The 70,138-nt window shown below is 46.7% G+C and overlaps 2 protein-coding genes and 1 non-coding gene across 6 annotated transcripts; 1 reads left to right on the forward strand and 2 right to left on the reverse strand.

The window, feature by feature from the left end:
* Positions 1-9,959: 9,959 nt before the first annotated feature.
* Positions 9,960-35,223, reverse strand: NSUN2 (NOP2/Sun RNA methyltransferase 2). Of its 2 annotated transcripts, none has more exons than XM_031443018.2 (19): positions 35,055-35,223; positions 34,791-34,948; positions 33,524-33,628; positions 28,713-28,818; positions 25,940-26,011; positions 25,101-25,185; positions 23,771-23,963; positions 21,861-21,935; positions 20,682-20,812; positions 17,723-17,796; positions 17,021-17,151; positions 16,605-16,701; positions 15,625-15,803; positions 15,193-15,285; positions 14,302-14,437; positions 13,500-13,580; positions 13,063-13,201; positions 12,039-12,078; positions 9,960-10,895 (listed from the first exon to the last, which is right to left on the reverse strand). In XM_031443018.2, exons 1-19 carry the CDS (start codon positions 35,157-35,159, stop codon positions 10,613-10,615), a joined length of 2,283 nt encoding a protein of 760 aa, XP_031298878.1. In that variant the 5' UTR covers positions 35,160-35,223; the 3' UTR covers positions 9,960-10,612. The 2 variants fall into 2 exon arrangements, with proteins under 2 accessions (XP_031298878.1, XP_031298867.1); XM_031443007.2 differs by having other exon boundaries at positions 15,193-15,324; positions 35,055-35,222.
* A 349-nt stretch (positions 35,224-35,572) lies between these two features.
* SRD5A1 (steroid 5 alpha-reductase 1) lies at positions 35,573-59,317 on the forward strand. 3 transcript variants are annotated; one of them, XM_010985983.3, is made up of 5 exons: positions 35,577-36,053; positions 45,989-46,155; positions 49,456-49,557; positions 51,218-51,368; positions 55,073-59,317. In XM_010985983.3, the coding sequence occupies exons 1-5, from the start codon at positions 35,773-35,775 to the stop codon at positions 55,137-55,139; spliced, it is 768 nt and encodes a 255-aa protein (XP_010984285.1). In that variant the 5' UTR covers positions 35,577-35,772; the 3' UTR covers positions 55,140-59,317. The 3 variants fall into 3 exon arrangements, with proteins under 3 accessions (XP_064335456.1, XP_010984285.1, XP_031298911.1); XM_031443051.2 differs by lacking the exon at positions 35,577-36,053 and adding an exon at positions 44,713-44,903 and having other exon boundaries at positions 45,971-46,155; XM_064479386.1 differs by lacking the exon at positions 49,456-49,557 and having other exon boundaries at positions 35,573-36,053.
* TRNAS-GGA (transfer RNA serine (anticodon GGA)) lies at positions 39,231-39,302 on the reverse strand. Its single transcript has one exon. It is a non-coding gene; the product is annotated as a tRNA-Ser (tRNA).
* Positions 59,318-70,138: the final 10,821 nt, after the last annotated feature.

Raw genomic sequence — 70,138 nt, forward strand, 5'->3', positions numbered from 1 at the left:
GCAGCGCTGGGCTGGTCCCCACCGGCCCTGCGGACCCGCCTTCTCCGGCACTGGAGGCTCACGCTGGAAATCACTGAAGAAGCCACGAAACGCACCCACCCGCCCCTCTCCATGTAGTCAGAACTAACCCGCTCCTAGCACACCCCTCTCTCCCCAGGGGCAGCCCCAGGCAGCCGGGCGCCCGGGTCCCTCCTCCGATCCTGCCCATCCAGCCTCGACTCAGAGCTGCCCTCTGCTGTCCCCTCGGCTAAGAGCCTGGTTCTGTGCGAGCCTGGGGAAGCCAAGCCACGCGGTACAGCGTCGGGCACGTCACAGCCCGCTCGCCGTGCGGTGTGGGCAGCCCTCTGCTGTCCTTGGGGGGGGGGGGGACGGTGCACTGTTTTTGCCCAGGGATCCGGGGTTCTGCCGATGCACCAGTTACAACTGCACATGTGTGCTACCCAGGGGGCAAGGCAGCGGGCCTTTGCATGCCAGTCAAGGGTGGGAAGGGAAGCCCCAGGCAGTACGCCGAAACCCCCTTTGCCCTCCCTGAATGCGCCCCATCCTGTCCCTTCATGACGGCAAAGAGGGAGAAGTGGCCAAGGGCTCAAGGACATCTGAGGCCTACCTGGCCAGTGTGCTCGCAAAACCAGCCCAAGTTTCTGGTCCTGTAGCTCCAGGGGGGCTTTTAAAACACTTCGGACGGAATGTGGCACCTCTGCCCTCACCACCTCCTGGGGATTGTGGCACTCTGCCTGTGACGGTGCGGTTGGCGGTCTTCTGCCGTAGTGCCACCGGCCAAGATTCAGATAAGCTTAATTTTCTGCAATTAATGACTTTTTAATGATCTTAGTGTCGTGTTCCAAATGTAAAATTCATATTTATAATGCTGAATAGATACACTGTTTAAACTAAATCCCCACAAGACACCGCCGCCTTGTGAGGCAGGAGAGAAACCCCAGCTCTGTTCCCGAGCAAAGCCCTCTGAGAACTTCCTCCCGTTTCCTCGTCCTGAAACGTGCCAGGCAGTGATGCCCACCGGGTGGCGCGTTTCCATGCTGGAACGAGGTCGCGAGCGCTCAGCAGATGTTGGCTTAGCTGACGAACGGGGAACCCGGTGGGAGTGGCCCGCCTGGGTCAGGTCCGACTCCTTGAGTTTAACAATAGGCTGGTGTCCCAGGGGCAGGGGAGGTGGGGGCTGTCTAGCCCCTTCCCTAAGTCCTGTGACTAGCTGGGCAGAGACCCCACCACCACCACCACCAGATGACCAGAGCGCCAGTCCCACTTCCTTCCAAACGGCACCCTGAGGCAGGGACAGAGAAGTCAGTGTCCCCTCGAGAGGCAGGCATCACGTCACTCAGGAAGCCCGCTGCTGAGATCTGCTCACCAGCGGTCCTTCAACAACGCCCTCTGAGCACCAGGCCCGGGGGAGAGGCAAGCTTCCCTGTGCTCCTAGAGTCTGCCGTCTGGGGTGGGCGGAGGCCAACGGAAAGCAAAGCCAACTAACTGATAAGGAGCATGTGGAAGAAAAGGCACAAATGCCACCTCGAGGGTTTGTAACAGCACGTGCGCACCTCCGAGGAGCCCCAGGGCTCCCGCTGGTGAGAGCGCTGGGAGGTCTCAGCCCGAGACTCTGGGCGTCGCGGGACAACATCGTTGAGGCTTTTGTTTTGACTCCTTGTGCATCTCATGCTAGTGAAGACCCCGACCGACCGTCACTCTGGAGGGTCACAGCCAGGTAGGCAGAGGCTAACCGCCCTCCACAAACACACCTGGCCACCGTTCAGCGCCCAGAGGACGGGGAGGGCTCTCTCCACCCAACTCCTGGCTTTCTGCAGCTCCTGGGGCCCAAGTCCCAGAGCACCGGGGACCCCTGAAGTAACTCTGGCCTCACTTGACCCAGGATCACGCCAGCAACACGATCTCTCCCCGGAGCCAAACCAGAAGCACAGGGGAAGTCCCCCTCCCGGCGGCAGCGCCAACCTGAACGCCCGTGTTTCCCCACCATCGCCTTCCCTGGACATTAGCACTCCTTCAGCCCTGGCCCTTCGATGAGTGAGTAACTGAGGTTTGTTGGCGCTGCTGTTTCTCGTGTCTTAAGTAAGTGTGAGCGGGGCTGTCTGCTGGTCGCCTGCACATCTTCTCCTGTGAACTACCTGTCTGTCCTCTGTCTACTTTTCTCTTAAACTGTCCATTTCATATTGATTTGAAGCTGTTTACAAAGCATGGATATGACGTGTTTTCTATTATATATAGAAATTATTTTTTCCCAATGTGTCACTTTTTAAAAATCTTTATGATGTCTTTTATGTTTATCAAATCACTAAACTATTTAAATGAGTTTTTTAATACCTTTCCAGTTTATCTGCCTGGATTTTCATGCATAATTACCTGACCTGCAGATCGTGGCAGTGTTCCCCCTTCCCTCCCACCACTGTCCCTCCTCTCTTCTCGTGGTCTCACTGCACTGACCAGGACTGTCCATGTGGGCTGATCGAGACAGTGAGCAATGTCTGTTACCTGGTTCCTGCTTCTAATATTTTTATCATTAAGTATGATGTTCAATATAGAATTTCTGATAAATACCCTTCATCAAGTTAAATAACTTTCCTTCTAGTCTTAGCTGATTGTTATTTTTTAAGGAAAGACTGAGTCTTGAATTTTATAAGTTTTACTATTTCAATTTTGCTCCTTTAACCTCTTAATGTTCCTTATGTAACTATATTAAATGTATACATTCATATTTTATTTTGTTATATAAATATGTAATAAGTTATATCTACTATATATAAAATATGCAATTATATAGAAACATATACTAAAATACATAATTATATATACTATATATAAAATATATAAATTGTATAATAAAAATTTATATAATTATATAATCCTAATAAAAATACATAAATGTAGAGAATGTAATACTTTATACCCCGAGAATACATCACGGCATGTTCCTTATTTAATTCCCTGCTGGCCTTGCTTCACTGACATTTTACTTAGCTCTTCACATCCGCGGTAGTGATGTCAGCAGCAGGGGTTCCTTTTGTGTGTGTGTCCTTGTCCATCTGGGGCCTCCCGGGTTCACCAGAAGAGAATGATCAGGGAAACGTTCTGGCTTTTTCTATAAAGTGAATTTAACATAGGAATCAGTTGTTTCCTGAAACTGTGACAAAGCTCAGCTGAAAATCTCCCAGGACCTTGTGCCTGTTTGGGGCGAGGAGGTGGGTGCGTCTCCAGCCGCCTGTCCCTTGTCTCCAGTTGTTACTCCTGCTGTGGTTCCTCTCCCGTTCCTGGAACAGCGCTGGTGACTCGATTTCCTGCGTGTTTTCATTTCACCCACGTCGTCAAAGTGCCTGTGCGGGAGGGGATGGGTGTGTTCTGGCACATTTACGAGTCTCTTCAGTAGTGTCTCCTCTCACCGTCTCTCTGTTGAGCAGTTATCAAAGATTTCTCTATTTTACTGATCTTTCCAAAAGCTTTTGAATTATTGGTCACCCCTAAGGAGTTTGTGTCCTGTTTCACGACTGTGTTTGCTCAAGTTTGTTACCTGATACTCAGATCCTTATATTCCACTCCACTTGTCAGTTTCTGATAGGTGCTATTATTAAACTATCTTAATATAACTGTGGCTTTGTCAATTTCTTCTCCTATTGGTAATATTTTTTGCTTTTTCAATATTTTGTTGTAAAGTTCTTTAAGGTTAAAGGTTATTATATGTACATGGTAGTTTTTTATAAATAAAAAAATATGAAGTATTTGTTTTTCCCATTTAATGGGTCTTGCAATGAGTTCTATTTTACTTGATATTAATGTCAACACACCTGGTATCTGCCATAATTTAAAATACACATACTCCCTGACCGATCGATATTACTGCTAGGATTTTATTCTAACCCACATGCCAGGTACAGTATTTGAAATGAAAGTTACAAGGTAATTCTTGTGGGCTTTTTGGGTTAGTAACAAAGGACCAGAGACACCCCGTGTCTATTCACAAGGTTTGGTTAAATGGGGGTCCTCTGCTCCAGATGTACTGATGTGAAATAACTTCCAAGCTGTATTATTAAATACAAAAAAGTGCTAGGAGCAGCACATTCTGTACTGAAGTCATATTTGTGTGAAAGGGGGAAAGCACCTGCATGGAATATCTCTGGGAAGACAGACAGAAAATTACCATTGCTGGTGGCCCTCACGGGGGACAGAGGGGGCTGGGCGAGGAGTGGGGAGGCATCTTGCTGGTCTGAGCCTCTCAAATACTGACCATCGTGAACACTGGACTTTTCAAAATAATATTAAAGTAAAACACCCGAACCTCCCTCTCTCATTACCATTTGCCTATGTAGGTCTCGTTTCAATTTTTTGAGCTGTTTCGTGTTTTCTGTTTCTGTGTTTTCTTGTTCTTTCTATCCTTGTTTCCTTTTCTCCCTCCCCTTAGACTGACAACATTTTGTTACCTTTTCCCTCCAGTGGGTAGGGAGTCACTTTCTATTCTTGTTTCTCCTTGACAAACACGTCTCAGTGGTGCAGGGGAGGTGCGGTCCTCAGGCGGGAAGCCCCCCTCTCCCGCCTGCCACACAATCCAGACCTGCTTCCTTCCGGGAGCCTCAGGTGCTGATCCAAACTTCCTGCCTCCAAATCCCCAGCCTGGGGGCTGTTTCCCAGGGAACCCGACTAAAACACACATTGCTGCTGAATCCACCCATCAAAACCGGCCATCACCTCCCTCACAAGCAGGACAAGTCTGCAGCACACCCTGACCTTCCCTCGCCCACCAGACTTGATTTGCTGAAATCATTGCGCTGTTCTATATTTATCTGTACTTTACATCTCTGCCTCTCCAAAGACTGGGCCATGCAAATGGTCCAGTGCTAATCATGAAAGATGATCAATTATCAAGGCATATCTGAATGTCGGTGCTGGCTGGATTCCATCAGTGCGTGCTCTGGACCCTTCATATTGTTTGTACTTGTCATTGTTTAAGACTGGCTTAAACATTTAGAAATATTGTTACTGGGAAATGCTATTTGTTGCAACCAAAATCCACCTGGAAAAACAAACCCCCAATATTTAATTTAAAAATGTATAGTCTTTCTTCTGACACCAATAACAATCTTACAAAAAATTTAATTGGAACATGAATTTGCATAATTTCCCAAGCACTCGGATAATTTAATGCAAGGCCGCTGTTTTCCAGTTTTTATTAGCTTTTTGTTCCCTGCTTTAAAACAATCGGAAGTTTGGCTCTGAGGGTGGCAGGTGCTGGTGATGGAAACTGGTGATGGCAATCAAACACTGGGGTCAGATGTGCATTTCTGTACTTCCCACTATGACCAGTTCCTGAGCTGTCTACCCCAGGCAGCCTAGGGGAGGCGAACTGAAACACCCCTCCCCAAACCCACAGAAAGAACTGAGAGCAGGCGATGATCCAGGCGACGCTATGTGGTTCCACGGCTCCATGTTTGACCGCGGTAGGCACTCCTGAGACTGCGGACCTTTGCAGCGGTGGACCGTGTGAACACGACCCACCACATAAGCGGCATGCACTTCACCCTCCCGATCTCCGTCTGCCCTGAGCAAAAGGTTTTATCCAACGGCAGAAAGAAAGAAGGGCTCATCAGTGAGCGTCTTGTCCTAGCAACCTAAAAACACCAGCCTCCACCTCGAAACACTGGCTGCCAAGTGTTTCGTTCACATTACCGTGTGGTTTCTATCACACCTGACTGATAAGAGTTAATATAAATAAATCATGTAAACATCATTTGCAAAGGCCATCCATTGTCCTGTCAGACGACTATTATTACCTAGGCCTTGCTTTGCTTAGATGTCAAATTGGGGGGCGTGGGGGGAATCTGGCTAAATACTCAAGGCTGGTTTTGTTGACCAAATGAGCCCATGGAAATGATGATGCAGTCTGGACAGACTTGGGTTTGAATCTTGGCTCCACCATTCAATATTGCTCTTGACAACCTACCCACGTCTAACAGATTATAACTACACAAAATGTTTGCAAAGAATCTCAACTTAACAAATGTTAGCCGTCTTCACTGCAAAGAAAACACCAAGGGTTCTAATTTGTTTCACAGTATTACATTGTTAGATGAGCTAAGGTTACTTTAACCAATAGCCTCCACTCTGGCCACACGTCAGACCAGATGGGGTTTAGACTCCACCACAGCCATACGAAATAGACTCTCCAACCAGCACGGGCCAGAGATCCTCATCTTAAAGAAGCTCTGGAGGAAAAACTTTAAGAGAACGAAGAGCTCCCCTTTTCTTTGGTTGGTGCTGAAGTTCATGCCGTCACTGGCCAGCGGGTCTTCGGGGGGGAGGGGGGATGAGGCTGGTCCTGGCACAGCCAGTAGGGGTCAGGGGGGCCACAGTCTGAGGCTTTCAGCCCCAGCCAAAGGGGGAGAGTAGTACACTGGACAAACTGAAAGTGAGGAAAATCAGTGCCCTGGTGCTTACGTGGGAGGGAAAGGAGGATAAACATGGAAGGGGGGCTACAACAACCGTGTTGGGCTGAAATCAGAGGTGGTGGTGTGACATGTGTTAATTTACAGGTAACACATACAGGTGTATAAACGTAGCCTGTGCACACATACACCTTTTATTTCCTAGTAGCAGTGAGCACACCAAATGCCAGGTCTTGGCTTCTAACTACCAGGCTCCACGAAAAGGACCAGGGCTCCGGGGGTGGCCTGAGGGCTGGAGCATCGCGCATGAAGTAGGATGGTGGGGACGTGCAGAAGGATGTTGGAACCAACCAGAAACAGCTCTCACCAGCCAAGTCTAGGACAATGCGGACCAGAAAACAAGTGACGGTAACAGACACTTTACTAAATAAAACAGGAACCCTTGAGTCCATATGATATAAATAACTGAATGAAGAAATGGAGCAGAGGGGAAAGCGCTTAATGTAGACGGCAAACCCGTAATGCAGAGGGGCAGTAAAATTGGAAATTAACATCTGGCAACTCTCATGGTAAACTGGTCCAGGCAAAAGTTGCCAAGAGATGCTAAAGCTGGTAGCTCAAGTTCGATAAGAGACATATATACACTCTAAAAGTGTCTCCCTGCAGAATACCTATTAAGCTTTAAGTGAAGGGATGTGGAGGCAGTTACACTTAAGTAGAGCTTCACTTCACTAGGAAGGTGACAAATCCACACCACGAGCCTCTCGATGTGCTCCAGTGAAACAGAGCTCACCACTGTAGCACCCTTGTCGAGATGTGTAAACCACGAGGACACATCAGATAAACCCAAACTGAAGAATGTTCCATAAAGTAATCGACCTGTCCTCCCCTGAATATGTCACAGATCACAAAGGACAGACTGAGAACTGCTTCAGTTGGGAGTGAACACAAACGCCATACAATGAAACACAGCTGACCTGTGAAGGGCACTGCTGGGCCACCTGGCAGAATGCGGTCGGTGGGTGGAGGGAGCCTTGTATCAGTGCCTATACTTGGGCTGTGATTTCAGAAGAGGCGGGTTTCCAGCAAAGATACGCTGAAGTTACGGGATAATGAAACACGTCTGCAACTAACTCACGTGGTTCAGAAAAAAAATCAGTCACACACAGGAATTTAGGTGAAGGGTAAGAGTTCTTTATACTGAGTCAGGAAGTATTTCAAAATCAAGAGACTTAGGAGACAAATGAAGCAAACGCAATGTGTGGTCTGTTTGTCCAAACCAACTCAAAAAACAAATTGAGACTAATAAGCAAATGGAAATATTAACTAAGCTATTTGTGGGGGTTTGATCTTTATTTCCCATCTCCTAGCAACCACTTTCCTACTCTTTCTGAGTTCAATTTTTCTTTTTTAGGTTCCACATATAAATGACACCATGCAGTATCTTTCTCTCTGCCTGGCTTATTTCTGTTAGCATATTTCCTCGAGGTCCATCCAGGCTCACAACGATAGGGTTCCCTTTTTATGGCTGAGTAATACCCCACTGCATATATACGTACCACATTTTCTTCATCGATCCACCTGTTGATGAACATTTAGATTTACCTGTTTCCATACCTGAGCTACTGTGAACAATGTTACGATGAATATGGGCATGCAGGTATGCCTCGGAGGTAAGTTTCACCCCCTTTGGATAAATACTCAGAGGTAGGATTGCTGGATGATCTGGTAATTCTACTTTTAACTTCTTGAAGAACCTCCAGACTATTTTCCATAGTGGCTGGACCAGTTTATATTCCCACTAACGATGTACAAGGGTTCTGTTCCCCACACCCTCACCAGCACTCGTTGTTTTGAGAAGGCACCCTAACAGGTTGTGAAGTGATGCCTTATTGTGGTTTTGATTTGCACTTCCCTGATGATAGTGTTTTCTTGTATCTGTTGACCATTTGCCTCCTTTGGAAAAGTGTCTATTTAGGTCCTTTGCCGTTTTTTTTTTTTTTTCCTTTCTGGTGAATTCAGTTGTACGAGTTTCTCGCATGTTTTCCATATTAAGCTCTTCTCAGATAGTGGTTTGCATTTTCTCCCAAACTACAGGTTGCCTTTTCATTTCGTTGGTTTCCTTTGCTGGGCAGCTTTTGTTTGAATGTAGTCTACCCTGTTTATTTTTGCTTGTGGTGCCTTTGCTTTTGTCGTCATGTCCAAAAAATCACTGCCAAGACCCATGCCAAGGAGCTTACCCTGTTTTCTTCCAGGAGTTTCATGGTTTCGGTCTTACCTTCAATGCTTTCAACCGCTTTGAGTTGATTTCCGTGTACAGGGTAAGACAGGGGTTCAGATTCATTCTTTTGCACGTGGCAATCCTGTTTTCCCAACACTATTGATTGACGAGAGCATCCTCTTCCCATTGTATACTCTCAGTTCCTTGGCCAAAAACTGACCAAATACGCATGGGTTTGTTCCTGGGCTCTCTATTCGGTACTACTAACCTGTCTTGTTTTATACCAATAGCACACAGTCTTGATTGCTACAGCTTTTTAATATAATTTGAAATCAGGAAATAGAGTGCTTCTAGCTTTCTTCTTTTTCTCAAGATTCCTTTGGCTATTCTTGGCCTTTTATGTTTCCATACAAATTTTAGCATTTTTTTCCTATTTCTGTGAAAAATGCAATTGGAATTTTTATAGGGATTGCATTGACTCTGTAAGATCACTTTGAGCAGTACGGACATTTTAACAATATTAATTCCTACAATCTATGAGCACAACATATCTTTCCATTTATTTGTCTTCAATTTCTTTCACCCACGTCTTACAGTTTTCAGTGTACAGAATTTTCACGTAAGCTATTTGACACTAAGGAATTGTTACTGTTTTGGTGTGAAGTCACTGAGGTTATTTTTTGAAAAGAAAAAGGGTCCTTATCTTTTGAAATGTTACTGGATGCAATTTACTTCAAAACAATACAAAGAGATGGGTGGTGAAATGAGCAGGGCTATTAATCAGACTGTTAACTCTAAACACCAAGTGACAGGGACAGGCTCACCATCCCACACTCTGCTCTTCTGACATTTGGAAACTGTCTTGGAAGCCATGTCACCAGCATCCAGAGCCCTGCCTGGCACACAGCAGGGACTTAGTAAGTGATCAACTGAAGCGGCCCCGCAGGTCCTGCCTGAGGAGCACCACCCGCAGGTTCTCCAACAACAGTGCACGAGGGAGCCGGTTCAGCACTGGAGAGGGCTCTCAGATTGCTCAGGGAACCTTGCACCCACCCACATCTGCCTCACGGTAGCCGCGGCATCAACACCGCCCTCTAGAGGATCAAAGATGAACACACAAGACAGTCATTCAAGTGCTCTCACTGCTACCTACTCACTTTGAGTAGAAACTGACACACTGTAAAAGGACGATGCTTCAGCTTACAGAGGGGAAAGGAGAAAAGCAGCTTTCACGTTCATGTTCCTTTCACCAGCTAATGCTTGACTACGAACATTTCCATTAAACCAAAAGTAAGTTTACTCCTTCTGACTTACAAAGAATAAAACAGGAGTCGTGCACATAACGCGCTCTCACTAATTTTATTTCAACTTTCCAAGGATCCCAAACCCCATGTAAAAAATAAAATAGCAGAGCACTCCAATAAAAGCCCATAAAACCCTCATAATTAGTATCACAATTCATGATACAGCTCTTACTCTGAAAAAGTTTATTTTACCCTTTATTACAAAGGCACGGAAGTCATCTGAGACCTCAGATATCCACCCCACTGAGGATTACTGTTGCACTAACGTGCAACTAATGTAAGTATTAAAGCTGATAGTACAGTTTTCTACCAATTCGTGAGGAGTTATACATTCTCTCTATAAATAATCCTTAGAAGAAATAGTGAGCCTTTAGACCAATGCAGGCAGAACAGGGGCCTGAACCCTTCTGTAAGGGCAGTTCTGTTTCTTGGCGGAGTAAGACTTTAAAGATGAAAGTCTATTCCCAGCAACGGGCACAGTGCACCCAACTTTGCCAGAGAAACCAAGTAAAACGAGCAACTTCTAACAAGCTGGTAAAGCCCCTCTCCGGAAGGCCTGCACGGAAGGAGTCCCGGGATCGCTCACGGCCCCTTCACCCACCAGCTCCCGGTCTTCCCAGACACGTGCCTTCCGGGTCAGAAGCGGCCCTGGGTTTGGTCTCAGACCCCAAGGGGAGGCCCCGGCCCCCTCACCGGGGCGGGCCAGCCCCCGCTGGGTCACTGCTTGTGCTGGCGCCAGGGCTGGCGGGCTGCTCTGCTCCTGGTTCAGCAGCGGCCTCGCCATCTGGGGGCACAGGGCTGGCTGTGCTCTCGTCCATCTGAGCAGCCCCGTCTTTCTTCTTTTCTGCCGACACCTCCAGCCCCATCATCCTGAGATAGTGAAGCCGCTCATTCTTGGGCACAAAAGTTCGAATTGAGGCCTTTCCCCGCCATCCGCATAACACGATGGGGCACCGGAGCGTGTCTGGTTTCCTGCAAGGAGAACGGCTCTGCGTAGCATTCACAGTCCTCGGAACTGGCCCTAAAGAGCTGTAATACATACCCACTCCAAAAAACAGCCCCAACCTCCACGGGGAAGGCATTTTAGCCCTCGACCCTATGGCGGGTTTTCTCAAAGGAACCTCTTTCCTTCCTCATGTCCTGAATATTATCCACACCCTCAGGCTGGCCAGTTTCTCCTTCTAAAAGCTGACTGTGGAATAACACTCAAATTGGCAGCTTTCAAACCCTTTCAATGTCTGAATTTCCAAATACTTCCATCTTCTCAAATTTGAAGACCTCTCTATAAATTCCTAAAGCTGCCTTTTCTCTTGTACTTCAACTAGCAGAAACTCGTGAATGTGGAAAAGAGAATCCACATCTTAAAAAATAGTCTGCAGTTTTCTATGTGAGCCCCACAAGTACTGTCATTTTAAAACTCACCTGCTGTCTTGCTCTCAGCCCCACCCCAACACGAGCTGCTCTCTGCACGGCAGCCGAAGGCAGCTGGAGACCACGAGGCCGAGGCCACGCGCCCCGCAGACGGGCAGGCTGCCTGGATGGACCTGCCCTCCTGCGCACAGCCCCACTCAGACTGCTTCTCAGCTTCCTCCTCGCCCCTCAGGTTCAGCTCAAGTATCTTCCAGAGAAGCTGCCAAATCCCCCTCCAGCCCTGACTCGTTTCACTTCCTCCTTGGGAAACTGTTTTATTTGACAAAGAGGCGGCTGTTAAATGTAAAACCCGGGTCGGGTGCAAATCCTGCCTCTGCCTCTGCCTGGCTGGGGCGCTCTGGGCACCACCTGCGCTCGCTGTCCCATTCCTGGCATGTGCTGACCGTGCAGGACATGCTCCCCAGGGAGGGGCAGCCCAGAACAGCGGTCACCTGGTGGCTGCCACCACCGGCAGGGCTCGAGGAACTCAACCTCTCTTCGCTGGTCTATCCTTACACTCACTCTGTTTGAGACAGAAGTTAGAATTCGCTTTCTGAGGCCCAGGGAGTAGGACTGTGCACTGCATCCCGTGGTAAACAAGACTTCTCCTGGTCTGAGATCCCCACGGCCCCATCTGAGCCTGAGGCCACCCCCTGCACCCCGACGAGAACGCGGTGGCTCCGCGAGCAGGAGCAGCTCACTCACGTGGGGTCCGGCTCGTACTTCAGGACGACGCTGCCTTTGGCTGCAAGAGAAGCAGGGGCGCATCAGCCAAGCCCTCGGGGAGGTGGGGGGGGGGCTCTGCTGCACACGTTTATGAGCCCAGAGAACAATAATCCCTGCTCTTGGTCTCGGGGGTCTCGACAGAGAAAAGAGGCCTTTCTTTCTAAAACCACGACGCCATCGGCAGGCCCAGCCCCAAAAGGAGCAGTGGAGACGTGCGTAGGCTCGAGTCAGACCATTAGGGAGCTGGGTGAAGCTACTCAGCAAGTCTCTCAGACACAGGCAGGTGGGCATTAACTGCTGGTTAATTCTCAAAATTCAAGATGAAATAAATAATTTCTCCAACTCCCAGAAACAGCATGGAACAACACAGGAAAACTGTCAAAAACTATGTTGCCATCACCTAAATAAATGTGGGGTTAACGAAAGAAGAGAGCAAGGACAGGCAGCTCCTTCTCCCGGACAGGCCAGCGCGGCGGCCGCGGCCCCGCCAAGGGAGGCAGCCCATGCCTGCCCGCGCGGTCCGCTCCGGGTGCCAGCTGCAGGCACAGGACTCAAGAGTACACAACTTCAGGAACTGATGTGTGCGGTTTTCACCAAATTGAGCCAAAAACACTGAACAAGTTATAAAAAAATAAACACTGAGAAGACAAGCAGAATTGGAAGCCTCGGTGGGGTTATTTCTGTTCTTAGGCGGAAATGTGACCAGAGTGACTCGAGGTGGCAGCTGATGGGACAGAACAGCAAGGACGCCTGTGTGGCTGGGACCCACACCCGCACCAACGGCCATGGGGTCTCACTGGGGGGAGCAGAGCAACCCCAGGGATGCCCCTGACCTTCAGGATACAGAGGTATCAGTTCTACCTCCACAAATACCTCTGAAAATTGACAGCTGGTAAAAAGCAAGCCTCACTGTACTGAAATGTAAAACTGAGAGATCCACCAAGCTACGCCCCGTGTGCACGGTGTGTGCGAGGACAGGTTACAGGTCTACCGCACTGCTTACCCATGTCCTTGGCTTGGCTGTATGTCTCACTGCTGAGTTTTCTAAAAAATGGATTCTCCTGGGTTAACAGAATTTTAACATCTTCTATCGATACAGTGATGATTCTTGAATTAATAAATGGATACAATGTATATATTCCCTGTAGGGATAAAGAGAGAGGTCACCATTATGCACAGTAGCAACCACCCCTCATCCAGCAGGAAGCGAGCCCTGCCCTCCCCACCCCATGGCAGGCGGGGCACCGGGGATACACGTGGTATCTGTGAGCAAACACACCCCTCCCCAACCCCAGCAGGAACCCAGCGGGAGAGCTCGGTGGCAGAGTGCCCCAGCTGGAAGAAGCCAGCCCAGCTCCAGGCGGCCCGGACCTGCTGGGCCAGCTCAGAAACACCCATGTACGCCCCCGTGGCTGTGCTGTCCCGCTGGCTCGCCCTTACCTCCTGCGCCAACCGGAAAGCACAGTCAAACTCCTCCCCACTGTTATTGCGACACCAGACTTTAATCCCGGTGTTAATAACCTGGATGGGAAAATCTCAGATGAAACACACACACAACTGAAAGCCAGGATAATTGGTTAAAACACTCCCTTCTACTGTGAGGAGACAGAGCTACAAGCAGCTGCTGAAAAAAAGAAAAAAGGAAAGAAAAAGTGGAAAATACCCGAAGAGCCATCTGACTAAACTAGGGGGCCTCCTGGTCCCGGTTTATGCGGCTTACACTGACTAGCAGTTAGCGCAACAGACATTAAAGCCAGGAAAGCAGAGAAAGACCACGTAACACACACGCCACGGGCCCGCAGGAGCAAGGATGCTGTCACCCTGGGACCCCCAGTGGCAGCCAAGAGAGGACGACAAAGAGGCACCTAGTGTCTCAGTATTGTCCCGGTGATACTTCTGACCTCCAGACCACACGGAGATGCTCTGGGCGAACAGAAAGGCAAGGGGGTAAATGAGCTGGAAGAACAGTAAAGCAAATGAAAATCGGGGCCTGAAAGTGGAAAGAAATCTACAGAAAATGGAAAGGACAAATAAAACCAAGTGGCCACAGGAGCAGGAGGCAGACCCCCAGTCCCCCGACACAGCTGGAGCGAGCACAGTGGGGCAGAGGACACAGCCGGGCAGCCGGATCCCCTCTGCCCATCACCGACGCAGAGACCTGCACCAGGACCGGCTCCTCCCAACCGAACCCAAGCAGGCGACAGCAGCGCGCATGCCCCTGACCTCCCATCGCCCGTGGTACCTTCATCCGCTCACTGTTGTTCAGCAGCACATTTCTGAGCTCCTTGGACACCATGTAGAGCTGCCGTTTCTTCCCTTCTGTGGTTCGTGTTAACAAATTCATCTTTGGGAACGAAGGATCCAAAGCATAAAATTTCCTGTAAAGAAGACAGCTGTTTATGAGAGACCAGTTCAATCACTGTCTCTAGCATCCCACTCTCCCCAAAAAGAACTCATTTCTCAAACTCAGTGTGGCTTAAAGGGCGCTGGAGCTCCGCTCGCTGGACATGGACTTCTGACTTCACCCACTCCACCCAAAACCTCCAGGAGTTCCATCTGAGCACAGCTAGGTCTGGGGTCTGCGTTAACAGGTGTGGCTTCCCCCTCAACTGCTGCTCTGATGACACAGCTGAGGACACCCACCTCCTCCAGAGACGTTTTAGGAGAGATTTTTACAAATGCAGGCAAGTACCAGTTATCCACAGGACAACGGAAGCGACCACTCTGGGGAACAGACACTGAATTTAACAAGCAAGGGATGAACCTGACACGCCATCCTGAGCACCTCTCCCCTATTCCACCTGGAAATCCCACCCAGACCCCCTGAGTCGGAAGCGAGGTGGGGAGCCCGGCCCCCGATCCTGAAGCTCAACTGAGTGGGCCACACTGGGGCTCACGGCCCAGAGCGCCCCATCCTCCCCACCTTTCCCTCTGGGTGGTCTTCCTTCTCTGGTTACCGGGCACCTGAAACGGAAGGGCTCAGCAAACACCTTCCGAAGTTCCACCCAGCTCTAACACGCACTTCAGAAGGAGCTAAATTAAAGACTATGGTTAAATGTGACCACGTGTGCACGTGGAACTCTACAGTAAACGTATCTAAATGAAGAATTTAAAAGGTTGAATTAATCCTTACTGGATGGGTGGAAACAATGGGTCGTCTTCAGGAATAAATACAAATGGATCTTCTTTGAATCCAAATAACTTCATTTTCTTAGATGGAGGAGGACTGAGGAGGGAGTGGGGATGACATAAATCAACCTGCAATCTGAGTAATAATGTTAAATTCCAGCAGCACGTCCCTCCTCCCGCCCGGCTCTGTGCAGCCCCAGGTTCCAGGCATGCAGGCTCTGTAGAGGGTGGGTGTCAAGTCTCTGCCCTCCAGACGACAGCCAGCAGCATCCACGATGCAGGTTCACAGGCACCGAACCGCATCCTACGCGGCAAGGACGCTCTCACCCAGGCCCGCCCCAGCCAAGGCACCACAGGGGCGCTCTGGGGTCCAACATAATCTACAGGTGCTAGGCGGACACGAGGACACCAGGATTGGGACACAACCGTTTCTTACCCACACACGCCATCTTTCTTACTTCCATTATTCTCCAAATTCCCAGTTCTTTCAGTCATTTCTGTGTCACTAGTTCCAGTTTTACCCTCCAGCTCCGAGGGGTCGGAGGTGCTCCCCACTGTGGGGTCTGAGGGGCTTGGCTGCAGGGGGGCCCTGGGGTCTGCAGACTCGCCCTGCGGCTGTGACGGAGACAAGCTCGTTTACACTCAGACTGCGACCCGCCCCACCCTGACGGCAGCTCACAAACTCCACCCGAGTGACAGCAGCATTTTATGTGTAAAAGAGAGACACCAGGACTTTTTTAAAGCAAGTATTTTAAATCTGTTTGCCAGTATAAGCAGAATTCATGGGCACTGAGTCTAGTTTTGCTTGCTTCTCCAAAGGTTAAGCATTATTTGTCCTCACTTTCAGGCACGAACCAGGAAGCAGGACAGACCTGCAGACCGACTGCGGGCCGGCCGTGGGTGCCGACGGCAGAGCGTGCAAGGTCCCCCGGCGGTTACAGCGGAGGGCAGCACGCTGGCGGCAACTGTGTCAAGACTCAGGCTCGATCACTCTGCTTTGTGGCCTCCCTCCCTGCGATCCAGGAGCCGCTGAGGCTTGTTATGCCAGGTCAGGCCAGGTCTGTGTCCCCTTCAGCCAGGCCTGGACAGCCTGTCACTCCCCCCACGGCCACAGGGAAGGAAGCAGAGCACAGGCGCCGGCTGGCGGAGGTGGGGGCGCCGTTCTGATTCTGAGCAGCAGAGCAGTCTTTACATTTTTATTCAAGAACTGGACTTGAAATGTAGGAAGAATACACTTCCCAAACTGCTTTTTCCACTTGTTTCTCCCTCGTAAGAAATGGTTGGTTTTTGGAAAACTCAAAATTTAAATGAACCCCTCATCCCACACACACATTCTCGACCTGACCTCTGCCAGCTTTTGCCACAAATGCATGAAAAGACCGAATGGTGCGCTCAGTTGTTCTGGAAGACATTTACCTTTGGGGGACGTTTATTCCAAGGCATCGAACACTTTTTCACTAACACTGCCACGAAGAACCCTCCAGTGTTTTGATGATGGGGTAATATCCTAAGACTAAAAACAACACAAAAACCAAGAATCACTATTTACCCTTTTTACCTGATCCAAAACACAATCTTTCGCTGTAAAGAGTCATGCAACCCTCACTCACAGCATGGCCAACGTGTAATCTGTGAAAAGTGAATGTGGTGCTCTATTCTACGTATCACCATTTAGGTTCAAAGCACTTTCACTGTTTACAAATGTTTGATGCCAGCAGTTAACAGGCTGGAGAAATCTCCCCTGCTGGAAAGCTCACCTATTGGGTCGGCCATGGGCACAGCCAGGCCATGCAGGAATGCCAGGGGCCCCACTGCCTGCCCCCACAACTCACCAGTGCTCCAGGTGCATCGCCTGTAACTTTTCGGGGTCCCTGGGGGGGAACATGGTAGGCCGAATCTGGGTATGCCTGCCGCGAGGGACATCATCCCACTCTGCAAACCACTGCCCATCTTTCGTCATCACCTGCAGAACGAGAGGGTGGATGCTGAATTCCAGCACTGCCCGACGAGAGGGAGCGCCAGAGCGGCGGTGGAGACGCTCTCCCGCGTGGTGAGGGGCCGCTCCCATCCCCCTCCGAAGCCCAGCACGCTGTCTGCAGGGGCAAAAGCGAGGCAGTCCTTCCAGCAGCACAGCGCTTTCATTGTCCGCGTGGGTTTTTTCTTTTTCAAAACAAGCCTTGGATTTTTCCTGGTTTCAACAGAAAAGTGACTGGTTTCATATTGGAAACAAAGCTTGAATCCCAGCCAAATAAAAGGAAAAAAAGCAAAGCTATACTTATGGGATGAGAATAAACAAAGCTGCTTCTACCTGCAGAATGAAGACAGGAAAACTTTTCCACTGCCAGACAAAAATATTTATACAATCTTGCTAATTTGCCATTCAACAGAATTTTGAAGTTGATTCTAAGCCATATAACCCAATGTACTATTCACTCAAGTTACCCAAATGTGGACGCTTTAAAACTTCCACAATTCTAACAAGTCTACTTCAGCTGACCTGCTCTTCTGAGCCAGGGTCCTCACAGAAAGGTTACCTTCCACTGTGAGAGTCCAGGCATCCACTTCAGTCCCGGAAGTTCAGAGGACACATCCGCGAGCTCCAAAGCACCTGGCATCAAAAAGAACCTCACATCACGCCCAGCACAGGAGCCCGGCTACAGAAGACCACGAACGGCAGGATTCTGTTTACAGGAAGCGTCCGGGGAGGGCAGGCCCGTCAGACAGAGGGCAGACCCGCGGTTCCCAGGGCAAGGCAGACAGGGAGTGACTGCACGTGTGCACGGGAGCTTCCTGAGGGGATGGAAATGCTCTAAGACAGGGCCGTGGGGAGGGACACACGGCGACGCAGCGAAGTCACCAGCGCTCACCCAACTGCACACTTAGAACAAGTGAGCGTCATGGCCCATAAATGACAGCACGGCGGAGTAAAGCTGGTGAAGTGAGGGGCTGCACAGCCCCCCCAAGCACCCCAGAGAGGCTCCACAGCAAGGGCAGCCCGTCCACGACGCAGGGCGAGGGCCCCCAGAGCTCGGCCCCCCTTGGTTTCCAGACACACACCCGTGAGATGGTTTGTGTCTTCGTGCCTTTATGTCCAACATCCCAGAAGCAAAAAGCAACATTTAAAGTCAACTGTAGACATTTTTAAACATTCAGTTTTAGGCCCAAGTTAGCTTTCTATCAGGACTGCCCATCAGGACAATAGTCCTGTTTTAAAAACACTGGTCCACACTAGAACTATTACAAGAAGCTGTAAGCTGGGACCACTGCAGGAAATCTCTCAGATGAACGACCATCCACAGCCGCGGACAGAGCCGACAGCCTCGGGAGGAGGGAAATCCGACAAAGCTCCAAGCAAGCTGTGAAAAATGCAGGCGATCATGAAAGCAAAGCGCAAGAATCCCCAAGGTGGAGGCCCCACGGCGAGACACCCTCGACAGACACTCCCCTGACCGCCACTATTACACCCAAACAGTCTGGCTTTACACGCAGCACTAAGCAGCAGCCCAAGTGTCCAGAAGCTGGTCTCCTCCGCAGCACCGCCCGGCTCGGCGGTGCCTCCCTGCGGCACACGCGGGCCAGGAGCGGCTGGCGCTGGCCCAGCCTCCGCAGGCTGTGTATTGGCCACCCTTTCCCGGCTCCGCCCGAGGACTTCCAGGGGAGGACCACATTCCCTCCAGTCAAAATCCCCACAACCCAGAGGACAAGGCCCAGCAAAGGCCTACTCTCCGATGAAGCCGTGTCCACGCACGATGCCTCTGACAGAGGAGAGCTGAGGCATCTACAGTGCGGTCTGAACAACCACGTGCAGAGAGACAGCGGTGAGAGCAACACTCAAGACGGGAAAGCCACCTGCCCGGTAAGAAAATAATCAAAGAGCAGGACACTCGGGGTTACGTTCACTGTGAAATGACACCACCCACAGTCTCCCTCACATGCCTTCAGGAATAAAGTGCCAGCAAAGACGTGGAGATTACGACCATCCAAAACACGTGATTCAGAAATCATGTCTGTGTAAGTACAGCAAAACCAACAACACATTAAACTCAGGTCTAAAGGATCCCACCAGTGCTAACAGTGAGAGGGCCGACGACACAGCACAGCTCGGTCAGCCGCGAGGAGAACCCCCCTGGAAGCCCAGATGGTCGTGGGTGCCGCCCCAGGAAATGCACACGTGTTTCAACTGTTATGTTTCAACTTGCTTCACACATAAGTAGAAAACTTTGTAGCATTCTATGCTGGAAACGTAGTTAGTTTGAAATTTCCCATTATTTGCTTTAAGACGAATTTGATAGAAAAGGTTAATTTCAGTGAAAACAAAAGGAGAAATAATACTGAACATCAAAACGTGAAAACTGCTGTTTCAGAACATTTCATACAATCTGGTCCCTCAGTACAGACAGTGTGATAAGAACTCACACCCACTAGGATGGCTACTACCAAACAAACAAACAGAAAACCAGCGCTGGTGTGGAGAAACTGGAACTCCTGTGCACTGTTGGTGGGAATGTAAACGGTGCAGCTGCTGTGGAAAACAGGAAGGTGGGCCCTCAAAAAGACAACACAGATATGCCAAAGGATGCAACAATTCCACTTGTGTATACCCCTGAAAGTCCCTGAGGGCAGGGACTCAAGGAGTCATCTGTGCACGTTCACAGCAGAGTTACTCACAACAGCTAAAATGCGGGAGCAACCCAACTGTCCCTCGATAGATGAACGGATAAAGAAACCACGTTCTGTACAGACAGTGGAGTACTTCCAGCCTTCTTTAGAAAGGAAGGACGTTCTGATACATGATATATGATATATGATACATGATATACGATACATGATATACATGATATAGAAAGGAAGGACATTCTGATACATGACATAATACGGATAAACCTCGAGGACGTTATCCTAAATGAAATGCGCTAGTCAGTCACAAAAAGACACACACTGCATGCTTCCACTCGTGCGAGACCCCTAGAGTGGTCAAACTCAGAGACAGAACACAGCGGTGCGGAGGGGATACTGGGGAGTTGTTCAACGGGTCCAGAATTGCGGTTCTGCAAGATGAAGAGCTCTGGAAATTGCCTACACAACAATATGAATGTACTTAACACCGCTGAACTGTGTATTTAAAAATTGTTAAGATGGTAAATTTAAAGTTATGTGCATTTTACCATCAAATTTAGGAAAAAAAAAACAGTGCAATGAGGATCTGCTACAGTCTTTCAAGCTTAGAGAAGTAAAAAGGGCAAACCTTGTAATTCATGAAATACAACAAATACATTATATACATGTTTTAAATCAGGGATACCTCATTTTAGGGTTTATAGGCTAATCATATATGCAAATATGGAAGAGGTCTATAGGAAAATACATTAGAGCAATTTAAAAGGCATTTTCAACAAATGTGTCCCTAAAATGTACACAGTATTCAGTTTACTACTCTTGAATAAAGCCTCTGAGAAGCACAAGCTCTTATTAAAACACCCGTCACACACCGACCTTCACTCTTCTCCAGTAAGGATGCTATGACCGCCTCATCTTCGATGGGGTTCAGTGAACACGTGGAGTACACCATCCTACCGCCCTCCACCAGCTGCTCCGCGCCCCGGGTCGCGATCCGCAGCTGCAAGCTAAGGTCAGACACGAGGTTACCGAGACCGAGCACATCCACATGGCACGTACGTTACGGGCACCTATCACAGCATGTGTTTATCACAAATCCTATGACAGACTTAAGATATAAAATACTCCAGACAAAACAAGTCCCATGTTAAAAAAAAAGAAAAAACCAAGCAAAACTTTAGGGTTCTAAACAAGTTAGAATAAACCTATACAAGATGTTCCACCTTAATTTTAAAAAAGCATCTATTTATATAAACACTGTTACTACTCTGTTAACCATTCCCAACACGTCAACAAGCAAAGCGTAAAGCTCATTAACAAGGAACTCAATATACTGGCTCAATTCCACTATTTAAAAGGCCTCCATACTTATAAAATATTTGATTTTTTTTCTATGAATAGTTTGTATCCTGTAGTAATTCTATCCTAAATGCCTGTTTCTTGAAAACAGTAGTTAAGTTTTTAACAGAGAAACAAAATTTCCTCCTAGAGTTATTTATGGTGAATATTCATTAGTACACGTTACATCACCCTGCCCTGAATTTGTATAATTTTAATGGTAAATGAGAAAAAAGAACACAGCTCTACAGACAGTACATTCAAAGCAGGTACTTTAAGCACTAGAGGCATCACAGGAATTATCTTTGAGGTATAAGATTTTCTTTTCCCTTTAAACAAATTTTCTGTAAAGACAACCAAAAAATATTTCTAGGAGATCAAAATGTTGAGCAAAATAATTTAACACAAAATAATTAAACACGAAGTGGAGAAATATTAGTAAGAAATGATCATTTCATGGAAAGCATATTTGAAATGTTACAGGAAATTTTTATAAAAGGTGTTTTCAATAAATGTGTACCTAAAATGTACAGTCTTCAATTTACTACTCTTGAAAGGTTTTAGAAACAACTGACAAATAAGCAAACCCTCACGAAGGTGGCCACTGACTCTGTGGCTCGCGGTCGGGCAGCTGGAGTTCTGGGTGCTCAGGTAACCACCTTCAACCTTCGCCACCTCTCAGCCCGACAGCGCTGCCAGGCATGCGGCCGCACTCACCCGTGTAGCTGCAAGCTATTTAAGGTGGTCCACTTTTTCCAAACATCAATGTTTTTCCTCATAGTGCCATCTCCACTGAAAAGAAAGATATTTAAGAACTTAAAACTCGGCACAGGCAGACAATTAGCGCTCAACAAATATGTCATATTCCAGCTAACCCACAAAACAGGTGCTACTAGTAAAGAAAACAACCTAACTTCTCACAAACGACAATAAACTTTCTATTTCTGTTTTGGAGCCACTCTAATATACGTTAAACTTCCTAATTATACTTTGATTTCAATTCAGTAAGGAAATAAAGATTTGAGAAGGAAACCTCACTCAACACTTGAGAGAGTAACTTGCTTCTATTTGAAATACTAGCAAAACAAACCTACAGACCCAGGACAAGAACCACGAATACATACAAAGCATTTGATCCTGCTACTTAGAAACTCAGCTAACCAACAGCAGCGTTTTAATCAGAATTACATGAATGATGATAAACTTACAAGGGACTTCCACAGCAAATTCAATTAAGCCAATTTAATTTCTTTACCAAGATATTTGTATATATCACAGTTAAACATTCTTAAATTTCTGTTTTTATTTAAAGGGGTGATTATGTCCATATACATTATAACACAGAGTTGATCAATTAATTGTTCTGTCCATGTCTGATTTTATCTACTGAGATTTTTTGGAATAATTCCTGTGTCTGCTGCCTTTCTCTGTAAAAGTCAATTTTCCTTGATTTCTAGCCACATGTCCTGAAGCTGAAGGGCCTGCAGGACGAACTGCCCTATGAGACATGAGGGCTTTCAAACGGCACCCCTGCTTGTCCTGCTTGTGTGGTGGTGGCTGGAACTCTACCATAATTTGAGGAATTTCTTCACCTCACAACTCAGAGCTCATGAGGTCATGTCATTCTCACAATATATTTCTGATCAACAGAATATAGTAGTGGGAAATTATCTGATCCAAAGGAAAGTGAAAAAACTGCAATCTCAAAAGAACAGAACGTAGCTCATGACTTCATCTGATTTTTCTGTAATGGGGAGTTCTCCCAGGCAATCGACACGTGGTCACACTCAGCGCTGCCAGCTACGACTTTCAAACTGAGCTCTGCCACCAGCAGTAAACCTGCCCCTTGTTTAAATAAGATGGGATTTAATAACGATGGGTCAGATTTAAACCCTGGTTCATGTAACCAAGTCCTGTGGCAGCTCCTGTGCTACCGTCTCGACAAAGTCGTGTGTTCAGAAAGCATCAAACACTGCGACATCCCCGCCTACGCCACTGCCTCCAGGAACTTCACAGACGTCTTTAACATTCTTCTTTTCTTTTGGAAAAATTCAGCTATTCAGCTATGCCATGAAATTCTTTCATAGTTAAGCTATAAACATCCAAAATTAGTATGAAAAATTTAACAAAAGGTATGTGTACAAATACACATGAGTTTTCCCAAGGTCTGACCTCCTGAACTGCACTGTGCCAAATAGCATGAGACCGACCATCAGAACCCAACGTGATCACGTATGAGTCATGGCCAAGCGCCGTCCATCCTCACTGCAAGTCCGACGATTACACTCCCCGGGACAAGCAGGTCACTGGCAGCACCGACACCAAGACGCCCCTGACCAGAGCGTACGATGCTACCTCCCCTCAGGTGTTTTCTTTCTCTCTCTTCTAAGACTATCAAAACCACCTCTTTCCGATCTCTTTGTTCTGTGTTGTCAGCTGTCCAGTTTATCACTGAAGCCCAGTGTCTGTCTTCTGATTTAGGCTCACAATGTCTCTCTCTTCAAGTCAGTTGCCCCAAGATTCATACATGCAATTACCTGAGTGTTCTGTTCACGTGTAGCTTCATTTTAGACTATACCTGATTGGCTCTCGAGTGGATTTGGGGGTTTCTGGCCTCGTAGCCGTACCTGCAAGGGACGTCACACAGGATGCGGTCGTAGAAGAGAATCTCCTTCCTCCCGTTCACGTCCATCTGGAGCCTGGGGATGCAGGACGCGTCGTGGTTGACCACCATGATGCAGGGACTGCTCAGCCGCTTGGCCTGATGCACCAGCAGGTAGCAGCGCTTATTGTCCACGTCGTTGGCGATGACGAACCCCTCTGGGAGCAGAACACCGTGGTGTCAGGTGAAAGGCAGTGTGAGCGGAACAACTCCCTGAAGTACCTAACCTAGGTCGGCAGGTGAGAAGGGCAACCCACCAAACCTAAGACCGAGCTTAAGATTTACTATAACTACAGAAGCAGTCCAGAAGGAGCCAGGTGGCTCGGCGTGAATCTTACAGCCACTTAAAATTTCAAAACTTCAGAATTCATCTGTTCAACAATTATTCGCTTTGTACCAATTATTGTGCCAAAAATGACTTTTCTATTACTAGTAATAAGTAAAAAGGAGGGTGAAGAGAGAAAGATGTGGAAGACAACCGCATCAGTGACAAATGATTACAACAGTGCATGTGTGCTGGGCTCTGTCCTAGACTCCGTGCATCAGACCCACGGGGCGGGGCCGAGGCTCCGCGAGGCCCCGCGTCAGCCTGCTGGGGGTGGGGGGCGGGTCAGCACCCGGGCTAAGGGCACTGCTGGCAGGTTTGCTGAGCACCGCCTCCGTCACCACCAGCAAAAAGGCAGATGACAAACATGCCTAATAATGTTTTGATCAATAGGACTTTTCAAACAATATGAAACATAAAATATTAATAATAGGACGAAGCTCTCTTCTACCAATTCTGGAGAAAGCACTTAAAAGTAGGGAAGAATACAGAAAACTTTTTAGGAAAGATTTACCACAGTAAAGAGGACTTTTGAAAAAACACAGCCAATAAGCATTAAAGCAGAACTAGAGCAGCTGGCCGGAAAAAAAGGCAGCAGGAGGGGACAAGGGTAGACTGAAGCATTAGAAGACTAACGCCGCCACGAACAGCTACGCTCCTTACAAGGATCCCTAGAGGAGCATCAGCGGCACTGTCAGCTGCCGTTCCCTGAGCACTTCGCAACCTCACATGCTGTCCTGCAAGCTCAGGCCTGAGGCCCCACGTCACTACAACGAAGGCCCCCTCCCCACAGTGACGCGTGGCCCGAGTACGAGTGACGGGGCGCACAGCGTCCAGCTCTACCTTCAGAGACCGAAAACCCGCCTGCTTGACACAGGAGGCGCCAGGCCATGTTATGCCCGTTTCCTTGTCTACAACCCACCAGAAAGCCCCAGCAGGCCCACCCGCAAACCACCAGCGCCGCGTGTACCTGGGAAAGGGACGCGCATGTCAGCGTGCAGCATTTCGATTAACTGCGCGGTCTTTGATCCAGGCGCTGCGCACATGTCTAAAATCTGTTGAAAAGCGAGAAAATGGTTGATGTTTTTCTTTTAAATTTATAACAACTTAACATTATTTTTTCATTTCTATTTGAAGACTTAAATACATTTCTTCATACAATGAATTTAGAGCACGTTATACTTACCTTACAGGGCTCTCATGATATATAATGCCCCCAAACCACAGAAGGACAGATAGGGGACTCCATAGGGGACAGGAAGACAATGGCCCTTAATGGCCGATTAAGTGAACACAGGAAACCCAGGATGAGCACAGACAGCAAACGCGAGCAGCACGGTCACATAACACCAAGGCGCAGAGCTGGCTGGGCTCACGTCTCAGCTCAGCCTCGGACGACGAGCTCGGCACCCGAGGCCAGTTCCCTCCACTTTCCTCTGCCACCTTCACCCCATCTGGAAAAATGGGGACGGTGGCAGCATCTTCTCTCACAGGGATGTGCGCGTAATAAAGCGAACTCATTAGTCGAAAGAACCCAGAGCACTGCTCTCCATACATGTGATTTTCAACCTGACTTAGTCAATCAGGAACACTGAGGACAATCTGGGTAGTAGGTAAACAAATGAATAAACTTGAACAGCTATCTGAGTTGCAAAAATTGCAAAAGGAACTTAAATTAAATATGTATCACTCTCCATTATACCCAAAGCAAAAAGGGGCAAAAAAGACGATATTAAGGAAAAAAGGTCTCAACAAAACAGACCCTGGCAGCAGCTTACCCACTGCGATTTTCTACTCAATCCACGGTACCTTATGGTGAGGGTGAGCGTTCAGCAGCAGCGGTGGAATCATGCTAACGGCTTCCTGACGGCTGATATTTCCCTTAGAAAAGAAAATGTTTTAAAAACCAGCTGTGACATTCAAAAAGGCGAAAATTTCAATACTGGGCATTATTTCCAACGCAATAGGAAAAAACCACAGAGTCATACACAGAACAGAACAGTCAGTACTGTCACACAAACAGTAAATAAGACAGATCTGTACACTTGTGGATAAACGGCTGCTGCCTAAAGGCTAAGTAAGGATGATGATGGATACCAAAACTTAGCATCAGAATGTTAGAAGTTCGAGTGTGACAACCAAGTTCTGTAAAAGAAAGTACAGCAGCTGGATGAGCATCTCAAGGGCAGGCGATGCTACTGAAACACCTTCAACCGCAGGGAGCAGCCCCAGGGGCCCAGCACAGAAGGTCACTGTCAGGGCGCTTTCCCTCCTGGCTGAAGCCCTAACTTCTATTTGTAGTCTCCTGTTCCCGGGAACAGCTCATGCCTGCCTCCTGTTCCCGAGAAGTGCCTCTCAGAAGGATGAAGACATCAACCACTGCTCCTCTCCTTCCTCGTGGAGGACAAGCAGCACTGAACCGACCATCCTCCCCACCTTCACTGCAGGGTCAGCAGGTCTGTTAAAATGTACGACTGTTCAGATTCAGACAAATTTTCTTGGTGAAATCCAGCACTTGTCTCAACCACAACTCTATTTTAACAGCCTTAGGACTGAACATTTAAAAAAAAAAAAAAAGCTGTGAAAACCACCTGAACCACCAGGCTTCAGCTCTATTACAATCTGGGTCTCCTGCACTTGAACAGCCATCCAAGCCGCGTCACTCACCTGATACTTCGCAATTGGCTATCGGAACCTAAACACAGGCTTCCTTCCAGTCACACCCGTTAATTTTCACCTCATGGGTTTCTGGCCAGCAAAGCACCTTTGTGACGATTAAACTGTGATGGACTCGGCAGGCACTGATTCCAAGCTCTGGGTTATACTTGTGATTCTGATAAGCCTGCCTTCTGTTTTCACCCAAGTTTTCAATTAACGCATTAACGGGGGATGGGGCTGTTGGGCCCTTGGCTAGACACCCTGGCAGTCAGTCACTGCATTCATAAACGCTCTCTGCAGCCAGGTCTCAATAACCCAGAAAGTATCTCATCCTGCTGACTCCAGTCAAAAATCTGGACAGGTTCCCTATAACACACGTCCCAATGCTAAACTCCCGTGTCCTACACCTTTCAGAGCTGCCCCAACCTGGCTCTGCACAAGCTGCCCGACTATGCATGCCCCTGCCCTCTGCAAGCCGTCTGCTCTTTTGAAGTCCAAACCTAAACTGTTCTCCGACAGCTCACATATCCCTACCCGACCCTCCAACTAGTTGTAGAGCTGAGCCAGAGAACCCCTCCTGTGTGGGCCCAAGTACAGAGCCGCTGCGTGGAGGTGCTGAGGTCCGTTTATTCCTTACCTTGGGGAGGGGAGGGGAGGGGAGGCAGAAAACCGGGCAGAGGAGCCTGGAAAGCCACACCAAGCGGAAACGGCCGTGGACTGAGCAGACGTTAGACCTGAGTGAGGGGAGGGTCTCTAAGCTGGTTACGGTGTCAAGGGAAGGAAGGCGGGGAGCACACCAGTCCTGTTGGGGTGAAGACGGCAGCTCAGAGTGGGAAAGAAATTAAAGACTGCCTGGTGACACACAGAGGCTTCCTTGGCTAGGAAAAGGAGATCAGAGAACAGGAAGGGGGAGCTTCTGATTTTAAATATGAGACTATTAAGAATCCCCAAGAAAAGAAACTGCAAAGCTCACAACATCCAAACCTGACAGGCATTCATTCAATCATGTACCGCGTGAGGGGACAGTTACTTTGTTGGGGAAGATTTGATGCTAAAGGTGAGAAGTTCAGTGTCTGAACTGCAATCAAGGACTTTGTATGGCAAAGGAGTTGGGGTGAAGACAGATAATGGCTTTGTGAGAACCAAAGTTGTCACAATTGGGTGTTGTTTGTTTGGCAAAGGTGGAATTAGACAAGAGCAGGAAAAAACAGAAATGTTAAAAATGAGTTTAAGTCTCACTTTAATAAAACAACACGGCCCTAAAAATGTATTACTTTTTCTGCAGGAATGGCAGCCAGCCGGCAGGCGCACCTAAGAAGGATGTGAGGGGGAAAGAGCAGCGGCTCCTCAGTGAGACCCCACCCAGCAGAGCACTGCTCCCACCTCAGGGCGGCAGTCACCCAAACCCAGACTGGCTAGAAACAAAAAGCCACACAGACAACTGTGATGGCATCCTCCCGACATCTCATGATTAGATGAGCCAAACAAAAAACAGCTATGCAAATGATCAGAAGTGAGGGGCACACACACTCACAGGTGTATCTCTGCATGCCCTTATCTACCTAATTGCTCCCAGTGGCAAGTATGATCCAAATGAAACCATGACACTAGTGTGCATTTAAAGCTTCAAGGAAACCAGGGTGGGCAGGGATAAACTGGGAGGTCGGGGTTTGAAGAGACACACTAATATATACATAAAATAGATAAAACAACAGGGTCATACTATATAGCGCAAGAAACTATAACTAATACTTTGTAACGGCCTGTGATGAAAATGAATATGAAAAGGGATTATATATGCATAAATGAATCACTATGCTGTACACCAGAAATTAACACATTATAAATCAACTGTACTTCAATAAAAAAAAAAAAATAAAATTAAGCTTCAAGGAAACCAACAAATCTAACGAAATCTACTCACAGACTCAGTTTCGCTAACCAGAAACTGGTGGAACTTTTCTAATTGCGGAGACTTTCTCAAGATTTTTCGACTTAAATTTGTGTGCCAGGCAAGTTCTTCAGGATACCTGAACAAAAACAAAGTAACACATTTATGGATTCTACATATAAAGTGGTCTCTTCACATCTTTTTGCTTATACAAGTCATAAACCAAGTGAGACACTCAAGTGTGTCCTGCCCACTGCCCCCTCAGCCCTCCCGAGCAGCCAGCAGCACTGCGTGATGTCACTGGGGCACAGGAGCAGGGTTCCGACTGTATCACGTATCTGCTGGGGGGTGGGGAGGGCAGAAACAGAGCCTGGGGGGTTATATGAGACATAAACACATGATATGACTGAGAAATTATAGTAATAAACGTTCAAGATCAGATGAAAAAGTGGAGACACCTCTGCTCTCCACTGTGGTAAGCTACCAGCATAGAGGTCAACAGGAGACATCAGATGACGAATTAAAGTGCAGATCACACAGAATCAAAGCAGTGCCATAGGGCAGGTGTCAGAATGTCTGACAAACACCTGCCTGCAATCTCTGTTACTACATTTTTCACTATTTCCAAAGCAAACCAGTCCAGCCACGTATTGAAACATTTTACACACCAAAAAACCCTGCAAATCATCAATGTACTAACTTGAGCTCCAAGGTTGCTGTTTATACACAAAGCATCTCCTGTCATTTCTGTGACTTTATCTGAACTTTATAAATGATGACGTCACTGATTAGGAAATGTGTGCTTGCACCTGTCCTCTGGGCTCCACCTGCACATGCAGCATACTGACAGGACACACGGGCCCACGCCGAGCATCCCATGGCACTCGGTGACAAATCTCACTGCCCCTATTGTTAAGCCTGAGATTTGACGGTGAGCTCAATTTAACAATGCAAGGTCACCATGTTTCCACGTGCTAAGGGGACATCCATAAAAATGAAACCAGAACGTTTGAAAAATACACATCTGACTGCTCTGAAAGTTTGAGTGACTGACAGAAACAAACTCAGGTTTAAGATGTGAAGACATGCTCGACTGTCATGATGTTACAAGATACATCTGAAAAGTGCTTTCTACCAAATAATGATGGTTAAACTGGCTGAATCTGCTAACGGCTACCCTCCAACTGTCCCAGAGCTTTTAACTGGTTCCCTCTTCAATATTTAACCTGTTTCAAAATTACAAAATCAAAATGCAATCACAGTTATCAGGCAATTAAAGAGTGTCACTTTAAATACTCGCTTTGGCCTCACTAAAGGTGAATGGCTCCAGCTGCAGGGCTGCGAGGAGCCCGGCGTCCAGATGCAACCTTTGCTGACAAACACCTGCTTTTATCTGATACCTGGCAACCTTGGACTGTCTGTGACCAAAGACAGCACACATGGGGTCACTACCTTCCCAAACCAGCACAACACCTTAATTTGAATGTCACCTATGATTATTTACTGCACCTCCCTCGATTTTCATTTTCAAATACAGACAGCAGTCTAAGATATAACTTGAGCCAACAGTTCCATAGATGCCTTACAGGTTGAATTTCTAGGAGCTAAAATGTAAACTTTCTATTATAAGATTAAAATTCTATTGTAAGTTGTTATGATTGTGAAAGCTGTTAATCTTTTGAAAAAATATCTGAGAACTTTCAAACAGTTAAATACAAATACAGACTGATAGGTAAAATAGAAAAGTGTATTTCTTATGTAGCTTTACGAGTAAGTTTTGAGCTAACAAATGTTTAATAAAATCTCTGCAGGTTTAAACATCAAATAATCTTTAAAAAACTATGTTTATAGTTACATAATTCAAATTTAGCTCTTGAGCTTTAAAATCCTATTTGGAAACTTGTCATGTCTTTCAAGAATAAATTAAAAGCACCACTGTCACCTTTAAACCTCAAAAATTATGGGAAAAAAGTCTTTCTAAGTATATACAGCATCTATGACAAACCATCTTCAATCCGAAAATTAAAAAGAACTTAAACAGAACGACAGTAAGGTTATGTTCTCAACAACTGATTGTCAAAACAAGGCCTTTAAAACATGCTTTAGGGTAGTTTTCTTACAGATCCTAGTCTATTGAAAGTAAGAAAAAAAACGAAATCTTCCCAAGTTATGAGTCCTATACGTAACATTCCTTCTAGAAAACATGGTTCCCAAAAAATATTTCTCCTGTATTATATTCTGCTAGGTATCAAAAGTTTAAAAGAATATTATGTGACCTAGTTCTGTTTTGAACAATACAGAAAACCACTATAGGTCTTCAGTTTCTGCTTTACTTGCTCACTGATTTATGGGTAGCCTACACTTGACTAGTGAATTTGACTGAATAAATGTTTATAGAATAAAACCATCACATGATTGTCACAGATAATGGGAACAGGTGAGTATTAGGGACCCAAATCATACAATCTGTTGCTTCCACACTTCAGCTGTGTGTTCAGAAAATTAAAGCAACAGTAACGTGCAGAGAATGACCGGCCACTGGAGAGATTCACCGGCAGTCTTCAACCACGAACACCCGCAGGGCCTTTCCAAGAGGTCCGGGAGTTGACCTGTTCTGTACCCAGACCCAAAGTTCACTCAAGAGGGAAAAATAGCTGTAAAATGAGATGAATAAACCAAAGTTTAACTGTAATTTGAAGAACAATAAAAACAGTGAGACCAATATCCAAATTTGTTGGAAACCCACAAAAGAAAATTCCACAGGGACGCTCCCAGAGAGGCACCTCCTTCCCACAGGAGGCATGTTTCCAGCTCCTCCCCCTGCTCAGATGCAGAGGATGGTCAGAGACTCCCCTCACTGGAAAAGCCATCCTTCCGGACCCAAGGTCTAAGGAATAAATGTTCTCAGGTGACAGTGTGAGGCGGCAAACAGAGGCAAGAGTATTAGAAATGGAAATGTGCACCAAGACAGCCTCAAACCTACTTCTGAAAATATCAGACGATCACTACTTCAAGTGCCAGCACCACCAATCAAATCTCCAAAACATGGCCTGGGAGAGGTGCTCAGCCTATAACCCGGTTACCCTGGGGGGAAGCGGCTCACCACGTGAGGGCTGCCTCACCTGGCACGGCTGCAAGCACAGCAGCTGGAAAGGTCTCTTCCTTCCCCCCGGTCTCAGCACAGCGGACACGCGGCGCGTGGCCACCAGGAGCCGCCTAGCACCTCAGTCATTTTCCTGCGCTCTAACGATTAAGCTTTTAAAACCTAGCTAAAATGTTTGACCAAAAAAAAAAAAAAAACCATCATGAAATTTTTCGGCTCAGTACTGCAGACTTATTCCTTCTCCAGAAATGCATTCTACAATGGGACATCTGGCCTTTGAGCATTCATTCAAAACGTGTATGCTATACACATCTGATACGGACACTGCAATTCAAATAGCCAACAAAAGAATGAAAAGCAAGCAAAGCTATAACCCACATTAATGAGAACCTGACCTTGGTCTATGATCACTAACGGGTATCCAAAGAGGACACACAGCATCAAACACTTGAATAGTCAAAACCTCCAAAGCTGCCAGGAAATGCTGGTTAAATCCACCTTTTACAGCAATCACTTGAAATACTTTGTTGTTGTTTTGTGAGGACTCTCAATACCTCGAAGTTGATATACCGAAATGTGGAACTAAAACAATTTACTTTAATGACTTCTCTATTTATAAATTAACCCAGGGCTTGACATGTCTTTGGTTTGTGCTTGACTATGCCAAGCCTTTTACAAGACAGAAGAGGCTGCCTTCACACAACTGAGACCTGAATCGGACCATGAAAAACAAGCAACCCACGGGACACTTACTGGACAGTAAAAAAAAGGGGGGTTAGCCGGGAGGGCAGGAGTATGCCCGGGCCCTGGGGACAGTAGACAGAATTGGCTGAAGCAGCCCTGGTGACTCTTTGCCAGGTTAAGGGCTGCGAACTGATTTTTAATCAAGCGATTCCTACTCATCTCAAATGACTTTAGGCTACGTTAAGTAGTTCGAAATGGAGCGGCCGAAGTTCGTGAACCGCCGTGATGACCGTTTGGAACAGAAGGGGCAACTGATAGAAAAAAGACCCCCGGGTGTAACCAATTACACTCACTGATGGACTCTAAGACACTGAGGCAAGGCTTGAAGGCTCAGTCACAAGACCTGATCCTGGGAGGCCAAGGAGCTGCTCCAGATAGACAGATGTTGCTGGAGGCACTGTTGGAGCAGGCTTCCCACTCACAACTGCCTCCAGACCCAGTACAGGACAGGGGATCAGCACTTATGCCAAGACGTCTCCTTCCCAGATGCCTCTTCAGAATGGCTCGTCACTTCCTTTCCTTTTCCTATTTCTGGGACTAACCTCTGCTGTATTGGGTGGGGGCGTGCAATAAACCAAGTGATTCGTAAATTCAATGCTGGCTGCACTCTGTTTCCCACCCCAGGACCCTTACGGCCTTACTGCCAGGCCCTGCAACAAAACATTAAATCTCCAGCAGTTCCGATGTGAAGACACGGGGTTTAAATGGAAATGGTGGAAATGGTAACATCCAGGAAGGAAAGAGGCTGGATTGACTTGGAAAAATTAACTGAACCCAAGACTTTACATAGAGTGCTGCAAATCACATATGAAAACTTGCACCCCAGAGTGAAGTAACAGCAATAAAAATCACTGGGAAAAAAGAACAAGAGAATGTCTGGAAAGTATATTTAGGTCCTTTCATGTCAATGTTAAACACATTACCAAGAAATATATTCAAGTGCCAAAATTAAAATCCCACAGAAATATCGAGAAGGATGAAGCCTTGTTATACTCACCAACTCAGGGGCTGTGGAACTTCAACTTTCTGACCATCTACTTCCAGGTCCTCCAATTCCTTGAAATACTTGTTCTTTAAGCAATGGAGAATCTCTTTTGCATGGCTATTTAAAAAGAAGCAAGTTTTAAATCAACCTGAAAAGCTAATTTAATATTTTATTTTTTTGTAAATTTAAATTTTTAAGCATTTTAAAACTAAAACCATCTCTGTGTGCAGAGAAAACATTCTTCAATCTCTGCTCTTCTACTCTATTCGCTCACAGCTTAAACAACCTTCCTTTTTCGATCACTAAAAGGTGATAAGCTAAATACTGTCCTACTGCATTTCTTCCCTCCTGACCATTCCAAGCGTCATTTTTACTTGCAGGTCATTTTTAGAAGACATAACTGAAAGCATACACTGTAACTTACACATTCAAGACCCAGAAGGCAGAAACAAAGTGACTAACCAAGACCCCCAAAGCTTGCTCTGCAGAAGCCCAGGGGAACCACAGATGTGGAAACAATATGTTAATGGCCCCTTTGCATTTAAGGGACTGAAATAACCCAAAGTAAACTTCACAGATGTCACAGACTGAAAATACACTGCATGTACCAGACAGAACTCTCCATCCCGAATTTGCACATGTAACCCATGAAGAGACCTGAAGGACAGCCATGCCTGAACAGAGAACTCCTGAAACTTACCCTTACTTCCCACCCATCATTTCAGAGCCCACTCCACCTCTTACTATCTACTTCCCTGATAAGTACCCCACTCAACAGCTGATGAGAAGACAGATCTGGGCATTGCCTCCTGCCTCCTTGCTTGGTTGCCCTGCAAAAGAAAAGCCTCTTCTCTTTCTGCAAAACAGTATTGGTATTTGGCCTTTCCCTTGGGAAGCAGACAACAAGCCCACTTGCCCAGTTACATGAGTACAAAAACATTTTTAAGGAGAGAACACCAGAAGTTTTTAAGCAGGCTTGTAATGTTACAAATTTTCACGTGCTCCAAAGGCTGAGCACCTTCAACTCACAAATCCTCAGGTGTCACCTTTCAGATTACATTTTCGTTTCTTATTCTGGCCTCCAAACTTGCAGTACCTCCCTGACCTATTCCGTTGGACCCTGAGCTCCCTCTCAGTGCTTCCAGACTCTAGAATCCACACCGCTGACATACAGAGGTTCTCCAGCACTGTAACACTTCTTGGGGAAAACATTCTCGTTTTTAACCATGCGCATCCTAACCCCAACTTTAGAGTTAACACTCAAGGCACGGCCCCCTACCTTTTGTAACCAGTAATTCTTAAAGTGGCCGGGAGAGGCTCCCTGAGCGCTGCCATGAACTGGTCCCACTCGCCTTCGGGCACGATCTTGAGCTCCTGATAGTAGTGCTCGAACAGCTTGTTCTCCTTGATGATCTCGGGGTAGCCGCCTTCCCAGCTCTGAGGAAGGAGAGGGACGTCTACTCAGACGCTGGAGCCGCGCCGTAGGCCTCGGGGTCGGGGAGGCCCACGCAGCGCCCTGGCCCGCCCTCACCCTGGCCCCTACCGCGTCATTGCGCTTCCCGCCGCCCTCGGCGCTGTCCTCCGCACCCCCGGGCCGCTGCTGCTGCTGCTGCTGCTGGAGCCGCCGGCCCCGCGACCGCCGCCCCATGGCCCACGCGGCCGCGCACGCCGCCCGCACACACCGACCCGCCACCGTCGGCCGCGCGAGCACTTCCGGGCTGCAGCTTGAGGACCCCGCGGGTCTGCGCCTGCGCCTCACTCGGATCCGCAGTAACCTTCAAGAAACAAGCCGAAAGCCCCGCGACCCGTGCTCCCGGAAAGAAACCAGCGAGAGGAACCGCTGACAGCCGTGAGTGGGAAAGGGGCTCCAGAGAGCAGGCCGAAAGGCGCCTGCACGCCGAGCGCCCGGGTTTCCCGCGCGGGCTCAGGCAGCTGTGCGGACAGCTCGAAGTCGCGCGTGCGCTCTGCGGCGAAGGGCGGGGCGGTGGGTGGGTGGGGCGGTGCGGCCCCGGAGCGGGCGGGACTCCAGTCGCGTGGGAGGGCGGGGCCGTCTGCAGGCCCTCCCGCGCCCCGCCCCCGGGGCCGCGGCGCGCAGCCGGACTGGTCCAACGGGTCGCATCCGCGCACCCGGTTTCCATACCCCGGCTTTCGCAGCGGGCACCGACCTCGTATAACCGCGCCTCCCGCCCCCTCGCCGCCTGTGCCCTATATGTGGCCCGCCGCGGCTGGCAGGACATGGAGCTCGCCTGCCGTCCCCCGCCATGGCTCTGGCCGAACAGTTCCTGCTGGACGCGCTCGCCTACCTGGAGTGCGCCCTGGGCTTCGTGAGCTACGTGCTGCTCAGGGTGGTGGGCTCGCCCTACGGGCGCTACGCGTCGCCGCACTCCGCCTTTCCGGTGCCGGCGCGGGCCGCCTGGGTCCTGCAGGAGCTGCCCTCGCTGGCGCTGCCGCTCCTCGCGTGCGCCGGCGCGCGGGCCGAGCGCCTTAACCGTTGGCCCAACTGCATCCTCCTGGGTATGTTCCTCATCCACTACGCGCAAAGGTAAGGACCGGTTGCCCCGCGCCTCTCCCTGCCCCACCTGGTTCCCTGCCCTCTGCCTGTGCACCAGGGCCTGGCGCCCTCTCCTTGCGCCCGTGTTCCCTCTCGCAGGATCCCTTCTTACTTCTCTACAGTTTAAACTTTGGTCTCTTTGTTGTGGATGAAGGAGCTGTTTTCGCCCAGCCAGGTGGTCATCTGCAACTTGGAAACCGGTTTCCTACAACTGCCTGTGATTTCCCCTTTACATGGCACTGACTCTATGGGCTTGAATGGATCACATTCAGAATTTCACCTCCACTTTTGGCAAGGGCCCCACAAATGCGGAAGCGGTTTTCCAAGAAATCACCTTAAATACACATAACGTTTTCAAGGTTACTTCCAGATGTTTTGCTTTGGTGAAGAGTGTTAAATGGCAGTGTCTGAACACCTCGGGCCTTGTAGTGAGATGGGGCTCCCTCCAGCTCTCAGGCTTTGACTTTCACACAGCTAAACCAAGTGGCCCAACGAACGTTTAAAATCAACACTTAAAATTTTTCATTCAGATTTCCAAAGGCTGCCCAGTTAAAAGGAGTGTTATCTGCCTGTGAGGGAGCTGTGCCGCTCTCTCTGGGCAGGTTACGTGACCTCTCTGATTTGTGGTCCCACGTTACTACACCCAATTCATAGAGGAGTAGAAGTCGGTGAGTGTCTCTAAACCGCTCTCGAGTTTCTGGTGCAGCATGTGTCCTCGTCTGCTTTTATTGAAATGGGCAGAGCCCACGTTCCACAAAGGCTCACTGAGCCCGTGCTCCTGACACTCCCAGATTTGTCCAATAAGCAAAGTTGTTGCCAGGCTGCTAGATGTTTTGTAATGTGATTGAGTGTCAGGAGAATTCTTGTATCTGTATACATTTCTCCAGAAACATGCCAGAACCTGTGCCTCTCTGTTTCTGTAAAGGCTGAGCGCAAGCTCTGGAGACAGACTGCTTGGTATTACCCAAGCCCATCCCTGGTGAGGTGCCGTGGGATGAGTCACTGAGCTGCCTGCAACAGGCCTCCCCATCAGTGAACAGACACAGCGAAGGCACCAGCCTGCGGGATCGGCATGTGTGTTAAATAAAGACAATTCCATGAAATGCCTGTGTGGTTCTGACACAGCTGAGGGCTCAGTGATGACAAATGACACCACTTTCAATTTGCCATGCAAACGGGCACATCCAGGTACATGCTCTGCGTGACATTCATGCTCACTGCTGCCGGCTTCGAGTGCCAATAAGAAACTTCTGAAGACAAGGCAGTGGGAAGACGTAAAGGGAGCACTTTGCAGAGTTTTGTCTAAAAGCTGGGAGTTGAAGCTTTTTACCCTGAGATGTATGTGTCGCTGCGTCTCGGATCTCTAGGGGGAGACCGGATGCTGCCTCCCAGAGGGCTGAGTCACTTCTAGAGACAGAACGTGAATAGATCGTTTCATACAGAGGAGGCCACTGAGCCACAGAATTCACTTAAGGTTGCTGGACAAGAGGGTGCTCGGACTAAGTCCCCCAGTTTCTAGACCAGTGGCTTTAAAATTTCTGCTCCCAAGGATTTGTGGGTCAGGTGTAGTTTTTTTTAACTGCTGGGCTCTTTCTTTTTCGAGTCATACATATTACGGTACACGTGGCCCGTGTGGTTTGGGGACATTCCAGTTTTCCAGATAGAAACGATAAACATCTTCCATTCTACCCAACCAACTAATTTATTAAACGGTCATTTGACGTAAGTCAGTGAGCACTTGGAAGAGAGCAGAAGTGCAGAGAGCATTCAGCACCTGTTCGAATCCAGCCAGCTGACCCAGGAGACGTTTATGCAGCCCCCTCCTTGTCCGGGCTCCGCGGACCATTCAAGGCAGGGTGAGAAATGAGGTGTGAGTGCAAGCCCGAGGCAGGCTGGTGGCAGGAGAAACGCCAACCAGAGGACGCACTCGGGAGACACGGACAAGGCTGAGGGGTAGCAGCTACGGGGCTGGGCAAAGCTGGAGAGGACACAGGAGGGGACAGGGCCCTGCCTTCGGGGAGTTTTAGCCTCTTGAGGGAGTGATAAGGACCGAGGCCACTTGGAGGGGCTTCCCAGGGTCTGCGGGAAGGGAGTATTTGCCTGTGTCTTTTTATGTCTTCATTTGGGTCGCATTTCCTAAGGAATGATTCACCTACCTGGTGCTAGACTCGTTATCAGAGCTACAGAGAGACAAGGTATTCCCTTAAAGAATCAAGACATACAAAGCAGGCTCTGGAGAATCAACAGGATCTTTTGGGCAGAAGAGCCAGGGATGGGCGGGAAAGCCAGCCGAGGAGGGGAAGAAGGGACAGCTGCGGGACAGACACCAGGGCCCTGACCAGCCCCCCCAAGGATGGTGAAGGACATTTGTAGGAATGTCTTTTAATCCATGGCCAACAGCATGGTTGTCCCATGAGCTGCCCCTGCAGTTACAGCGTCCCCTGTGTCCCTTCTGCACAAAGGGCCCCTCCTGTCCATCTCAGGGCTTCCCGAGCCCTGGCGGCATCTTCTCACAGCGCCCTGGGACTTGTGTGCATAGAGCGGTGTCTGACGGCTTACCTCCTCACCTGAGGCAGGTGCATGCTGGAAATCACAGATTCCTGCTGTCACCACCACCAGCTCAGGGCTGCTCTGCGTTTGTCAGAGGCCCCGGGCGTGGCTCCCTCCATGGCTGTCTCACCTCATGTTCTGCTGCTCTCTGCCCTGCCTAGCAGAGTTCTCTACTACCTGAACTCAGGGTCCCCGTGTCACAGGTTTTCCCTTCCCATTCAGCAGTGAGTGAGTGTGTCATTGATTATTTCTTCATCTGCTTCCCCATTTAACATTAGTTACAAACCCAAGTCCCACTTAAGCATGGAGTCATTTACCACTGGGTGGCCCCAGTGACCTCCTTTATCTTGAGGCCATGGAGGAAGGATGCCAGATGCACCTCCGCCTCACCAGAGTGCAGACTTTCCATCACCCATCCCAGAGTCTGTGCTCAGCCAAAGCTGTGGCCTCGTGGCACGGTGATTCTGCCATCCCTGATGGCACTGCCTCAGAGAGCCTCCCCCACTTCAGATCCATCGTGTCTCCTACAGGGGTCTCTTAATGGTCCTTGGGGAGAGCTTGGCCCAGCCTCTCTCTTAGTTATTTTTAAAAATTTCATCTCATTTTTTCTCCCCTTATTGGAGGCACTGGGGATTGAACCCAGGACCTCCTGCACTCCAAACACGTGCTCTACTACTGAGCTATACCTCCCCACCCCAGCCTCTCTTTTGAATGTGCCATTTGGTGTGTGTAACATTAAGACACAGCAGAGAACTGGAGAGGCTGAAGGATACTCCAGAACCTTGGCCCTGGGCTCGTGGATTCAAGTAATTTAAGAAAAGGAAAACTTTTACACAAAGTAAAGCATGGTAAGTGAAATATTCATGTGTTGGTGAACTTGTCTTGAAAGGGCAGAGTGCTTATTTAAGTGTGCGGCTTTATTGCAATATAATCATCATAGTCAAAAAGTCTCTTTTTAAAAATTTTTGTACGGTTTTTAGTGAAAGAGACTTTTACAGAAGGACAGACAAGCAAAAGGAACTGATCCAAACCTAAGAAGTGCTGTAGATTTCAATAATGTCAAATAGCTGAGAAAAAAAAGTAATAAAGTCAGTTATTAAAAATTAACCACTCTCAATTTTAAACATTTAAAAATAGTACATCTGCCATTGCCTGAATGACGGCCAAATCACCAGGTTAGCTATTTCGTGTCCCCAGCATGGGTGTGTGACCTCACAGGCCATCCTGGGAGAGGATGCCCAGTTGCTTTGATGTGGGGAGTCGGAGCTTTTACTGGATGATTGCATTATTTCTCATTGCAAGGAAGCTGGAATGTTATTACTGTTGGGAAAATCTTTTAAGAGATAACTCTTGTTTACTGTGTGGCTTACGTGGCCATGGAGCTTGTGTCTGGGATTCCAGAAATTGAAACGTTACTTTCAGTGATGAAGGAGGAGTCCTCCAGTGGCTGCCTGCCTGAGCTGATCACATCTGGCAGATGGGCATGGTGGCTCTTTGCCAGTGACTTGGGTTTCCTGTAGGCATTAAGCCTGCTGGCTCGAATGGTCCGAGAAACCACATGGGAATGACACGGGAGGGTGAGAAGCCTGGAGCTCTGGGTGCCACTCTGCAGGCAGAGAGGAGGACATGTGGCTAGCTCTGGGGACTTGTTCTTCTTGGTTATCCGATTTCCTTCATGGTGCTTACAGGACACTTTCTTTTTTTCTTAAAATTCAGAAAGTGCCCCACAGATACTCTGTGGTTTGCTCATTTGTTCATTTTGCCTGATTCTCTCTGAGCCTTTCCAATAAGCAACTGCAGGTCTTCGGCCCAAGAAAGCAAATCAAATCAAGCAGACCTCACTCATCGGGTCTGTTCTGAATGTATTAGGTGTCAAGGCTTAAAATACATGTCAGCATATTGGGTGAGGGCAAGGCAGTGTGTGAGAAGGGCTTCTGAATGTGTGTGCCTGTCATGACCAAGCCTGGGCCCGAGCCTGGGTCGTGATGGCAAGGTGTCCATCCAGCAGGTGTGCCCTGGATCCTTCACCCTGATAAACTGCCAGGGTCCACCGCCATCCTTGAGCTGCTCTTGACCCCCCAGAGTCCATGTGAGAGCTCGGATGAAAGCCATGCCCAGAAGCCCCCCTGCCTGACCCCATGCTGGTTCCTAATTGGCCCAAGTCAAAGGAAAATATTTCCGACCACAGCTGCATGGATTTCCAAGAAACAGACGTAAAGCTAAAGGGAATAACCCAAAGGGAGAAAGATAATCCAAAAGATGCCAAGAACAGAGCACTGCCCTCTGGAAGCCATGTTGCTTCTGGACGTCCGGCTGCAGAGGACCTCGGCCAGCAGGTCCTCAGAGTTAGGGTGCCTGGTCCCCGAGGGCATGCTCAGCCTCTGGGGAAGGAGAGGACGGGAAGGAAATCTTAGCTCCCTCCTTAAGAGGTGGCCTTGACCGAGACAGCTTGTTCTCCTCCTGACCTCAGTGGTCTTATGTCCAGGCCTGTAGACATTGGGGCCACAGCTGTCCCTTCCAAGGGCAGAGATCAGAAAACAACAGAATGGACCATGTCAGCCTTTCGAAGGCCCTGTTTCCAGCCCTTGCCCTTTCCCTGACATTCACTTAAGACCAAAGAGAGCCCGATCTTCCCTCCACGACGTCTGGGAACATTTTCCCCAGACTCTCCCGGGGCGCGTGCAGGAACTGGAGCAGAAGTCAGTGCGACTGTCCTTCCCATTTGGTAACTGAGGACACAGGTACGCAGTCCCCGCCACCCACACCACCCACTGGGAGCCCCAGACGGCAGCGGCTGCCCACAGTCCAAGTGCCCAGGCCTCTGAGAAAGTCAAAGTGATGTTTCCAGAATAGAATTCCTACTTTAACCTAGACCAAGGGCTGCAAACTTTTTGGAAAGGGCCCGGTGGTGCCCATGTTAAGTTTTGGAGCCAAAGGACAGAATAAGTTACATTGTGTAAGTATTTACAACAAAAGAGAAAGCAATTTTTCACAGAAATTGTATTGACAAAATTCAAAGTATGGTACCTTATTGCAGTTCTTATAATACAGGTATAATAGGAATGTAATTTTTTTTTTTAGGGTACCTTCTCATCAAAAGCTGTTGTGTCTACCTCTTAGTGTTGATCTGCAAGGAAGTTTTATCTTTAAAAATCTCTTCACACATGCAGGGACTGCCAAATATAGATCCCAGTCCACAAGTTTATGGTTTTAATTTCACATAATCCTGCCTTGAAAGGCTTTTATGGAATTCTGTTGCGTTCTGCCTTTGGCATTTGCCTTTCAGAATGTCATGACGTCGTAGATTAATGTCTCTCAATTGAAAACTAGATGGCAGCTCCTCAATTATACAATTAAGCGGCTTTTGAAATATTGAAACCAAGGTTTAAAAAAACACTGGTGGAACTGTAGCCTGAGCTTAGATATTTGTCTACAGCAAACTAACGTGAGAATGGAGATCTTGCTGCTTTTAATTTTAATAGCATAGAAAGTATATCAATAGCATTTGACATAACTTGTGATTCAAACAGTGTCAGTTGTCGAAATGACTATCACAGTATAAATTTTGCATGTAAGTGATTTTTGTCTTACAGTTTTAGGTGGATTCACTAAGAAACATTATCAAGTCTGCAACAAAAGCTGATTTCCAATGCCCTTTAAAACTCAATAACAGTGGTTGAGGACAGTTTTTCTCAGTGAGAAAATTTGGCTTGAGCTCAAAATAGTGGTCAAGTCCACAGAGGGAATGTCAAATTCACTGTTCGCACTGTTGGTTCAGACACGCACAATATAATTTTTTTTTTTTTTGCAAAGTACCTGCTGGTATAGGAAATAGCTTTAAACACCTTACATTTTCACAAGCTTTGTAAATTTGTAATTTGTCTGTGTCTGTTGCACACATTTTTTACCACCACAAGTTATAACAGCTTAGCAGATGCCACTGTAGATTGTACTGAAGTAGTGTTTCCTCAGCTTCTCTGGAAACAGCCTCACCTTTGGTTGTTCCACGCAGACTGTTTAGAAAGCCTGATTCCTCGGTCACTTCAGCCTTAATATTTGATTCCTAGGTTAGACACCTGAGCAGCAGCAGCAAACCTGGGGACACCAAAAGCCAGGGCTGCCCGCCTCCTCCACCTTCTGCCTGGCTTTTTAACTGACTATCAGCATCATTCCTGTCGCCCTGACTCCTCCAGCAAGTGTTTTCGATGAAAGGCTAACCGTGTTAAACAAGTTTATGTTTCCTGGACGTTTCTTTAGCTGCCGCAATTAATTAACTCACCGCAGGTGTATGGTTTCCCTTGCTTGGCTGACAAAATGAGCTGCTTCGTAGCTTCCTGTGGTTGTAGCCTTGTTTTCATTTCTTTTGCAAAGAAATTCAGTAATGGGGTTGTGTTTCAGATTCTCTAATTTTTTGTTTCCTATGAGCTGAGGACGCCACGACGACGGCTCAGTCTGCTAGCGCGGATCTCAGTTAACAGTCTTCTTCTGGTGCAGCTGGTGTCACGCGTCCCAAAGGATGCTTTGTCATCTGATGCAGTGGCAAAATAGCCCGCACTCCGCCGTACCTTCAGAGCATGGAGCATGCCCTCTACCTGTTCTGACGTGATGGGTGTGCGCTGAGCACCTGTGGCCCAGTGATACGCAGGGCACTCAGACCACTGCATCACGGTGATGGGCAGTGCCCCGAGCAGCAGTGCAAAGAGATGCAATTGCCAGCCCGCGGGCTCTGTCAGACAGCGTGTAAACGGGGGACCGTGCCCATGTTTCAGTACCGCTTTATTGATGGATGCTGAAACTTGAATTTCATGTAATTTTCATGTGTCTTGAAATATTCTTTTGATTCCCCCCGCCTCTCCATTTAAAAATATAAAAACCTTTCTTAGCTATCACAGGCTATACCGAAACAGGTGGTAGCCTGGATTTGGCCCCAGGACGGTGTTTGCTGACACCTAATCCAGATGTATGTTGATATCGCGGGCATAACATTAGTGACGGATGAGGAGCATCCGAGAAAGCCAGACAAGAGGGAGGTTTGGGTTTCACCTTTACGAGGTGCCAGCCAGTGTTTACCAGCTCACAATTCAGTCCTGAGCTTGAAACCAGGTTGGGAGAAAGCCATCAAGTGTCTGCCGCAGCTGCAGGAGGTTTCCTCAGAGTTGCTGCTTCCACACTTCGTGCATCTGTAACTTAGGAATTTGTGACATCTAGCGTTGAAGCTTTCCTTCAATCTTTTTAGTAAGAGCTATTTTTCATATTTCAAGCTTCTGATTTTTCCTCCCCTGGCCCTTCCTGTGAGCCTGCGTTGAAGTCAGCATGGGTTCCCTTCAGGTCATCAGTCCCAGTCTCTTAGGAACTGAGCATTCTGCATTTTAACAGGCATCTTTCTAAACCACGCCCAGCGCCTGCATCCTCGACAAGTCTTATTTCCTGAGCTTTTTTCCCTGTATTTCTTCAAACTTGGAATTCTAACACTTTCTCAGTTCGGTCCTGCAATTTGCCACCCAGAAAAGTCCTTGAGACCATAACTCCCTGAAAGTTTTCTCTCAGCTTTCTCCCCACACTGTCCCCTTTCTACTTTCCCATGGCTAGAGAATCCGTAAGCTGCTCACTGTTGGTGCGTCTCCAGTCTGCCTTCAGGGGCAGGGTGAGAACCGTCTTGTCTTCTTCTGCCATTGACTGTTTCTTGCAAGTCTAACACAAGGCCCTCTGCCCTGGCTGAGAAACAGGGAGGGGCAGAAAGTCACCATGACAGCAGTGCCTGATCACAGCACTTCCAATCTCTGCCTGTTTCTAAGGGAGCCTTGTACCCCAATCAAGACCAAAGCCTGGTCTCGCTCGTGGTTTGAGCATGTGCAGTTAGCCTGCACCCCAGAGGCCAGCCCGCTGCACCCACTGTCTGCTCAGGAGTGAATCATGTTTCCACGATGAAGAGAGAAATGGCTGAGAGTCCCTGTTCTTTCTGAGGTGCTGGTCAACACTGTAGCTTCCACGCAAATTACCACCTCACTGATGACGTCACAGCCAAATGGATGCTTAACATCCAACTCATGCTTTGCCCTAAGCTTGTGTATCTCCTTTGGGGGAACGGGGCTGAACAAGCTGAGAACCTTGGGGACTGCTTTTCAGTCACGTGCGTGTTCTCCCAAGATGCTGAGTGAGACTGCTGCGGGGAGAGTGCCTTGAGGACGCACAGCCAACGCTATCGTGCTGTTGCTATTACTGCTAACGATCAATTATGTTTTTGCCCTGGAGTAGCTGGCCGAAATGGAAGCAAGTAATAACTTTTTACATGCTTTCCCTGTTTTAAGCTGTAATTCTCATAAATAAAGTTCACTCATTAGAAGTCTACGGTTTGACCGTTTTGATGATTGGATGCAGTTGTGGAGTCACTGCCTCAAGTGAGATACCGAACAGTTGTGTCCCCGTAAACATCCCTCGTGCCTCTTTGCCGTCAGCCCCTTCTGGCTCTAGTCTTGCCTCTCCTAGAATATCCTACGTCTAAATTCAGCTTCTTTCATTGATAGGATTCAAGTTGTCAGTTTGTTCTTCGGTCAGTTTTGGTCGCCTGTGTCTTTTAAGGATTTTGTCTGTTTCATTCAGGTTGTTGAGTTTATTGGCATGAAGTTGACACTAGTTTCTTATTCCCTTAAGGGCTGTAGGATATGTAGTGATGCCCGCTCTTTACATGTATTACACGTTGAAAGAGAAAATTCAAACACAGAATAAAATTTTGTACCCTGTTTTCTCCATACATTTCTAGTTTCTTGTCCTTATATTTTCTCTCTTTAAACTTTTAGTAACGTGCATCTAAACTAGTGTCATATAACAGAAAAACATGATCTTCTAATTACCCAGATTTACACTTAAACTCAGCCACTGACCAGCCCTGTGACCTTGAGCAGATTCCTTAGCTACTCTGTCTTAATCTTGTCCTGGGTCAAGTGTGTGTAGCAGTGTCTCCTGCCCAGGTAGCTGGGGGGCCTTGCTGGTGACGGGCGCCCGGTGAGTGAGAGCCACTGCGTTGGCGATGGGCAGTGTGATGGTGTCCCCCAAATCGCACTGCTCAGACTAGACCTTGTTACTGGTTTTAGGATGGTGGAAGCTTTGAGAGCTTCTTAAAGCCTTCAGCTTACTCCAATTCACATTCTGTATAGTTAGAATCCTGAGTTTGTGCACTATGGTGTACGTTACTGAAACACGGTTGATTCTTTAACTAGAAATCCTGCTTTTAACAGATGTGGTAAATCTGTGCAAGAAGTACTAAGAAAGACTTTTATACAGAAAGCGAGATTAAAAACACAGGGTGCTTAGAATTGCAGGAATTAGATTCTTTACCATTGTTGCTTTGAAAACAAAAATGTTTCTTGTTTCCTGAGGACCTTGATTTTCTCGCTTCTGATCCGAGGAGGGAAGCCCACGCCGCTCTACTCGTTTGTCCTGGCCTTCGTGTTCTGCACCTACAACGGCTACCTGCAGAGCCGCTACCTGAGCCAGTACGCCGTGTACTCAGACGACTGGGTCACCGACCCCCGATTCCTAACAGGTGAAGGTCCTTAGTGATGCCTGCCACCATTCTAATGATAACTTCAATTTTCGTGTTCCAATCATTTCTAGTTAGGAAACACACATTTCCGGAGAGAACACAGGGTCTAAAGGTTGATGACTGACCTGGCCGGGGAGGCGGGAGGGGACAGCAGCGCTGGCTTGGGCGGCAGGGAGTCAGGCTGTCCCGGGGCCGCATCAGCAGCCCGAGCTGACACAGGTGCTGGCACCCTCGCCCACTCAAGGGCTGGAAGTGCAAATACCTGTTCTTCAGGTGCACCTAAAAATAGCAGCAGGCCCCAGCAGGGTGGGCAGTGGACTAAAACAGAGGAGGCTCGGGCACTAATCGGCCGTGTAATCTAAGATAGGCATTAAACCTCCTGCAGTTTCTTCTGGAAAATGACAGGGCGTCAGGTTAGGTCATCTTCCCACAAGGCAATCAGGCTGTTACGGTTAGACTAACTCGAGTGCGCTGTTAGGTTTGTGAAGTTCTCAAAGTGTTTTTATTTTTATCCATTAGTGTAAATTAATATACATTTTTCAAGTTCTCATTAGAACAAAGTTCTAACCTGAACAAAAATGATCATAAAACATTAGCCATCAAAAATATTTGCAAAATACCTCCTAAATTAACATGGTAAATCAACTGCACTTCAGTAAAAAACAAAAGTTAAAAAAAATTTTGCAAGAATGTTGCTAAATACATAATTTGGGGCATCTTATTTTTAAGGAAAGATCTCCTATAATGTTTACCCTCAGAGCGTCTGGAAATTCTAGCACATTCAGAAAGCACTTGCTCCCGTGGGAGCGTACTAAGAGTCTGAAATTAGACCATCAGATTTTCAAACTGCCCCACTTCCTTTACCTTAAGCTCCATAAAGTGACCTTCCATTTCATTTGGCTTTTTCCCCATGTGTATCAATTTGTAGAAGTAGATAAGAGAAAACTAACATTTTGAGAAGTACTTTGTTGTTGACGAAGCCCTTTCACATTTCTCAGTCATACATTTTCTGTGAATTGAAGCTGTGTTCCCAGGGCAGTGTCCTCGTCATACCTGAGAATTGTCACAACAAGGGGTCTGCCTCCTTATCCATTCAAAGGAAGGATGGATGCAAACATTTTCAGGATCCTTCTCCAGCTTCACAAATCTCTGCCTCTGTGAAACACGAGACCAAATTGTTTTGCTTGGACACTGCCCCAAACATCATCTTGATTTACCAGCTCTTTGACTATCTGATTTTCTTCTGCCCCCGCTATCAGGAGGAGGAGAGGGAACAGGCTCGGCCACCTGCCGGGAGCTGCACACATACCTTCTGCCTCCCAAGGTCCAGGAAAGGGCAGAACTTAGATTCTGTTCCCACGAGGAAGGAAAGGTCAGAATGTTAAGCAGCTGGCCCAAGATCTAAATCGAGTAATAACAGAGTGATGGTTTACACCAGCTCATCACATGGACCTACAGAAGCAGGCAGTGGGGGACAGAGAAAGGGGGTTGATTTTCAACTAAAAGATAAAGATTTTAAGTGTTTACTTGAGATTCTCATGGGAATCATTTCTGTGTTTGGATACTTTTTGATGAACGTCAACAAAACCAAAGAGTTCTTTTGGTCTGTGAGTTTAACTGTCATTCAGCTAGACCATGTTACCTGTAGGTGCCTCTGTGAAGCTGGTGTAAAATTTAAGGCATCAGTAAATTGTACACAGACTTCCTGCCTCTCTCCCATTGAACAGAAGAAACCGAAAATGAAGAAAAAAGAAAATGCCAATTGAAAAAACAAATGAGGTTACTTTGTTGGGTATTATCTTTATCTCATAAAGTTTATAGCTTTTGTAATTACATGAATAATTCTTGAAATCACATAAATAATTCATTATATTTACAGTAGTTACCACTAAAAGCTAAGCAAATAGGCATCAAATCCTAACAAGAAGTCTTCCAGAGCAGTAACAGCAGTTAATCTAAAAGAATTTGTACAGAGATGTTAAGATCCCTAACTGTTGAATTAAACGTTTAGCTCAGATGAGCACAAATATTAATGTCCTTACTAATCTGTGCAACAAAGGAAGCTTGCCTCCTAGAAGAGAAATAAAATAAGCATGAAATGTTGAGAATGCGATTTTTTCTGGAACCTCACGCTGGGGGCCAGGTCACCTGGGAGTGGCGTACTGAGACTCAAAGGAGGGAGCGGGTCAGCTATCAATTGATGGGTCCAGCAAGGGGGTCATAAAACATATCACAAAACAAAACTGGGTACGAACTGTTTAGAGAGTGAGCTGCCGAGGAAAGTCAGAAGTAAGGAACCCCGAAACCCTTACTGTAACCTGAACGGGATTTACACGTCCCTGTTCTGACCGTGGAAAACCGTTTGATGCCACTGGCATAAATGACGAATAATCCATAATGTTACTCCAAGTGTACGTTTCTGTGATACAGAATCGAATGCCGCCATTACGCGCCATCTGCCTTTCACATTTTTTAAATATCTCAGGACAATCAAATTAACACTGTTTTGACATTTTGCCTTTTCTTGTTGGAATTCATTGATACGGTCCTACGAAGTCTCCTCAAGGTGATGAAAAACTTCTGAAGACTTTTATGAATGGAAGAGAAGATGTTCAGATGCTATGGGATGTCTAGTAAGAGCCGGACAGCCGGCAGTGGAAGATTTTCTTGGGAGCTGAAATGGACAGACCCAGGAATACCAATGGACGAGTGAGCAGGAAATCGCGGTGGGGGACGCCATGGATACGCATTAAACTGTTTAGATGAGATGATTGAAGAAGAAGAGAAGAGAACCAGGGATTAGCTCCTTGGAACCACCCCCCAAGGGGCCTGAAGGCAGCTATGTGCTGGGACTTCACCTCCTTGTCTGCCCAACGGAGAGGCGGCAGGCTTCAGACTCGGTTTTAGGGAAGACAGATAAATCCCATGGGCTGACTCACTGGTGATGGTAATGCCTTGTCCTAGAAGAGAGCCTTGGGCCAAAGTCACAAGTCATATTTCTAATCATACTAATCATCCTGAAAACACAGACTGTGGCCACCTGGTCAAAGCATTTTGAATATATTAGATCATGTGTTAGTATTATTAGGAGAGCAAAGCGCTATCTAGCATGCCTGGAGCAGCGTTATAAATCATCTTTCTGAGCAAGGGACAGTATTTGTCACAATGATTTTTCCTGCCAGTTACGGCTAATGTGTTACACCACTGACGGTAATATGAAGGATTCCAGTCCTACTGTTCAGTTTGTGAACCTGGTGGTTTATTTAGCCATAACACTCTTGAGTAATGTATTTTCTTTAGGTTTCGTCTTGTGGTTGGTTGGCCTTCTGATAAACATCCACTCAGATCATGTCCTAAGGAACCTCAGGAAACCAGGGGAGACTGGATATAAAATACCAAGGGGTATGTACGGAAAATGAGGAATTTATCCTCAAACTGCACTGAATGCCTTGCTGTTTCAGTTTTGCCAGCTCTCATAGCTGAAGTATTTATTTATTGCACATTTTCAGTGAGAATCACTATTATTAGTAGCAATGACCAGGATTATTGTTTTATTAAAATGATAAGCAATTCTGACTAACTGAATGGTTATTAAGCAAAAAGGAAACTCTAGTTATATCTGTATTTGGAAAGAAAGTATGAGTAGGAATTTACAGTTTACAAGGGGTGTCCAGTGCTTCATTTGTGGCAGGATACTTTGACCCTCCCCCTGAAAACAGTTAAAAATATGGGGTGAAATTTTTAAATGCATCAGAATGGTGTCAGGAAAGGGAGTTATCATCAGAGGGCAAAGTCTTAAGTGAGTGTGAGAGCCCGGCGTGCCCTCGGGAGAGCCTGGAGCCACTCTCGGACCCTCACACTGGTTTGTAGCCCAAATCTGTGCTGCTCGCCTGGTCTGAAACACGTCCGGACATGAATTATGCTCCACGTGGTCCTGGGGGTGGTGCGCTCCCACCTGCGGCCAGTGACAGCCCAGGTCCCCAGGGAACCTGCCCTCAACGCAGGCCGAGAGCCCAGCGGGCCACACACCACAGAGTAAGGGCCACAGTCCAAAGTTGGGGACCCACGAGGAAACGGCACCGTGAACGAGAGCGAGCACAGATCTTAGCGTTCATAGAAACAGGTTATACGGTGAATACTCCGATGGTTAAAAAAGCTAAGAGGAATTGAACTTACGAGTAAAGGAGTAACATGCGAAAAAGAGAACTAAGTGGATGTAAGCTGGAAAACAATGGGGCGTCTAAAACTTAAAAAAAAATTCAGTGGGTAAAATTAAAACTGGAGGGGAAGTGGGAGGGTGCAGGAGCGCTGAGTTTGGAATCCTTCCGCTTAACCTCCTGGAGACCACGCAGGAATAACAGCTACAGATGACCAGAACCCTGTCAACCTCACGTGACTTCAGTCGTGGTTACCCTCGGAGTGTGTGGCTCTGCTCTCCAGCCCGACCACTGCCCGCGCCCCGACCTCCCTCCTGCCCAGCCCGACTTCCCCTCCCGGCCTGCCCTCCTCTGGCCTTGAGTCCTCTGCACCCTCCCTGGGGTGTAATGGCCCAGATGTGGGGGAGGGGTCTCGCCCACGGTGCACCCCACGTGCTTAGAGCAGGGTCTGCCCCGTAATGTAGATTTGATGAATCTGAAGCCTTGATGAGTGAATGAATGAGTGAGTCTGTCCTTGGAAATTAGTATTGTCTTCAGTTTTTGCCTAGGGGCCCATGTAGGTCCATTTTACCAAACTAGTTCATTGACTTGTTCCATGTTCCCTGTCCTCACTTAGGTTTTGTCAGCTGGGCCCATTAACTAGTGAAGTGATACATTAGAGTGTGTTAAAGCCATGGCAGCTGGTAGTCAGATGAGCAGGTAGGTGTTGACACAGGCACATCGCTGTGATATGAAATAGTGAAACTGGTCACGTTGGGTGTGTTTCATTGATGGAAATTCTGTGAAGGTTGTATTTTCCCATAGTCAACTTTCATGTTCTCCGAGTATTACCGGTGTCTCTGAAGTCAGGGTTTTGTTCGGCATTGTTCTGTGGTAAACGCCCTGCTGTCTCTGTTTTCTCCTAGGCGGCTTGTTTGAGTACATCTCTGCGGCCAACTACTTCGGGGAGGTGGTGGAGTGGTGCGGCTACGCGCTGGCGTCCTGGTCCATCCAGGGCTGGGCGTTCGCCCTCTTCACGTTCTGCACCCTGGTCACCAGGGCTCAGCAGCATCACCAGTACGTTTTAAAACACTTCTAGCATTTTCCATCTGTCCTCTGACGTCAGTATACCAATTTTCAGGTTAGAGTTTGGACGCGTTATTGCCTTATCCCAGTTTATACCAAGTTTTAGCTAAATGAGTCCAAAACCAATCGTTGGGCCACAGGCAGAGGCAGAGAGGACCTTGAGGTCCTCAGTTTTCTCCTCTGCTGGACGGCTTCCCCAAATCTCAGGCTGTTTTTCTGTGAATCATTTTTCTCAGAACCAGAAAGATTCATACACAAAACAAGCTTGACTGATATAATACTAAGCTATTACCGCTGTAGACTAAAAATATCTAACAAAGTCCTAGAAAATGAATAAAACCAAACTAGATTCATGTAAGGGCAGTGATGACAACAGCCAGCTGTCTCCTCCCTCCCCCTCCTGCCCACTCCGCCTCCTCTCCTCCCCCTCCCTCCACCCCTTCCTCCCCTCCCCCCTCCCCCCAGCACCTGCCCACACAGCCCAGTACAGGGGGCCCAAGGTCAACTTCTCAGGCTCCTGTCACCTCTAGGAGAAGATGCTATTCCTGTACCTTTGTTATCTTCGATATTAAAAAGCGAATATTGGTTGGTTTCTAATAATAAAAACAAGTGAGAGAATCCTGATGGTTTAAGAGACTGGAACAGAGGCAGACTGAAGAAGAGCATGCCAAGCCAGTAGTAGAGATGTTTTCTCGAATGAAAACAGGAAAATCCCTCTCACCATTTGAATGTGAAACATATAGTAATAAAAAATAAATAATTCTGTTTTCCAGACAAAAGCCTTTGTTAAAAACAACCCAAAGGTGCTCTTTGCAGAATGATTCGTGGGTCGAAAGGGCTCTTTTTCATTCATTTGCTATTTAAATTGATGTCAGGTTGAAATCAATTTTAATTAATTCAGTTGACTGGAAGTATGTTCAGAAATGTTGGATTTACAAGCTGAGAACAAAATAAAAACTATCCTTTTTTTTTTTTTAGAATCTAGTGAACCCAACTGATGAAACTATCAGATAAACTGATTCCAAAAGGAAACAGTCTGTGAGGCTAGTCCTTGAACTATATTTGACTTATTAACAATGTTCTCAAAGCAGTGTTTCATTATAATGAATTTCGTTCTATGAGAACTAGACAGGAAGTGTTTAAATTCATCAATGACTAGCATGTTGGTAGGTAAAGCTGCAGGTCAGAAGCTTCGGGTCAGTTGTGCCAAGTAGCTAACAGATACTCTGTTTTGAGGGCAAGGAGTGTCGGGGGGGAAGGCTTTCACACCGTTTTCTCCAGCAGCCACGCCTGTGGTTTTGCACACGACTTGGCAGCTGTCTGTGGGCGAGTGGGCTCAGGTGTGGTTGTTCACCCCAGATACTGGAAGCTGGAGGCAAACCTCAAGGACAGTGTTCAAGGGGAGACTCCTGTTGAAATAAAAAATCATTCCATGCTTATCTGTTTGTTAACTTTAATGTCACCTAAAAAAATGAACTCAGTGTGTCTTCAAGACACCATGGTTGATGATGCAGTGATTTGAAAAAAAAAGACCCACCAGAATATGAGCTGTTGCCATATTGTCACAGCCTGTTTCATCAGACTTGAGTACATAGCCGTTGTGAACTCTTGCAAAGTGTTTACTCAGCTGTCGGGACCCATCCCCGCAGAGGAAAACTTCCCTGAGAGAGGCTGGGAACACAAAGCTGTTTGTGAGCCAGAAACACGGCGACTGCTTTGAAGAGTAATTCAAAGAATTACCTCAGATTTAGCATAATCTGAACATGGGGAAGTGGGCATCCCTCGGAGAGAAGTTATTTTACATCCAACAGAAAGGCAGCAGGACGTTAACTCAGGCTCAACAGTGGTAAAATCAAGACCAAAACTTGGTATCCAGCCCTGGTCAGTGTCCCGTAAGTGACAGCTTTGATACTAGGGTTAGAAAAATGAATGAGAAAGAAAACAGAAAGATGCCGCCTGCCCTTTTAGGAACACGTATGCACACGCACATGTGCATAAATCAGAGAGTGTATTTGCTTGGGGTGGATCTGTGGTCTCGGTGATCAGACAAGCAGGAACTCTGTGCTGCACCACTGCACTGCCCTTCCACCGCCCCGGGGAGGCCGGGTGACTGTCAGCTCCCGCTTGTTGACGCTGTCACTTGTCTGCGGCCGGCAGGCCCTCGTCCTCGGGCAGTTTCGGGACAGGAGCTTGCCTCCTGCCTCTGCTCATGCAGCGTCCGCTCCCCTGACCCATCGGGAGGTCTTAGGAGCTGCTCCTGGTCCGAGCCCTAGATCCCGAGCAGGCTGTCTTAGTCAGTGCTGGCTGCTGTAACAAGCACGCCGTAGACTGGGTAGCTCATTCACAACAGACGTTTGTTTATTCCTCGCAGTTCTGGTGGCTGGAAATCCGAGATCAGGGTGCCAACCCGGCCGTTTCTGGGTTGCAGACGGTGCCACCTCCCTGTAACCTCAGAGGGTGGAAAGGGCAGGGAGGTGCGGGGCCGCTCTAATCGGGCACTAACCCCATTCTTGCCTAAGTTCCTCATGACCTGATCACCTCCCAGAGGCCTCACTTCTAATACGGTCCTCACCTCGGGCACGAGGTTTTCAGCGAGGCTCTGGGGGTGCCCTCTGGACGGCAGCGCCGGCCCGCGTGAGTCGGTGCTCGGATTGTGCTCCTATGCGCTTGGCACCAGCACCCTCCACCGTCCCTCTCGCCTCAGGCCTGTCGTTGACCTGGAAGGTCTGCTGTCACTGCGCCAGGGGAGGTGATGCTTCACCCCCAGGTCTGCTGACCACCTTCCAGGGGTTTTTCTCATTACGGGCCTCTTGGGGAATACAGATCAGCACGTGAGAGTCGACACGGCCGTCCGATACGCAGCGGTTCTGTATTTGTGGTGACATTGCACCTGTCGAAAAATCAGGATTTTGCCAACTCATTTTCAGTTTGTTGTTTTCGTATATATCTGCCATCTTAACAGATCGCTAATTACTTTAAATCATGTTTTTTAGTCTGTTTAGCGCTCTTTTGTGCTGATGGAAGCTCCCTTTTTCTGCCTATTTCCTCATCTTGGCAAATTTTAATTTTTATTCCATCCACTTAGTCACCACCCTCCTCAGCTAGCTGTCCCCTCCACCCCAACGCACGAGTGTGCCTTGGCTTGTATAGTTTATATCAAAACTGAGAATAGCTGTTTGTGTAAGTGCAGGGCCAAGTTGTGAACGACCCACGTTGCATTTTCCCGGGTTTGTGTGAGTGTCGCCTGGCAAGTCGCCGGGCGTCCTTGCCACAGGCCCCGGGTCTGGAGCAGCGGTTCTCTCTGGGGACAGGAGAAAACTCTGGGAGTCACCAGGAGGTACTCAGGACACACTGCTCGCGCCCCCCGCCCCCCTAGACCTGCATGCTGTGGGCCTGCAGACCGCTCCCCAGTGGGCAGAGCGGCTTCTCAGCCACGTGCCTGTGATTTTCCTAGACACTATAGCGGTGAATTACATGGGTTACATCTTCATGAATCACACTTTATAACCAGATATGTTTATTCACAATACAGACAAAAGTCAAACTAAGGTTCTAAGATGCCAGAATTTTTAGTATGACTTTCAGAAAGCTCAGCATCCCTTTACAATGAAAATACTGTCCCTGTTGTTAGCATCTCTTAAATGTTTCAGTGAGAAAATTAACCTCTTTTAATGTGTTTTTTTTTCTTGTTTCAGGTGGTACCTTGACAAATTTGAAGATTATCCAAAATTCAGAAAAGCTATGATTCCGTTCTTGTTCTGAGTTCCTGGCAGTGGAATTCTCTTCGACTTGAAGCCCCTGGACGGTGCTCCTCCAGGGATTATGTAAATGAATGTACGTCTCCGTGATTTTTCTGCTGCTTCATCCTTGTCAAGATTTGCTCTGGGATTTTGTGTCTGCCGGCAGATCTGTAAGCTACCTAATAACAGGCCAGCTAAATTGATACGCAGGTTGAAGTGTGACGCCGCGCAGGTCAGGAGTCAGGAACTCTGTAATGGCGGCTGGCCTCCTCCGATTTTGAATTTGCCTCTGTGGACCAAAACATTTCTCTACCCCTTATACAACCCCTGCAGCAATCGGTTTAAGGGCAAAGGTGATATTGCCCCTCCCCCCACAGAGGCATGTCCTGTCCTCACATCCCTCTCCTCCCACTAGGTCAGAGGGGCCTGGCGACCCACGCTGTACCCACGCCTCTCGCTGGCCAGGGGAGAAGCTGGGCATAGAGGAGGGAGAGGCCCAGCGGAGGCCGGTGCAAAGGCCTCTGGCACCTGCTCCAGCCTGGCCCACAGGTGACTTCACTAGCAGGACAAGGCACTGACAATGTTAAGGAGCAAGCCGTGTCCCCCAGGAAGGGCCCTTGGCTGGGAGCATGAAGGCGCCGCAGGGCAGCCCTCCCATCTCAGGTCACTGGCCATGAGATGGATGTTCTTCCTCCTCCTAGGTAGAATTAGAATTTTTTTAAGGCATCTTTTTTTTTAAAGTCCCTCCCAATATTGCAAAACCATAACTGGAAACAATTTCTTATTCAAATACACTTGAAACTCCACGGACATCAATGGCAGTAATAAATGCACTACTCATTGCCAGATGGTTTAAAAGAAACCCCTTGGGCCCTCTGTAAACCTCTAGGGAACACGTGGTGCAGACCCTCCCTGTCCTGGGACATGGCTGCCTCCCTTTGCTGCCGCCTTGCAGAGGTGGAAGCGGAGGGAGCAGTGGGAGTGGAGTCTGTGTTCACTTTGATCGCTGACCATGCTCAGTGGCAGGGTCGTCCTGGGCACCCCATCAGCCCCCTCCCCCGTCTCCTGCTTCACCTTCTGACCAGGGCTTCTCTCCCTCGTATTTCCACATGGAAGCTGTACTCTCGGTGTTTGTGCTTTTTAGGGCCTCTTGGGGTTTTAAAATTACACGGAAAACTTTTCCTGAGGTGGCTAGGCTTCATTTTCACTAGAAAATGGGATGCTTTTACAGGGAAACTTTATGATCAAATAAACTTTTTCTAACTAAATAATTACTTGAAATCATAAAACAATAAATATTTCAGATCTCCAGAAAACTCAGAAATTTGACCAAGTCTTGACTGGTTTGGGCCCCTGCGCTCTGGAAGGCGTTCCTGGCCGGGAAGATGCTTGTCTGAGAGCCAAAAGCTCATTGTGAACTTTACTTCTGTTTGTGCTTCTTTTTTATTTAAGTGACTGTGGGTGCAAAAGTTGGGTTAACTCAGGCCTTGACACACTGTTCCTGCTTCACCCTCCGGCTCTGGATAGATGATCCACATAGGAAGAGATCCTGCTCTGTCTAGTCTGGCTGTCTTCTGCTTGCTGAAAACTGTAACTTAGCAAATCATCATCAGTCATTATTAATTACAATAATTAAGGAGTTTAATAAAATTACTTTTTAAAGTTTGGTCGTTTTGTTAGGCTTCTATCTGGACAATTGTTCACGCTCGACATTCAGACGGTAGCGTTATTTTCAGCCCTGAAATCCTCATCCCACATGTTAACATTTCATCGTGCCAAATACTCTTTTCTGTCTCTGGGAAGATCTGTGTACTGTTCTTATAAATCTTGTGCATTTCTGCTAAGGTTATTTTTAGATGCTTGATTTTTTTTTTTATTGTGAGTAAGCATGTTTCCCCAAATACATTTCATAACCAGGATGAGTCAAAGCTCTTGATGTCTGTACGTTTCCACAACCAGCCATGCTGCTGAGATTATGTCATGAGTTCCAGGTTTTGTTGTTATTCTCAGGCTTTCTAGCCTTGCAGTCCCACCATTCTCAAACATCTCAGGTTCTTGTTTTGCAGTATTTGAAGCTGTTGCTTTTGTTAATTGTTCGCTTCTTAAATTAGCAAGAAATCCAAGAGCAGTATTGAACAATAGAGGTGATTATTAGGGTTCTCGAGTAGTTTCAACAGGAATGTCTAATTTGAGATTGCTGTGTTGAGCACTCTTATTTCCTTGCGTGGTTATTGATCTGTGTTCTACTTTAGCCATTGGGATCAATTCTTTGCTTTTTTTTCTTAATCATCTATTTTATTTATTTTGAGATTTTGACTCCATACAGATCAGAAATGAAGATGAGTGTTTGCCAACAGGGTTAGAGGAAATGGCAAGATAAAACTGACATTCTGATCTTGTAGGTTACTTTCTTTACTAGATATTCTCAAAGCTTCTCTTTTTTGTTTGTTTTACTTTTATTATGGTAACTTCCTCTGTATTTCCTAGTTTATTAGTATCTGCCCTGATCTGATTTTCACTGTTCTAATTTGGGGAAAAATTTTGCTGTATTCATAACTACTTAGAAGGAGTACTTTTTCTTCTCAGCAAGAGTGTTTTTAGCTTTTAAGACTCTGTAATATTGACCACATTTCCTTAAGTTTAATCGTGTTCCTGTAATTATGATTCTAAATAGTCTCAGCTGCATTTCTTAGGTTTACTTCGAACTAAATATTTTAGGGAAACTAATTTTTGTTTGGAATGGTGCCTTTTACTGTTACGGAAATGACAGGCCAGCCAAGAAACAAGCACCACTCGAAGGGTTGGAGTACTCAGATTTATTACGCCGGCAGGCTCAGAGGGGCTTCTGCTCTGAAGCTCTGAGCACCTCCGAGATGTGTGCGTGGGGTTTTATAGGGTTAATTACAAGCTTGGGGCTATTAGCCAATAAGGCTCGAACAGCAAAACCAGGGAATCAGTACACTGGAACTTATCTATTAGGAACAGATCACGTTACTGACACTTGCTGAGCTTGGATTTTTGAGTTAGCTTGTTAGCCCAGTAGACTGACATTAAACTTCAGGTTTACGAGTTAGCCCAGCAGAACTTAGATCAGTCAACCGTCACTTACTACACTTAGATTTATGAGTTACCCTGTTAGCCCAGCCTGGCTTCTCCTTCACATTACAACCATTTGGGGGGATTTTATTTAGCTTTTTGTTTTGTCACATGTGTGGGTATGATAGAGATCATTTTCTGTGAGATTTCTTCACTGTGGAGTTCAAGTTTTCCTTCATAGCCTCAAACCTTTTATAACAGTAACAACACCATTTTTAAAGTTTATGCTGTTTGGTCTATAGTTTGTTAATCAGACATTAATTGTATTGTTAAAGTTCTCTGCAACTGTTTCTAACATGTCAGATTTTCCTTTTACTTCTAGTATGTGGGTTCTGCCCAGCAGAGGTCCCACCGAGACGGAGTGAGTGACTCGAGCCTCTGTGGAAAGTCAAGAGAGGGAGAGGGAGTCGGGGACCAACTCCTCGAGCCTCTCAAACACTCTCATGTTTATTGTGTGCAATCAAAGAAAAGATCACAAACAATTGTGTCATGGAATGCAGGAGCTTAAGGAAAAACAGGATCGGGTCGAGATCATAAAATCCACAATGAGTACAAAGGCTTAATTTATCTTCAGGGCAGTCGTGGGGGGAGGGCGACAAGGTACATTCTTCAGATATAAGAAGTTGACTACAAAACAGACCACCAGACCAGCCAGTTCCTTGTCTTGGGGCTTACAGAAAGCACGCCCAGTGTTTATAGCATTTATAGCAAGGGACACACAATGGCTTTGCCATTGGAAGCAGCCCTAGGCTAAAACCGCAACTATGCAAGCAGGGCGTTGTCTCTGCTTTTTACGGCAAGGAGACAGACGTGCAGATGCACAGGTGCCTGCTAGCGAAGCAGGTGCTAAGCACGTTTGTTCCTCCTAAAGGTCCCAAGCAGCGGGGGGTCTGTTACAGTGTATCAACCCGGGCGTGGGCTCCCACACTAGTAGGTTTTGCTTTATGTTTTGATGCTGTTTCTCACAAGTTTCCACCTTACAGTCTGGACTTGTTATCTATCTAAGATACTCTTCCTCCTGAGTGCCTTTTGCCTTGAATTTGATTCTTTGATAAGAAGATTGACACAGTGCTTTTTTTAGTCAATAAATTCATCTGGCATTTCTTTGCCCGTCTTCTCATTCCAAAGTTTTAAATATTATTCCTTTTAGTTGTCTTTATCAACATAATAAATGGACTTTGCCACTTAATAAGTTAGATCAAATTTTGTTACTAATTGCTACACTGAAATGTAGCATTTATCACATTTTCTGTTATTATTTGTTTGCAGCTTCCTTTGTTTACTTTCCATAGTGATTTGGAAAGAGGCATCCCCACCTCCGCTTTTTTTTCTTAAGCATCATCGGGAGTTGGTTTATGTTTTTAGGAGCACACTTAGGGGTGCACTTAGGAGTACACTAGGGGTACACTGAAGGGTACACTTAGAAGCTTCTGGTTAAACAGGATGAACTTAACATGTGCCCTTACGTCTCTGCTCCCCGTCCTGCCCTTCATTACAGGCACTGTGAAGGAATTTAAGGATGGGGGATGGCCCCATAAAGGGAATGAGAGCGAGTCATCACTGCAGGGTAACCACAGCACCCGTGGGAGCGGAGGCAGGTGAGGCCGGCAGAGGTGCGGTGATGATGGGGAGAGCCCACAGTGCGCCCGCCAAGAGGGGAGTTCCTAAATGCCAGGGCTGACACAAGGGCGGGAATGAAACACACACTGCAGGGCCGCCTGGAAGCACTCAGGCCATTCCTGCTCCCCACCAAGAGCATGCAAAGCCCCGAAGTCAGCTGTACGGCCCTTCCCAGGGAACATCACAGTGAGGGCAGGGCGGAGGCCTTCCATTAACAGAAATTAGCTCTCGGGGGGAGCACCAGAGCAACCAGACATCAGCATCCCAGGAAAAAATTCTCCACGTTTTGGTCTTTGGGGACCCTCTGTATGGTGGTAGATCACCTTTCGTTTTGTGCTGCTCGGAGACTGGGGGGGGGGGGGGGCATCGCCCCTCAGTTACAGGCTCCTACTGCGCTTTCCTGGTGCTTTTGACAAAATGTGAACTGATCCCCCAGAATCACTGGATACCTAGAAAAGTCTACATCGTGAAAAGTAAAACAAACGCCTCTAGAGAAAACATCCTTCTGGAGCAAAAGGAAAATGTCCTTAAAAAATTGTAACACCTGGGCAATCTGGTGCCAACGGGTGAGTGGACACCTGCCGGGCGTCATGCACAGGAGCAAGACCCAGCAGTGTGGAGGGGCAGGCTACCGAGGAGGCTTACAGATCACATCTGATAAAGGTTTTGTATCCAGATGTGTAAAGACCTCTCAAATTTCAATAACAAATATTTTAAAACATTTTTATTCACCAAAGAATACCTGCAAATGGCAAATAAGCACACACAAGGAGTCTTACCATCTTTACTCATTAGGGAAACACCAATCAAACCACAATGAGATACCAGCACCCATCTCTTAGAATAACTAAAATTAAAAAGAACAGCCCACCCAAGACTCAGCAAGAATATGGAGTCACTGAAACTCCCACACACCGCTAGTGGGAACGTGGAATTGTTAGAGCAGGCAGATAACTAAATATGAGCAGAGAAAGGGGGACACAGACCAAATGACAGGAATTGGGCAGAAAGGAGGGGCACAAGCCAAATGCAGGAAACCATACATCATGTAAGCACCAGGGGTCTCTGGACAGAGAAAGAAAAGCAGGAACCTTTGGGTTGATAAGGGGTCACAACTTTTAGGGTGATGAGTGGCCTGGGGACCAACAAAGAAAGGTGAGAAAAGGCAGGAATTTCCAATGTCCGAATGTAAACTTTTGCTCATTATGTCCTCATTTCAATAAACAGCCTTGCAGATCAGAAGTACCCATCATGCACCGACACCATGACACTTCCGATCCAGACTAAATAAAGACAAAAATCCTTCCTCCCTTTGGGAAGGTGGAGTTGGGATGATAACCAGGGAATATGACCCCAAGCCCTTCCCTCCCCAGTGAATATTCCGCCCATTCATTTTTACACCTTGTGTAACTTAATTTGCCAAAGAAACACAGGGCAGCCACTCACCTGAGCCCGCTCTTCCCTTGAGAGTGTACTATCCATCCTTTAATAAATCCTCACTTTACTTTTTTAACCACTACGTCTTCTCTCTGAATTCTTCCTGGGACAGGACAAGAACCTGGAACACCAGTTGCATCTACTGGCAACAGAATGATCCAACCAATTTAGAAAACACTTTGACAGTTTCCTAAGAAGTTAAACATACACTTATTATATGACCCAGACATTTCACTCCTAGGCGTTTACCCAAGAAAATGAAAGCATATGTCTATACAAAAACTTTTATATGAATGTTTATAGCAGTTTTATTTACAATAGCCAAAAACCAAGAGGTGAATGACTAAACTAAACATGTGTGATATCCATACAATGGAATACTACTCTGCAATAAAAAAGAATAAACTATGAATCCCAGCAGCAACATGAATGTATCTCTAAATCATTACACTGACTGAAAGAAGCTGGTCAGAAAAGAGAGAATGCAGTATTGTGCGCAGGTAAGCATTTGCCTGGGAATGAGGGCAAGGAAGGAGGGGTCGTATTACAAAAGGGCACAAGGAAGCATTTGGGGTTGTTGGGTTGTTGTATATTATCTTGGTTGTATAAAAGTTTCATGGCAGTATGCATTAAGTTATACAGTTTAGATATATGCAGTTCATTGTATGTCCATTCTTTTTTTTAAGTAATTTTTATGTATTATTTTTTAAACTTTTTTTTTAATGGAAGTACTGGGGATTGAACCCAAGACCTCATACATGCTAAGCACACACTCTACCACTGAGTTATACCATCCCTACCTCGGAATGTCCTGTCTCAAGCTTTTTTTTTTTCTTAAAGAAAATATAAGTTATTACACTCACAAAACAATAGGATGCAATGAAAATGAAATTCTCTGAGAATAATGAATCTAGGAACTTAGAAAACAAAAACTTGATAGAAGAGGTAGAAGGTAAAATCAAGATTGTCCTAGAAAATGTAACAAAAGATCAAGAATGAGGAAACATAGGACCAAGTAGGAGGTCCCACATTTAATGTGCAGGCGTTGCAGGAAAGCATTCTCTCCAATCCTGGAACCTGGATGATTTCAGGAAACTCTCTCCACAGAAGGTGATCAGAGGTTTGCTTCAAGATGACCCTTGAAACCAGGTGGGCTCAGATGAGACAGGAAGACCTGGTTGGCTTTCTGGTGAAGGAAGGGGGCAACTCCCTGGAGAATAACAGTGTTTGGTACTAGAAAGGGAAACACAAAGCAATACCACCTGTGGGGGCGTGTGTGTCAAAGTATAAACGCAGGGATTGGATACACAGAAGTCCTTGATTGCGGTTGGCTTTGAAGGTGAGAGGAGACTGGAACTGAGGAAGGGAATCTAGGAGACATTAGCGTTCCGGGGTGGGTATTTGTTCCCATCTTGTTTCCTTTAAAGATCTAAAGCAAATATATCAAATCTATTTTTTCAAATATCAACATTTATGCTGGGTAGTTATACTTTGTAGTTTTATGTATTTTTAAATTTTTGATTAAAAAAAGAAAAGAATACAGAGATGAACAGTGGCGTTTAGACGGCGAGGAAAGGGAAGCCAGGATGCTGTAAATAGGAAAGGAGAAAAGAAATGGGCGATGAGCAAAGCATACATGTCTTGAATCCACACAGACATTCAGAGGGAAACTCACAGGACCATGGAGAGCTCCACACAGGCCGCTGCCATGTGCTCAGGTCAGAGGGTCTCCCTGTCTCCTCCTTGTCAGTGCTGTCGGGGGACTGCAGGCAGCACAAGGAGGCCGTGAGCCCTGCTGAGATTTGATGACAGTTCCTGCACCCTGAATGAGATAGTGTAACAGAGGATAGATACTGCACCCCCTAAGTCCTGTATCGCCGGGGGAAATGCTGGGTCGGGCTACTCAGCACACTTCTGGAGTAACCTGTGGTCCACTGTGCCAGGCACAGTATCAGAGGAGAAGAAGAACAGGCAAAATACAGTTTGCGCCTAGTAGATCTGGGGTCTAGCTTAGAGAAAGACGTACACAGAAGGAAAATACAATACAATGTTTGCCTAACGGGAAGTGAAAAAGACAGAAGGCCCTCAATCTGCTCAGAAGATGCAATATTTTTACAATTCGGGGAGAAATAGTCTGGGCAGAGGATGGAAGAGTGAAGGGCAAGGAGGCTTCCTGGGACCAAACTGAGTCCAAAGTTGGTGAAGATCAAGTAAGAAAGGGGGACGGGAGAGCCTAGGATAAAACTGGCAGGTGAGAAGCATGTGAGGAAGGCACCCAAGTGACAGCCAAAGGATAGAAAGTCCCGTGGTTCAGGGCCCACAGGAGACGTCTGAGCGGGAGAGCGACCATGTCAGACCTAGAGGCTACAGCGGTGTCTCTGGGAGTGATGAGCGAGACGCAGATGAGTGAGCTGCCTCTCAAGAAAGGGAGGCTGGTGGGGAACCAGGAGAAGACGGGCCGGAGAGGTGAGAATGACACACTGGGGACTGGATGTTGAAAGGCTGTATTTCGAAAGGAGCAAAGGATTTGAATGGATGCTTCACTAAGGAAAATATACTCATGGCAAGTAAGCCCATGAAAAGACATTCAACATCCTGAGTCCTTAGGAAAATGCGTCGACATCAGAAACACATCACCACGCATGAGATAGACTGGTTCAGATCAAAGGGCTGACCATACTGTTGGTGAGGACGTGAAGCAACTTAAAGTCATACATGTTACTGGTGGGAATGGAAAACAGTAAGACTGCTTTGGAAAACTAGCAATTTTCTACCTTTCCTTTCTCTCTTTCTCTCTTCCTTCCTCCCCTCCTTTCTTTGTTTCTTCTTTTCATTCTTATGTTCTTTCACTCTCTCTCTTTCTCTCTTTTCCTTTTTTTTTTTTTTTGGAGTTGCCAAATTTTTTAAAACATTTTTATTGATTTATAATCACTTTACAATGTTGTGTCAAATTCCAGTGTAGAGCACAATTTTTCAGTTATACACGAACATATATATGTTCATTGTCACATTTTTTTCTCTGTGAGCTACCAAAAGATCTTGTGTATATTTCCCTGTGCTATACAGTATAATCTTGTTTATCTATTCTACAATTTTGAAATCCCGTCTATCTTGAGTTGCCAAATTTTTAATGCTGATTAAAAGCCAGATAATTCATGGTCTTTCATTTTTATCACTGTTTGATCATGAACAGCAGACACTGTTGGTCTACAATGTATCATCCATCTATACACAAGAACATCATAACATATTCTTACTCTTGAATTCTGAGTTTGAAAGTTAAGATGAGTTTCTATTGAAACTTAGGAAATTGTAACTATAAACAGTGATTGAATTTCTGAAAATGTTTGCTTGTTCTTTGAAGACAATTCACAGTGTAAATTTAATAAGTACCCCACTGCAATTTTAGGAGATACATTCCTAATATTTATCTTTCTCCTGGACTTAAAATTCCTGAAAGCTTCCCTTCATTGTCAAAGCTCAGAAGTATTTATTCCGTGGCACACTGAATTAGAAATGTGATATCAGAGGATTTGGAAACAGTTTATGACATGCCAAGTATAGACTGTAATATCGTAAGAGATTCCAGTTCAAGTTGGCAGGCAAAACGTAATTTAAACATAAAGTGCTATATTTAAAAAGCAAACAAAATTTCAATTTGGATAAATAAAAATAATTCCATTTTCAAACGTCAGCATCACAAAGAATGGAATGCACACAAAAGAATCATCACTGCAGAGATGTCCCTCTGCTTTTCCTAGAGATGAAGCTGGTCAAGTGGTGATGAAGGACGAGCAGCCTCCTGAGTGACATGCAAGAGGCATAACGTACTCACTGGCCTCCCCTAAACGTTGTTACATTGACTCCAAATAGTATGAAAACTACAGGTCTGCTCAAAATGGAGGTTCTCTAAGCACAGTGCTAACCAGTTTGACCAGAAAAAAAGCCAGCGTTAACTAGGTATACAATCTTTATTGACTATATTTTTTTCATTTAAAAAAAAAAAAAAAAGCTAGTCCAAAAATGTCCTCATCCTCTAAAGATGTGTCTCTTCCAAATACAGTGGAACAGACGTGACCACATGCCTTAGAATTCCTTACAGAATCACTCCCGGACACAACCAGCCCAGCATTTGCAGGTTGTGTTTGGTGATGAGAGTGTAAGAGGCTGTCAGACCCATTTCAACAAAGCCAGGAGGCTGATTGTTAACATGTTAAAATGATTCAGACATCCAATGGTTGATTGTATGCTAATTATTTATGTAGAGCATTGATTCACTAACATAAAAAACAAATGACAGCAGCCAGACAACCACCTCATTCAGTATCCAGAGGGTTAATTCTCCTTCCTATTTCTGCAGGCAAGTCCTTCTATGACCAAAATCGTGTGGCTTCCACAAATGACACATGCTGGGGAGGGTGTGGAGAAAAGGTGGGAATGCTGGTGGGAATGCAGTTTGATGCAACCATTATGGAAAACAGTATGGAGTGTCCTCAAAAAACTAAAAATAGACTTACCCTATGATCCAGCAATCCCTCTCCTGGGCATATATCTGGAGGGAACTCTAATTCAAAAAAATACATGCTCCCCACTGTTCATAGCAGCACTATTTACAATAGCCAAGACATGAAAATAACCTAAATGTCCATCGACAGATGAATGGATAAACAAGCTGAAGTATATTTATATAGTGGAATACTACTCAGCTGTAAAAATAATAAAATAATACCATTTGCAGCAACATGGAGAGCATCCTTCTAAGTGAAGGAAGCCAGAAAGAGAGGAAAATACCATGTGATATCACTCATATGTGGAATCTAAGAAGAGAAGAAAGAAGACTCTAATGAACTCATCTTCAAAACAGAAACAGATTCACAGACATAGTAAATAATCTTACGGTTACCAGGGGGAAAGAGGGTGGGAAAGTATAAATTTGGGAGCTCAAGATTTGCAAATATTAGCTACTATATATAAAAATAGATTTAAAAATTGTTCTTCTGTATAGCACAGGGAAATACGGTCCATACCTTGTAATAAACTTTACTGTAGAAGACTATGAAAGCAAATATATATGTATATATATGTATGGCTGGGACATCAGACTGTACACCAGAGATTGAGACATTGTAACTGACTATATGCCAATTAAAAAGAAAAAAGACATCTTGTGGCTTCCTATGATAGAAGTCTCTAGCACTTTACAAAGTGATCGTCTGAACAGCATGCTAACAGCCATCATAAACAGACGTGAATGCCAATGTTCCATTCACCCATCACCCAGGCTGATCAGTGCCCAGGAGGCTGGGCGCCAAGGATTAGCTGTGAGCACATCCTGGCCCTTGCGGCTTACATTGTACCCCTCCTGGACAGCGCTGCCCAAGACTCTGTCCGCTGAAGGCCACTTGATGACCTGATAGGGAACCTGGGACATGGTCAGGGCTCAAAGCACACTTATTAAACAAAAAACTGACTTCCACACTGCTTCTCACTTAATGAGAAGACCAAGGAAGAACAGCGCCAGGCTTCAGAAAAAGCCTGGACAGGACAACATGGGCCGAGATTCTGGATCCTGAGATAAGTGTCCTGTAGGGAGTTGGTGGCTTTCATGAGGACGAAGGGGACAACTGTGCCTGTTGCTGCTTCTGGCTGGAGGGCATTCAAATCCACCACCAAACCCAACTGAACTGTATATTTTCAGACCCATAACAGTCTTGGAACTAAGCAAGTTAGTGGGCGCACAAGGTGGCCTGTGGGTGTGTCCCCTGGGAACTCCTCTTTGCCAGAAGCAACTTCGAGAAGCTAACACCCTTCCCCAGGCCAGTTTGGGGCCCTCCACATCTGCCTCTTCGCTCTTATTTGACCTTATTCTCAAAGCACTGACTTAGCCCCAACTAGCACCACTGAAGATGAAATTTGGGGGTACCCGTGGGCTATGATGATGTCCAAGATTGCCAAGTAAGTCGTGACTTTAGAACCAGTAGCTCAAGTGTGATTCAAGGCTGGTTCCTCCAGCCTTCTTCTATGCCCCTGGGGAGGGCCCACTGTCTGTGTTTTCACATCTGAATACATGTACCCCCACCACTGGGGACCAGCTCTTCTCTAGGATTCAGCGTGAGACTCCAGTGCTGTCCGCCACCCCAGGCAGCAGCCGGCCCACGGGGCCACCGGTCTGCAGCTTCTCTTAGGGGGGCTGCTGCCCTAGCCTCTCCTGGTGGCCAGGGCAGCTCTCCCTCATGGTTCAGTATCCCTGGGGAAACAGGTGCATCCAGATGCCGAGCCCACAGGCCCTCACCCAGCCAGGGCTGTAAGGCACTGGCCGCCCATCCACAGATCCGCTTCCTTCTGAGCCGCCCCGCGGCATCTACAGGCTCCTGTGAGCCTCCCGCTTGCCCAACCCTGCGCTCTCGCTGCCAAAATGACTCTGCCGTGGCCATCTTGCGGCTGGGACAGAGGCCAAAGCCCTGGCCCACAATATTCTCCTGGCTCATCTGCCCGTCTCCGCCCCAGAGGGCAGGTCTGTGAATTTCTCCTTCCCTCATCACTGTGCCCAGGGCTTCCCACTGTGTCCTCTCCTGCGAACTGGGCCTTCCTTCCACCCTCAGACCTTGTAGTTAAGCCTCCATGCTGCTCAAGCTGCAGGACAGAACGAGGGACTGGTTTAGTGCGCAGGGGCTGAAGTCAGGCAGTCTTCCAGAAGCTCCAGGCTTCTCACAGTTGCCAGCTGCCTTATTTGTTTTAACCCCACACGATCTTTGCTCCGCTCTGACACACAGTCCCTGCCCCTGACGGACTCAGGGTCCCTTCAGCAACCCCCAGGGCTCGGTTCTCAGGCTTGTCCCGGCCTGACCTGGCAGCAGCTGGCGTTCTCTCTGCCAAAGGCTTTCCTCTCTCCCTTTTACCTGCTTCTCATCCGAACCCTCTGCCTCCCTGGCTTCTCCCTCCCATGACTGTGCACAGCCTCAGTCACACGCTACCTGCTGTCCGCTCAGTCCGCTGCTGTCTGTGGGAAAACAACCCGCTGGCTGTCCTGGCCAAAGCCGAAATTCAGCAAAGCAGAGAGCTTACTGAACCATGTCCTCGTCAAAGGACACTTCTCCAAGGCTAGGCTTCATTATGGCATCTCCCTTCTCAAACTCCTCCTATGATTTCCACCTCTGCTGCATCCAGAGGGTTTTCTGCCCTGGGTCCCAAGGCACAGCAGTTTGAATCACCACAGATTCCATTCCTAGAAACGTCTGTTTAATTTGATAGGACTTTCTTGACATCACATCTTAGAGAATAGAAATGCCAAAGGGGCTTGTTATCCAGTGGGCCAGCTCACTGGGGAAGCCATCTCCGGTGGGCAGCCTCACTCCCCCCTGGCAAGCCCAGGGTCGAGGGCAGCTTCTGCAGATCAAGCCCACTTCTCATACACACTTGCAACCCATGAGATTTGCAGTTACTCTTGGGAGCTGGAGAAAAGACTTTCAGCTCTAAAACACTCATTTGAATCAAGCTTTCACAAAATTTAGAACCGAATCGATAGTTTTAAGTCAATACCATGATTGCAATAGCTTTGTAATATAGTTTAAAGTCAGGGAGCATGATGCCTCCAACTTTGTTCTTTATCAAGATTTCTCTGGCTATTGGGAGTGCCGTACAAATTTTAAGGTTATTTGTTCAATTTCTGCAAAAAATGCTGTTGGAATTTTGATAGGGATTGCATTGAATCTGTAGATTGCTTTGGGGAGTATGGACATTTTAATATTGATTCTTCCAGTCCATGAGCACAAAATATCTTTCTATTTATTTGTGTCTTTCTCAATTTCTTTCACTAATGTTTCCTAGTATTCAATATACAAGTCTTTCACTTCCTTGGTTAAATTTATTTTTAGGTAGTCTATTCTTTTTGATGCAATTGTAAATCAGATTTTTTTCTTAATTTCTCTTCCTGATAGCTTATTAGTATATAGAAACAAAACAGATTTTTGTGTATTGATTTTGTATCCTTCAGCTTTACTGAATTTGTTTATTAATTCTAATAGTTTTTTGATGGAGTCTGAAGGCCTTCCTATACTTAATACCATGTCATCTGCAAATAATGACAGTTTTACTTCCTCCTTTCCAGTTTTGATGCCTTTTATTTCTTTTTCTTGCCAAATTGCTCTGGCTAAGACTTTGAATACTATGTTGAATAAAAGTGGCTAGAATGGTCATTCTTGTCTTGTTCTTGATCTTAGAGGAAAAGATTCTCACCACTGAATATGATGCCAACTGTGGACTTGTCATATATGGCTTTTATTATGTTGAGGTATGTTCCCTCTATACATGCTTTGTTGAGAAAACTAAACTATGCTATTGAATGGAATGTTATATATGTATCGGTTAAGTCCATTTGACCTAATGTCTTATTTAAGGCCAATGTTTTATCATTGATTTTCTGTCTAGATAATCTATCCATTGATGTAAGTGGGGTATTAAAGTCATCTAATATTATTGTATTGCTGTTTATTTCACCCTTTAGGTTCTATTAATATATGCTCCATATATTTAGGTGCTCCTACATTAAATGCATAAATATTTATAAATGTTATTATATCCTCTTGTTGGACTGACCACTTTATCATTATGTAATACCCATCTTTTCTCTTATTACAGTCTTTGTTTGAAAGTCTATTTTGTCTGATAAAAATATAGCTACTCTGGTTTTCTTTTGGTTTCCATTTGCATGGGTTATCTTGTGGTTTTTTATTTTATTTTATTTTATTTTAAATTTCTTATTGATTTATAATCATTTTACAATGTTGTGTCAAATTCCAGTATAGAGCACAATTTTTCAGTCATACATGAACATACATATATTCATTGAGACATTTTTTTCCTCTGTGA

The sequence above is a fragment of the Camelus dromedarius genome, chromosome 3 (assembly GCF_036321535.1).
Source record: "Camelus dromedarius isolate mCamDro1 chromosome 3, mCamDro1.pat, whole genome shotgun sequence".
NCBI classification, from domain to species: domain Eukaryota; kingdom Metazoa; phylum Chordata; class Mammalia; order Artiodactyla; family Camelidae; genus Camelus; species Camelus dromedarius.

Coding starts and splice junctions, on each gene's coding strand:
- NSUN2 (XM_031443007.2), bottom strand. CDS start 35,159: ATGGGGCGGCGGTCGCGGGGCCGGCGGCTCCAGCAGCAGCAGCAGCAG. Junction 23,964..25,100: donor CATGCGCGTCCCTTTCCCAG/GTACACGCGGCG, acceptor TTCTGCTCCCAG/AGGGGTTCGTCATCGCCAAC. Junction 12,079..13,062: donor CAGCCAAGCCAAGGACATGG/GTAAGCAGTGCG, acceptor CTTCTCTTGCAG/CCAAAGGCAGCGTCGTCCTG.
- SRD5A1 (XM_010985983.3), top strand. CDS start 35,773: ATGGCTCTGGCCGAACAGTTCCTGCTGGACGCGCTCGCCTACCTGGAG. Junction 36,054..45,988: donor CTCATCCACTACGCGCAAAG/GTAAGGACCGGT, acceptor TTGTTTCCTGAG/GACCTTGATTTTCTCGCTTC. Junction 49,558..51,217: donor TGGATATAAAATACCAAGGG/GTATGTACGGAA, acceptor GTTTTCTCCTAG/GCGGCTTGTTTGAGTACATC.